Source organism: Melanostigma gelatinosum, assembly GCF_949748355.1.
Source record: "Melanostigma gelatinosum genome assembly, chromosome: 1".
In the NCBI taxonomy this organism is placed as follows: Eukaryota; Metazoa; Chordata; class Actinopteri; order Perciformes; family Zoarcidae; genus Melanostigma; species Melanostigma gelatinosum.
The window spans coordinates 29,943,924-30,016,012 of NC_136634.1; the positions used below are offsets into that span (position 1 = coordinate 29,943,924).

The window sequence follows — 72,089 nt, forward strand, 5'->3', positions numbered from 1 at the left end:
ACTCACAGGCTGCGTGATGTGGGACGTAAATTCAGTCAGTCGCTCCTGAAGCTGCTGATGGTCCACTGGCTGCAGTACACAGATGCTGGCTAAAGGGGCACGCAAGTCTGCCTAAAACACACACAAAGAAATAAATAAGCCATGTATGGATTCTGTTTTAATCCATGAAGATGTTTAAATGATCCTGAATACTCACCAGCATCATGTTGGAGGGAATGGGTTCATTGGTGAACCAAGGAGCAGAAACGGAGCTGTATTGGCTGCCGTCTGGTGGACCAGGTACAGGGCTGAGGAGACCAAAACTGCCTCAAGTCACATTACCAGTCTACATCCTCAGGCACCTCCATGTCATCACATCTGGCATTGCTGCTGCCCCTGCAACACTGGTGTCATTCTAGTTTATAGAAGTTATCCAAATTAAAGGGACTATGAAAGAATCCCAGTGAAAAATGGTGCGTTTCTATAACACTTTCAGCCAGTCATTTCAGTGCCTCTGTGTCATGCTTCATACCGCCACCAGAGGGAGCAGAAGTGAAGATGTGGTTCAAAAGCTGCTGATTGGCACATTATATAGTTAGTTGGAGACGATATGCTGACTGGTACCTGCCATTTGGTGTGAATTATTCAGTTAAAACGGCACTGTAGAGTAAATGCGGACTTACCCAGTGAGGAGGTGATACTGACTTGATTGGGGCTCCAGGATGTAGTCTGGGTAAGTCCGCAGACACTGAGGGGACTGACGGAGACAATGGGACCTGCAATCAAGTCCTTCATCTTAGTCCACGTAAAACTAACTTACATCCACCGTTGTGATTTGTGTTCACACTGTAAAAGCATGTGAATCAATACATACAACACAGTACTCCTTGAGGTTTTGTTTTAGTTTCTCTACAAACATATGGTGAGGTTAAGAGATGAGTACAGCATGGCCCGAGCGACATTTTGGTTGTGAATTTAACAGCAGTTTAGTAATTCTACCTTAAGGTAGAACTGCTTAATGGCTCCACCATTCCTAGCTGAATAGTATTGTGGTGAGGATGAAGTAGCTCAGGCACACTGACACGTGACGGGGACCCCGCTGCTGTGTCCAGCTCTGCCATGAAGCTATTCTTCATCCCGTCACCTGTTGAATTGCACATTAGTTAAATGAAGATGTTAGTCTTGTATTGACTTCAATGGAAGACACCTTTCTTGGTTCCTAAAATAATGAAAGCCCACAGCATGCAATGTTACCTTATTGTAACTTGTTCTACCCTTTTGCCTTACTCGTGAAACATAAGTTATACTGTGATTCCTGATCCTCCACATCACTCATTGTTAGACAATTATCCCGTTACCTAGCGCTGCGTATAATTAGACCTGCATCACTTAGGTTTATTTATTTTCCAAATATTGTGATATTTTTCTTCACGTCGCCCATTAGCTAGCAAGCTAGTTAGCATTGCGCTATTAATTACGTTAACGTTAGCAAACAAAAGTGTTGACGTTAGCCAATTTACACAGCTGACAGTTGAGTTACTGAATCAATTCAAATGTATTCACTTTAACTGTGTGGCAGACGCAATTTACGTTATAAGTAGCAATGTTTATGCTGTCTACAGTTACGTAACTGATAACGTCAACACTAGCTGGTATAGCCTAGCTAACATGAAAGATAACACGTTACCAGAGTAACCCTACGTGGTTACCGGGTCTACCTTATATCTGCGGTTTCGCCTTTTCGAGTTATGCCGCGCTCGTTTTTGGTACGCATGTAAAATAACAGGACGTAGCAGTGACAACTTCTGTCAGAAGTCTAAAAACTAAAACATTTACGCTTGACCCGCAAACTTACTTTTATGCACGTCCCTTTATGGACGAATACATCTAAGCCCCGTCACTGTTGCTATGAAGAAGTAACAAACTGGTGCCTTCAAGTACTATCAGAAGGTCCGATATTACAGAACCTACTAAGGGAAGCGAGCAAAAAACGTAAAACGAGGAGCAACGACGTGTGGCTTTCGTTGCTGGCAGTCACAAAACTGCATTTTAGCATTTTGTAGTTGTTGTTTTTGATGAGGGTTGTTAGCTTTATGTAGCTAAACGTGTGGGTGCAATGGTAGTGGTTTTGTGTGTCTGTTTTTTATTTATAACGGTCTTAAACAACTACACTGAGCCACTTTAGAACTTGAGTTGTCTTGCATGAACGAACCATCCTCTTACTGATAACTAACCGAAGAGTACCGCTCAAGCTTCCTCCTCTCCGGCCTGAAGAGACAGGAGGATGGTCTCCCTTTGAGAAGTTTCTCACATTGCAAGATGGCGCCATGCCAGCGGCAGCCTGTTGCAGCAGCTTTTCCAAATTTCCCCCTGGGGATGAATAAAGTACCTGTAACTGTCAAGGAGACATGTGTAATTGTTTATTCTTTTGAGTGTATATGGTACCGTAGGTGGTGCCTCAATGTATCATATTTCGTCATGTATGTTGCTAAGTAACAGGCCACACCCAGAGTGGGCGTGGGCATATGACCGTGGCATTGTGGGTCGTTAGCTCGCGCAGAAGCTAAGAGGAGTAAACGACCAGGGTAAACTGATTCTGCATGTGATCCAAGAGGTGCACACGGTAAAGTGTTCATTTGTACATATATTTGTGTGTATTGTTGTTGACTGTCTTTACAATGCTGCCAATGCTGGCAGCATTGTAAAGACAGCTAGCTAACTTTAGCCCTCAGCTTCTACACTTCATATATTAACTTCTAATGAATGTCATTTCAGTAACGTGACAACCTACAAGAAGCCGTTTGCTAATGACTTGCGTTAGTTATCAATGATGTTGGCATGGTGGCTAATATCTGGCCCCTCGGCTCAGTTTATACGTCACACCATCACTTATTACAGTTGTATTGTCATTAACGTGAAAATGTACAAGCAACAGTTTCGTTGTCTGTGTTTCGTGTTTGCAAAAGCTGCAAGTAAACAACCCTGCTAAAACATGGCGCCCACTACCCAGAATGCAATGTGCCACGACGTCGTGGCCCATGTGCTACATGTTGGTTGCCCATATAGGGCAGATGGTACCATCGTGGCACAGACAGAACTTGGGGGGGGGGGGACTGGAATAAAACACGTTTGCAGCTCACCTTCGGAAGCTTGAAGCTAAATTGTCAAACTTCTAAACAGAAGCCAAGTGTCGAGTGTGCTAAAACCTCTCATTGACTTTTAGGACGTTAGAAGGACGCAACATGTTGCGATTTTAAAGCTCCGACTGCTCTAACAGGATGCCACGGCTCAAGCTAACTATCTGTATTCATTATTATGATTTTGCCTCCCTGAATTTAGTATCCATCTTAATGAAGATTGTCAGTTTCTTAATGAGCGGATGTGATTGGCTGGTTGCTCTTTAGATGGGGCGATGGGCGATTTCCAGCCATCAACACACTTCGGTAATGTCATTGTCGAAGCGTCACGTCTTGCGAGGTAACGCCTGCTGTGTCTACGGTAGGATACTGAATAATCAAAGAGACACTTTATTCCTGTATAATGGAATGGTCTCGTGTGACGTCACAGTTTAGCTGTCGGCCATGTTGGAGTACACACAAAGCCACTGGCATGCACGGCTGAGTCGCATAACCTATCGATCATGGTGAACTTTTGTGCTGTCTTTGGTTGTGGCAGCAGAGCTGATAGACAAGAAATCATTCTTTCGTTTGCCAGCGGTCATTACACATCAAGGAAATTACACGAAGGAGCTATCCAAGCGACGTCGCGAGAAATGGCTGTCACGCATCTCTCGAGATATAAAGGAATGGAATTTGGCGTACACTAGAGTCTGTGCGGATCACTTTATAAGTGGTCAGTGATTTTATTTACAAATTCGTTTGTGAACAGTATTTAATAAAGGAAATATAAATTAAACTTGGACATGAGAAGGTTACCGAAGCTTCATCGGCCCGTGACAGCAGTCGGTACCAGAGACGTGTCGAGCGTGTACAACAGGCGAAACACAGAGATGCAGCCTCAGCATTGCTTGATATGAGTTTAACGTCAGATCATATATATATATATATATGTATATATATATATATATATATGTGGGGGGGTATGAAGTTAGGAGTTAGTTGAAAGTGAATTCCTACACACACGCACACAATGACATGCACGTACAATGTAAACAAACACACGTGTCTGTTTGCGCTGAGTAAACATTGAATATTGCTAAATATCGGACCAGATCTGTATATATTTACTCTTCCAATGACGAGATGAGAATTGTCGACGACCGTTGCTTTGACGGCTCGGACCCATCCACTGACAAACTGATTATAAGCGTCGAGCCCTTTGTAGCACTCCAACTCGTCTTTCGTGTAAGGACTGGGGGTGTTCACGAGATACGTGTAGATGTTGGCGTAGTTTACCGATGGAAGATAAGTAGGATCGGCACTGAAACGATCTGCACTCATCGTATAGGGATCCAAGTTACCAATAACCTTCAATTTGGCCAGGTAGCGAACCTTTGATGCACTATCCAGTGATTCAAAGTATTGTATTTTCGCCGCACTTCCTTGTTTACGCGCCGCCATGTAGGATCTGTATGTACTCCAACATGGCCGACCGACCTCGTAACTAAGGAGATCGTGACGTCGGTGAGACCACTCCATTACAACTTGTATTGTGTTTACACTCACTGTCACTGTTTTGAGTTTTAACTGCGTCAGTAACGATTCTAGAAGTTACAATTGAATTGAAATAAGAGTTCATTGGTGTGTTAGTTGTATGCCTAATCTCCTAGTTTAAACTCTCAAAGTAAAAAACTCATAATTCATGTTTGTGGGAGTGAGAAGTCTTTGTGGAAAAGCAAAACAAAAGTAAAGTTAGAGATATCATCAATTGAATATTGTTTGTCGATTTCCACCCATACGATAACGAGAGCGTGTTTTCGTGGCTGATTATTGTTATTATTTTCCGCCAACCGAAAGGTCACGGGTTCGATCCTCGGCTGCACTGTGTCCTGTGTCGAAGTGTCCCTGAGCAAGACACTGAACCCCTAACTGCTCCCCGGGCGCCTGTCATTGGCAGCCCACTGCTCCCTACATATACAAGGATGGGTCAAATGCAGAGAATAATTTCCCCACTGTGGGACGAATAAAAGAATGTTTCTTATTTCTTCTTCTAAATCAGGGGTCTCAAACTCATCTCCACTCTGGGCCACATCAGCATCGCGGTCGGCCTCAAAGGGCCGGTTGTAAATGTAAGACTGTGTAAATGTAACTACTCCTAACATATTGGTAAATAACTGTCTCTGCATTTGATTATTGTTTATTCAAGTGTAAAAATATTGTACATGCAGTTATATAAATGTAAACCTATATTTAAGCACATTTCTGTTATTATAACTTAAATCCTTTAATTTAGGGTTCAGAAACCCACATTACTCTCTCAAAGATCAAACTATTAAAGAAAATAGCAAAGACAAATATCAAACAAGTTATTACAATAACTTTCTTCAATGCTTAAAATCCTTTCAAGGGTGCGTTTGCACAATCCGACATGAAGTATTTCATGTGTTTTTAAAGCCACGTTTGAAGTAGTCTTCAATGTACTCACAATACATTTCCATTTCAAATGTACAGTAACCAGCCAAAGAGCTGCTTCTGTGTTTAAGTATCTCATCATTATGACTTTCTATCATAGTTATGACTTTCTATCTCGGAATTATGACTTTCTATCTCATCATTTCGGCTATGGGGATATTTTTATTATCAAGTCTAACTTAAAAAAAAAAAAGATTTATTTAAAAAAAAATTTTTTTTTGTGCTGGCGGATTCGCGGGCCACATAAAATGACGTGGCGGGCCGGGAGTTTGAGACCCCTGTTCTAAATAATACAACAATTCACCTTCAAGGATGCATACAGTTGTATCAATGAATCCAATTGTGACTAATGTTTATTTTGTATGTTGGTTCTGCAGCGAGACCGCAGTCTCTCCATAGACTGGTCAAAGGCTGACACCTGTAGGTGAGTTTGTGAAACTGCATTATAATTTTTTTGAACGAAAACAGGAGGCAGGAAGAAACCACATAATGTGAAAATAAAGAACGGAGTTTATTTACTTGAATAACAAAGAAGTCCTGGTTGTTTTACAAACACTCAAAGAGTTTAGCTGCTGATGAAGTGCACACAAAGCTTCAGCAGTAAACACCTCCTTCTGCTGCTCCTTCTGTTTGCCAGTTTGTTTCTTATTGTGAATCCTGTCTCTGTGTCTTCCCTCCCTCCTCTGTCTGTCTCTCTGTCTGTCACTCAGCTCCCGGAGCCCAGCTGGGGGTTTCTGGTGGGTCAGAGTGCCTCTGGGAGGAATGCAATGGGAGGAGCCGTGAGTAGGTCTTTTGTTCTCTTGCCCCTCAGCGCACAAATCCTGTCCGTGTGACGTAAAGGCTCATTGCATAAAATTCCCATCAGCCTGGTGAGTGCCTCGGTGAGGCAGACAGGACCTGAAGTGGGTCAGACCGGGTTCTTGTGGGTCACGATACATACAGGGCTCACAGCACACCTCTGTGAACTTGTATTCTCTGTCTAGATAAAGCAAGCTAAAGCCATTTTTTGCCCCCTTACAGCCTTGTTATCTCCTACCGTGTACAGGAGTTTAACTGTGTAAGACCCTATAAATACCCCCCAGGATCATAGTGCTGTTGTGTTAGTTCAGCTAACACACATACTAAAATTGGAATGATACAGAGAAGATTAGCATGGCCCCCGCGCAAAGGATGTTGCCCGTTCTTCTCTGTGGAGAAAGGGAGGGCACGCGAGCCCCCCCTGCGCATCTGCGCATCTGCTGGCATCTGCGCGTCTGCTGGCATCTGCGCATCTGCTGGGATGCAGAAGGTTGGCGGTTCGATCCCTGCCAACGGCAAAGTGTTAAAAAGTTACGAAATAGTTGGCATGGTCAGCAATAAGTAGATTATTAATAATAAATAGTTGTAACAGTGCTTAGTAGGTAGACTAGTAATAAAGTAGCTGTGTAATGTCATAACATCTGTCCTTGTCTTGTCTCTCCTCAACAGACACAGCATTGAACAAGCTGCTCATATATTAAAAAGTTCTAATGACATCTTGTGTTCTTATAAGTAGATTATTAATAATAAATAGTTGGAACAGTGCTTAGTAGGTAGACTAGTAATAAAGTAGCTGTGAAATGTCATAACATCTGTCCTTGTCTTCCTTGTCTCTCCTCAACAGAATAGTAATAAAGTAGCTGTGTAATGTCATAACATCTGTCCTTGTCTTGTCTCTCCTCAACAGACACAGCATTGAACAAGCTGCTCATATTAAAAAGTTCTAATGACATCTTGTGTTCTTATAAGTAGATTATTAATAATAAATACTTGTAACAGTGCTTAGTAGGTCGACTAGTAATAAAGTAGCTGTGTAACGTCATAACATCTGTCCTTGTCTTCCTTGTCTGTCCTCAACAGACAGCATTGAACAAGCTGCTCATATTAAAAAGTTCTAATGACATCTTGTGTTCTTGGGATCATTCTGCTCATTCAAACATGTCTGTTAACAGTTTCTAATTGTTTGTTTATTGTTCATTATTTGACCACTTCGACCCCTAAGTGTATCAGCAGCACATTGCGTAAACATATATAATATATGCGTGTGTATGTGTCTCATATTTCTATCCTAATGTGTAAAGCTGGCTGGTTGTTAAACCAGTTTTACAATCAGAAATAATAAAGCTTCCAAACAAACAAAGTGCAGATTACATACTTTTATTTACAAATTCAAAATGATGGAGGGAGGAATAAATAAAGAAAAACAGAACAGAACAGTCTCCCTCAACAGAACAGAACAGAACAGAACAGTCTCCACCAAAAGAGCGAGTGTGTCCTGTAGCCAGTGTTTTGGGCTGGCCACACTTTGTGCACGTGTACTGTGTCGTCGGCCGACGGGGTTTGGGCAGCGGCTCCTGCCCTGCTGCAGCAGCCTCGGCCGCCTTCCTCTTCCTATATGCCGTGGACCTGGACATGTGTGGTCCAGGAAGAGGAGGGTGACCGGCAGGGACAGGAGCGGGGAAGACACCCGGGAGCGTTGCGGGTGGAGGAGGAGGAGGAGGGGGAAGGCCAATGGAGGACGGGCCGGGCTGCTCATCGGGGACATTGAAGAGGAAGGGCTGTCCTTGTCCCACCTGAACAGAGGACAGCCCTTTAGCTGGAGGGAGAGGGAGGATGGCAATAGGTGCTGCAGGGACGCCGCCAGTACCCTGTAGCAGCACATCCCTCTCTCTTTCCTTCTGCCGCCAAGAGAACCTGGGAGACAAACGCAGATTGTTCTTAGGCTCTTCATCAAATGATAAATCTCAGATTACAACCCATCAAAACTTTAAAGCTTCATGTTGAACACTTACCACTGGGTCAGGGTCCTCTGATTCAGCTCAAATAGCTGGATCTCTGTCTGAGCCATCAGCCTCAGGCTGGCCAGCACTCCCTCTCTGATGGCCACGTAGTCCATGAGGATGAGGGACCACCGAGTCCTCGCCAACCCACGGACCCGCGTAGCCACTGGGTGGAGCTGGCAGAGCCGGCTGCAAACTGCCTCGACCAGGCGACTGGCGCTGGGCCAGTTTGCAGGGCTGGAGTTCAGTCCGAGAAGGCAGCTGAAACAGTCATGGAGAGCAAAATGTGGGTTGATATACAGCAGATATTTACAAGAGGATACATTCATATTTGAAAAAAATCGTACCGTTGGAGACTCTCCTTGCCAGGACAGGAGGTGTTCTTGCCCTTCGCTGCCTTGAACCGCCCCTTAGGTTGCCTCTCCCGGTATCTGGGAGGGTAGACAACTCGCTGTTTGTCCTGCTCTGGCAAGCGATTCCAGAGCAGGATGAGTCTGTCTACCCTACTGTCTGTCAGCCCCTGAAGGTTCCTTCCTTCCACCAGGGCCTGGGCCAGCTTCAGGACGTGCTGATACCCAGGCTGGTCATCAGGACCCTGTATATTCTCCTGAGAAGAAACAAGAAAGGAAGAGGAGGAGAAACGAGTCAGTAAGCACAGAGCGATGCGCTGTGAAATATGAAATATTCCATCGTCACTGTTATCATCATCGTCATCAGTATCGGTAGCGAACTTACCTCAGGGGCTTCAGGAGGGGCATCCTGGTCAGGGGCGGCTGGACCGGATGGCTCAGACGATGCGTCACCTGACCGGGCTGCTGCTGTGCTGGTGGATGGGGTATCGGCCTCGAAGATGGTGGGGTCCACATCTTCCACGATACCCTCATCATCATCCTCCTCGAGCGACTCGATGGCGGCGTCAGCCTCGTCCGGAATGTCAGGGTCCAAGCTGACGTCGTCAAGCACTCTGCCTGTCTGCTGGTACAGGTACTCTACCCCGATGAGCTCCCCTGTCATACAGCAAACGCATGTGCATTTAGTAATTGCTCTTTTTACTCTGAGTTATGATGTTGAAATAAAGTGTTTTCACATCACATACCTGTGTACTCAGCAGGCTTGGTGAAGTCCTTAACCATCTGAAGACCAAGCACTCTTTGGCTCTTCTGGTTAAGGACGTGCTTGAGGTGGCCACTGTATGAGTACAGCGGTCCCAACTGTCCCTCAGCTGCAACCGGTGGTGGTGCAGCTGCTGCTGCGCGGTCCTCATTCCACCTCACCAGTCCATCAAGCAGGAACGCCTGGAAGTGCTTGGCACTGGCTTGTGTCCCTGAGGTTTTGGATCAAGCATGAATTAGCCTTTTTATGAAATGTGAAAACAGAATATATTTTGTCACAAGCTTTGAGACACATGCGAGTACCTGGGATGAACCGGTTAAGGTGGAGGTGGAAGGACTCCAAAGATGTGGAGCCCCTCGCGCAGCGATAAACCGGCAGGATGACTCCGCCTTTGGTCAGCCTGCCGGTCTGTGTGTACAGCAGCACACCTGGTGGGTCCTGAATGCAGCTGATGTGTGTCTTCTGTGTACTCCAAATTTCCTTGATGCGGAGAGCGTCCAGCAACGGGATGTCCAGGGTGTCGCGTCCTGCTGGTCCACCGAAGGTGTCGAGGAGCTCCTGAATGAGGATTGCCGATTCCTCTGGCCCACGTGTCCTCCGGCGACAGTGGAGCCTCCACTCCTCTCTGGAGATCCTCCGGATCACCGCGGCGTCAGTCAGGCCAACCATCCCGTGCTTCCCCTCCAGCTGGGACCGCTTAGCCTCAGTTAGACGGCGGGCATCATCGGGATCGACCTCGAAGATGCAGTGAGACAGCTGCCTCATGAATGTGGGGTAAAGCTCGTGGCTCTCAGTGGTGACACCTGATGCAAAGCGGCGCATCAGGTGCCAGATGTCCAGTCTCACCACGAGCTTTTCCCACTCCTGTGAAAGAAGAAACATAATGTGGTTTAATCTTCTCCTAAACTGTACTCTTATATTACTGATTCAGTATTTGTATTAACAGTCTCAGTTTCACACCTGAAACAAGGCAGCTGTCTTCGACACGCCGTTCTTGTTGCAGCAGTCACGGTCCACGTAGATCAGCTGGGGGGGAGGTACCCCGGCGAGTCGGTACCGCCTCATCAATCCGGCCGCCATCGTGGACAGGCCCTCTGCGCTCTCGGAGCAGGTGAGGACGCTGATGAGGACCTGCCCGTGCTCGTTACCGACATTGGTAACCCAGGCGGCCGTGTCAGAGGCGGCACCTGCGAGCTTCTTCGTCACCTGGAGAAAGAGAGATTAGAAATGTTAATGTGAGAGCATAAACACACAGCTGTGGTGTCAAAGCAGCTGGTAGAAAATATGAAACTGTGACAAACTTTACTCGCCTTCTTGGTGGAATCCATCTTCAAGATGGATCCGAAGGTGGACGTGATCCTGGCCTTGTATTCGTCCAGCCGCGCCAGCACATCGTAACCGTAAACGGTCAGCAGCCAGACGGGGGACGGCACGGGGGGCATCTGGGGTGGTGGTGGAATGTGCCTCGCCGAACACAAGGCCTGGAACTGCTCGCATATGCCGAGGTAGAGGATCGCTCTCCGCATCCAGGTGTCCGAGTGCTGCTCCCGCAGGCTGTTGTACAGCCGATTGGCACTGTTGCCCAGAGTGCGAGACCTCAGCTGCGCAACAACCCTCATGTCACAGGACAGCCTGCACAACCACAACACAAGCATTATGTACAACTTTGTCACCACAGACATACATCAAACAGGATGTTCAACACAAACAAATATAAAGATATTAATATAATGTCTTACTTGTACGTCAGTACGGCTGGAAATTGGCAGCTGTAGGTGGGGGACAGCTGCCTGATGATGCCCTGTGACCACCCGCCGACCTTCTTCTTGCATCGACGGCACTCCAGGTACTCAGTGGCCATGAGGTACCAGCCGTCGATATCCAGGACCCTCCGGATGGTCCTGTACAGCCCAGCCTTTGTCATAGAACCAGTGCACAAAGGCTGGGGACATGTCAGCTGCAGATGCCATATCCGGTGTGGCATCCAGAGGAACAGCCGGCACGCAAAGAAGGGGTCGGGGGATGCGGGAGGCTGGTTGTAGACCGGCCGGGATTGGGGGGGGGACCACCAGAGATTCAGCTCACTGATGAGCCGAGGCCTCCCCATGCTGTCCCTGGTAAACAGCACTCGACCGATCCACTGCTGCTGCTCGACGGTGAGAGCTGCCCGCCAGGACTCAGGCAGCAACTGGTGAGACGACAACACACACAAGACATTTCAATGTCTGAGGACAGCACTTCATGACGGAGGGCAGCAGGGACACCTGAGGCCTCATATGTTTGACAGACAGCCTCACCTCAGCACTGCCAGCAGGTGGTGGGGGAGGGCGGAAGGCTGGACCGGGCAACTCCTCCTGTTCCTCCATGGCGACGACCTGACGGGCTGCAGGCGGTGTCAGGGTGGCAGCTGCAGGCGGCGGTGAGGGAGCTGGTGCCACTGCAGGCTGAACGGTGACGAGGGCTGCTGGAAGTTGTACGAGGCGTTCTCGGTCCAGCTCGGCCTCCAGCAGCTCCACGTCTGTGGGCTCGTCCAGTGCAGCAGAGTCACCAGCCCCCTGACGTGGTGCAGCTGAGGTGGAGGGGGCAGGAGGAGGAGGAGGTGGTGGCGGGAGCGAAAGAGAGGCCTGTACATCTGAGGCTTAAAGAGAAATAAAATGTGACGGTAATCTTAAAGGATAAGATTGTTGTGTTAATATTGAGAGACGGACACACATTGAGCCAAGCTGCATATAAAAACTACAGGAGCACAGAGGGTGGTTTTGAAGAGAAAATGGTGACGATGACAAACACAACAGATTAGACATGTTAATCAGACATGTTGAGTGAGTGATGCAGGCAGCAGACAGGGGACTAGAGAAAGCAGGGTGAAGAAAATGTTACTCTGCAGGTGCTCTCCCATTAGTGACGCGTTAGTGATCTGAGATGTGCACCAGGCAGACATCAGATAGTTTTCCATTCAACCCAAACTTACCAGTTTACTCTCCTCCTCTGATTAAAGAAGCATTTTAAAGTAAAAAAAAAAAAAAGTGTCAACAATGAATTCAGGTCTTTCTGTTATTATCAAATCGTGACCAGAGTATAACTTTATTTTTTACTTACACTTCTCAAAGTCAACTACTGCCTTGACCAGCTCATCATCCGAAGGCTCCTCAGACCTGGAGGAGGACAGAGCTGGTCTGAAGGGGTTGAAGTGGGAGGCTGTAATCACACGATGACAGAACATAACACAGTGAACACAGGAATTTCAATAAAGTTGAACTAACTCTGTATATAGTTTTGGCTGGACTTGCCTGCAGATGCAGGCTTAGTGGCCACCATCTTTTTAACATGGGCCTGCATTTCCACCGCAGACAGAGAACGCCGCCCAGAGACAAAGGCCGCAAGTGCTGAACCAAGAGGCCTATAATAAGAATAAATGACACGCAGCAACATTAATGATGAGACAACATTACAAATACTCACATTCTTCAGAGAGGTCATCCAGGTACATCAAAGTCAGAGAGCTTTACAGTAAAACACGTACTGTGATGCACTCTTAGCTCTCTGGCTTGCGGCCGAGACAGAGGCTGTGCTGCTGCTGCTGCTGGTGCTGGTGGTGGCGACAGCAGCCGTGGTGGTGGATGAAGCAGCAGCAGAAGCTCTCGTCCTCTGCCTGTCTCTGCTCCGGACGTACTGGACGGCTTTCTCCATCTGCGTACCCGGAGCTGGTGCCGTCCTTCGGAGGTATTTGACAAATCTGTACGAATCAGACATTTGTCACATGATTCTATTAATCGATGGTCAGCACAGCAACTATATTATAATCCAAATGTTACAAAGATGTACCCGATCTTCTTCTTGTCCTCGGACTCGTACAGGCTCTGCAGGGTCTCAAATTTGAAGTCCCCGAAGCCGACAAGCGCCTGTCCCTCCTGACCGGGCTGGAGGGACTTCGCCAACGCCTCCTGAAACGCCCGGTGAAACCTGACTGCCTCCGCAAACTCAGGGTACGCCAAGGAGTAGCGGGTGAAGGCGTCCTGCAAGGTCACAAAGGGAGGTTAAACCAGTCATCACTCTGTTTAAATGAAATTCACGTGTACTGAAGGACCCCACCTTGTTGGCCATCAGGGGAGACTGAGACACTGTCCTCTCTCGCTCCTTCTGGTGGGAGGCGACCAGATTCACGCAGTTGCCCACGTCGTTCTCCAAAAGCCAGTGGAAGATCTTGCCCTGATACCGACCGAACTGAATCTTCCAACGGCTCAGGACGAGGGTGGCGTTGGTGGTGTCTCCACCCTCGACGGTGACGTGGGCCCAGGCCTCTGCAGCCACCTCCTCCGGCGTCTTCGCCCTGTAAGGAGCTTGGCGCCCGGCTACCTGCCGAGGGCCAAGGGCTTGGGCCTGTGGAGAGGCCTTCAGCAGGAGGGTCCCATTCGGGGCCTTCTTGAATGTAGGATGTTCCATCTAAACACAAAGACAAACTTTAGCAGAATACTGCAATAAATACTTCAAGATCATAAGGAAGAAAAATGAATGATAATGAAGAAATGACATGCGACACTTACACTCATTGTTTAGAAAGTGAACTCTATAATATGACAGAGAGGATGACATAAATAAATAACAATAATGAATACAAATAAAACATTCAAGAATACTCAATACGTGTTTACGTCTCAACTTGAACTGAGCGAGCGTCGGTAGCGAGGATCCAACATGGCGGCTCCAGATTTAGGGTTAGACAGAACGCAGCCATCTGATTGGATGTAGAATATCACGGGGTTAGACAGAACGCAGCCATCTGATTGGATGTAGAATATCACGCAGCCATCTGATTGGATGTAGAATATGACATACGCAGCCATCTGATTGGATGGAAAAAGCATGTATGACCGGATTGGCTGGATTTTGACACACTTTGTGCACGTGTACTTTGTGCACGTGTACTGTGTACACGTGCTGGCGGGGTCAAAATGACATTATGACACAGAGGAGAATGAGACTCCTGAGGCGCAAGGTGTTCTCAATTTTCATAAAAATCCTATTTTTTATGATTTATGACAAGTATTTCTTTGCTGTTTAGGCAAAACAGCGCCACCACGGCCACTGGCGCTACTGCAGCACAGAGCGGGAAGCAGCAGAAGTGTCTTTCACTCTGTTAAACACTGTTTTAAACACGTTTTAAACTCGGAAAAAAACGACCACAAAACCTGCTCAAATCGGCGCGTTCGTGGCTTCACTGTCTTCGGGTGTGGATTCAAAACCTTTTTTCACTCAATGACTGAGAAAAGAAGCCGAAAGAAGGACTCAAACTCTGTTTTCAGAGGTTAACTTAACGCTTAAACTTGTTTATTTTGTCACGTCCGATCTCAAACGCTGCTGAGTTCAGCTGTACGCATTTTCTCGTCGTAAACTTCTCCCAAACGCCTCATTTCCCCCTTTCATCGCTTAGATACAGTCTAAAAAACTTTAAAATCTTCCATTAGAGCCGCCAAGAGGACCCGAACAATGTGTTTTATTTTCGCTAGAAAACCTCCAGCGTTTCTAAGAGAAACCTCCGATCATTTGGCTCCAAAGAACCTCGCTGTGATCCATCTATCTAGAACAAAGCATCACATCTGGACTCAATCAGGACGTGATGTTGTATTCCTCACTGACTCTTTGTATGAACACTAGAGACTGTCTCTGTAGTCTAACTTTTTTCTCTGTAAACATTAGGTTTTTTATACTTCCTGGCGGTTTGATGACAGTGTGTGTGTATCCTTGTTTTATTTTGGAGAGAAACAGTCGGACAGAAAGAGTGAATGTTATTCATGAAAGGACTGAGCTTTGACAGTGGTGTAACCTCATGTAGTTTAATACATTGATTTTATTTATATATATATATCTCATACTATGTCATATTTAGTATTCTGTCATATTGCTCTACTTTATATTTAAGTGTATTCCAACATTTCACCTTGTACTATATCTTATATCCCATCCGAATATTATATTTTATTATGTATTGTATGCTGTATTATCATTTCAAAATAAAAGTTTGTACAATCTGCTCTTTGTTTGGAGTCTTTATTATTTCAGATTATTAATAATTCATTACATGCTCCGACATGTAAACATGACATTTACCTGAAACACTAGTCAATAAATCACTTCTTCTTCTGCATTTTGTTCTTTTGGTCTGATTGTTTTTATGAAAGTACATGCGTACATAAGACATCCTGCATATTTAATACATGTATTACTTATGCTGCTCTACATTAATCACCACTACATCTACCTCGACCCCACACTGTTCTGTATTTTAGCTGACTCACACTCCAATCAGATGTCTCCATTGTTCCAATTTCTAGAATCCAGCTGCTCTGTGATCTTCGAGTGAAGTCTTTAACAATGATAACAGAGAGCGTGTTTGAATCTATCAGCTCTTGTATCTTGGATTTTGAGGTTTGGGTCAGTGGCTCTGTAATCAGGTGGTGTTCTGGTTGAAATTTGTAACTGGGAACTCGGAAATGACACCTAATAACGAGACATTTTCCCTTTTAGACCTCATAAATGACATTGATACAGCTGATTATAACACGCTTTACAGCTGCAGTTGGTAAATGTAATAGTCATAGCTTTTTCCTGGTATTTGCACAAACTGTATTGTCACTATATTCTGACAGTAGTACATGAGGCAGATTATCTGCTTCAACATCAGGTTCCTCCTGCTAGTGCTCCCAATGACATTTACAAGTTTGTGACCCGGCTGAATTATGTTTCTGAACAAATTCAAAGCGAGAAATAAGCAGTTACAGAATCTTAATTCATATTTGATCAGTGCTGCCTGGTGTGACATTTGGATTTGGACAGCCAGTGATTGACAGCAGTAGACCCTCCTCGACTTTGATGGGTCGTTTTTCTGAAGTCATGGTGGAAGTTCAAAGGCCATATAAAGGAGGCAGAGGAACCAAGTCTGCCTCATGTACTACTGTCAGGATATAGTGGCAGTTTGAGCAATTCATATAAAAAGGTATTGTTATTTAAGTTCCCAATTGTACTTTAAGCTTTAATGGATGTTCTCAATGACTTGCCCTCCTTTTGCAAAGATATCGTTCTTGATGGTCAAGATAATATTGCTCACCTGATGTTGAACCCAAAGTGTGGAGAGAATTTACAGCCATTTCAAACGCATTACAAAAATGAAACATCAACAGAACATTAAATTACAGTTGATATAGAAACGGAAGGTTTCGTGTTTTCAAACAAATGTCGTATATATCTCCGTTAATGGATAAGCAAAGATAATCTGAGTTAGTTAGTCAACAAGGTGACACATGTATTACCGCTGGAATCTAACTGGTACATGTTGTGACTGACGGAAAGAAAGAAATTCAAGTTGCCCACTGAGTCCAGTGCCATTTCTTTATTTATTTGACCCCATTGTTGTAAATCAGGTGATAGTATATTAATATGATAACAGTGTTGCTTTCTGAACAGAGGTCCCCCATACAAAGTGTTGTATTTACACAGGAGCAGAAAGATCTGTACGATTTGCATTGGGGGACAATCCATCTGAAAGAGTAAAATAATCAGACCTCTGGTACCAGAACACATCCAGCATCAGAGTGTGAATGGATGGACAGTAAGTGGAGTCCAGACAGCAGGAACATAGACTTAAGTAGATGGAGATGATCTGAAGAGGGGCACACACATTAGGGATTGTCCAGTTCATCTGATGTCACAGAGGAAGGCAGGCTGTCCAAGGCTCCCATCTCTGTAAGCACACGCACACACACACACACACGCACACACACACACACACACACACACACACACACACACACACACACACACGGAGGGTTCAGAGAACATCACTACATGTGTCAGTATGTTATTCCATATAACACTGGTATCAGTACATTGCTTCATGTATGTATACTGTATATGGGCTCACATTCATCCCACATTCAAGGATCCTCATCTTAACACAATTAACTTTAAAGTATTCCAAAATGTTGGCATTGCAGGTTTCTGCAAACAATGTAATACGTAGAATGTCGACGTTTTTGGACCAAAAATACGTTTCATGAATACATTTAATATAGACTCCGAGATAAAATGACTATAAAGTAACCTTGTGACCTTTTAACCTCGTATATGCTGGTAAAGATGAACAATTGTACATGGTTTTGACGGCGTGACGTAACAACGTACCATAACGTAACATAAGAGCCGTAGCAACATTACTAGCGTGAATAAATAACAGCGTGAATAAATAACAGCCCTTAGTGGCCTTTCTTACACATTACGTAACAACGTTGCTGTGAGTCAAAGTTGGTTTTGGTTTCACACTGTACAGGAACAGCGGCCTCCAGTGTAAAAGTACGTTTTATTTGACCCATCCACCACTTCCTTTCAACCTCAATGGGCTTTCCTGCTTATAACACCACGTAACCTTTCCTAACGGACGCTCAATACGTCATCTGCTCTGACTGAATGTCAAAAACATTCAACGAATCTGGTTTGAAGAAATGCACGATGCAAACATTCTTTCCAGGAGACTGGGCTGGGTATTTTTGTAAATTGAATATCATTTCATATTCGTGATTGACACCATTAATACGTCTAAGTAGGACAGTCCGGATTTTCAATGCCCTGTCCGCCGTCCGGCGCAGCATCAAGCCGGACGCGTATTTGTCCTCCTTTTGGAGTTCCACTGGGCCTAAAGAGCCGCGCGATAGAATATTCAGCTGGAACGCAGTCTAACAAATGATTGGTTAAAAGCGTTGCCAAATAAATATCTGATAGGTTAGGTTAGGTTCTAGCCCGATGTCGTTGGTTAAAAACGTAAACAAGGCTCCGTGTGCTGGCTACGTCATATCTACGCACGATCAGCTGTGATCAGCTGTCAGTCGCCTCAATCATCAGAAACCGACGTCGCTTCACGTGACGCTTCAGAGGAAAGGACGTCTCATGTCTGTTAAAACACATCTCCTCTCCTCGCATGGTTTCCTCTCCTCTCCATTTGCGTCTGTACATGATCACTGTACAGAGTTGTTTTCTGGTCAGGGCCGTTTTCAGCGAACATTCCAATAAAAATGCACTTTAAATATTGATTAAAAAAAAGAACTGGTGCGTTCAAGTACAGACATTCTGCATCCCTCCTTCTACCACTTGATACTGCCGATGGACAAATGAGTCTGTTGAAAACAAAGACACTGCACACAAGTCCCCAACAGACTCAATCACTTTAGAAACTCTTTACTTTTTGAGCCGTTAAATGTTGGTTTTCTTTATGCTTTTAAAACATTCATTTATCTGTTTATTATTTATAATTTATGTGACCTGTGATTTAATTCGTACATTTTAAGTCCACAGATGTTCTGCTTTGTGGCACTCAGCACAGTGGTCAGTGTTTGACCAGCACAATGTATTGAATAAATACAGATACTGTGAACAAACACTTTTTGACTCTTTAAGACTATTTTTCCTATTCTGTTACACATACATCATGTAGCAATCGCACAGAGTTGTGTTGTAGAGTGGAGCACGCCAGAGTCCTCTGCAAGTATTCACAGCTTCACTAAATACTGCAGAGTCCTCCTTTTTGGTGTTATGGTTATGGTCACCCTCCGTCTAAACCTGATGGTGAAGTATGTGTTTCTTTCGTTTTTACCGGTTTATTTGGTGGTGGGGATAGTACGTGTTGTAATGCTGTTGAAAGTGTAAAAAAAAGTCCTCTACTCAGACTTAATGCAAAGTACAACTTTCTACACATTATTCCCACAACATCCATCTCTGCTTGTTGTCTTTATTTAGAGTTTGATTTCCTATTAACATGCTGTAGCTGTCTGCAGCAAACGCTTTGGTCTTGAACAGACTTCTGGCATTAATCCTCACCTTGAGGTTAATTCAAATAGAAATGAACATACCTTTGAGCTTCAGGTACGACAGAAAGTCAATGATAGTGTGGATGATCTCTCCATCTGCTATTCTCAGGGAACCTGTGGAGGTAAAGCAACAAAGTGCAGCCAACTGTCACGTCATCTGAATCTGGTAGCACACTGAACGGTTTGACAGGAGCTCAGGTAAAGACATGGAGAAATCACGATCTCCAGATATATCTTGAGACAGGGAGGAAGTATTCTTGAAAAATTCCAACACTACAGAGACAACTGATCCAAACAATCGCCCTGTTGAGAACAAAATGTTCTGAAACAGACAATAGTCCAATGAAGCTGTTTACATGGCTAACTAAAATGAGAATACACACCCATGGGTTAGCCTTTGCGCTACTGTGTTAGCTTGCTGCAGTGCTTCTTAGTCGTTCTTTTGCCTCCCATGGCTGCACCCTTGATTGTGCACAGCTGAGGACACTCCAGCCGATCACCTCCTGCAGCCTGACACACCAGACTCAGGTCCCACTAATGAGTCTCCTGTCACTACATAAGCTCTGGTCCTGCAGTCTGGGGTTGTCAGGTCGTACCGTCTTTCACCCGCTTCAACGCCTTATCGTCTTCTGCCTCGTCAGTCCGTCCGGTTACCAGTCTGGTCACGTAAGTCTGAACACCGATTCAGTGAAGCTCGTTTCATGTTTGTTTTCTGTCTCTTCAGTTCTGAGTGCAGTCGAGTTTCCCTCCCGACTCCGGAGGCGATTATCGGAGTGACTTTAATTTGCTGGACAGTTAGTCTTTGTTTTTTGTTGGTTCATTCTGTGAATCCTCCTGAACAAGTGAAATAAAGTCTTGGCTGGAGTAAACCTGCTGTGTGCGTGCGTTTGGGTCCACTACGTACACTACCACATAACAGTTTGTCTTTTAGCAGTAGATAAAGGAAGATCCCTCTGTGTGTGAGAGACAGACCTGTTCTGAAGTCCTCCTCCTGGCCCATGTCCCTCTTGCCAGCCAGACCCGCCTTGTCTCCTAGTGTCCTGTGTCCATCTATTCCATCTGGACAATGAGTGATCACAATCGATACAGTCAAACAGTTTAACTTGATTAAAGTAGTACAGCTATTCAGTTGAAGCTTTTATTTCTAGCTGCTCTTGAAATTAGATCTAAAGGCAATTGTTGTACACTTGGTTATTTCAGCACGGTATTTGGTTTGTAATTGTTTGGTTCAATTTCCAAACTTGTGCGGACCACCTGCAGGGCTTGGCTCATGGAATTGCGGTTAAAAAAAAAAAAAGAAGCACACGAGTCTGAAATGAGATGGATGGCAGACGATGAAATGCATTAGAATAATGATGATGAAAATAAATAATGGAGATCCCATGGTGATGCATCGTTAGCTCTCAGTGTATTCCTACAGATCGCAGAGAGGTGTCTTTTGACGGAGTTCAAAGTCCTCATCCCAACATTTACAAATGTACCAAACACCACATTTTAAAAAGAAGTGCATTCGTTTAGAAGGCTTGCTTCCAGTCATCTCTGTATGTCCAGTAGAGGTCATACAGAGATACCGGCGCCTTCTTGTTCTCTCGTGGCGGGTTGTTCTGGTCACGTAGCATAAAATGAATGGGAGAACTGGCGGTTTTGCCGAAGCAACGCCGGATTTGTTGTGACTGCAGCCTCAGTTCTCTCGTAAAAGCGACTCTTCACACGGATGAGACAGTCCCAAATGGGCTACCTTTAGCCTAGCTTAGCACTAGCTTTTCCCTGTGAAAAGGGGAAAACATGCTCGAAAGAAACTTCAATGTCCACAAGTTGTATCTTCTTTGCTGGCATGCTACACACCAAATACAATAGTTCAGAGTTGTGCTGGAGCCTGGCACCCCTCCATGAGCACAGAAGCACTGCACCCGGAGGAGCTGCTCAAGGCTAACGGCTTCTACAACCACAGCCTCTCATTTGTGCCTTCATGTTTTACCATCATGTTCGGATCACAGAGCTGAGCTTCCGTTTTTCCATAAAATATCTAGAGGTCAACACTTACTGCTGTTCTGAAGGTCTGTTTAGAATCCTTAGACTCTTCTTACCATGTGGGTGGAAAAAAGCTCTGTTGAGTAATAATACAAACTGGACCTCATATAGAACCTTGAGGTGTGTCTGTTTGCTGATGATTAAGTTGATGAAAATGTATATTCACTAAACTAGAGAAAATATCTACCTTTTATCTATTCTCTTTGACTTTGCAGCATTACTCACCAGACTTTTTCAAGTATGTTTATCACATTTTAAGTTCACATTAAGAGCGTGGGGTTGAAGAGGAGGAACGTTAAGTGGCTGGAGGTGTTTGCCTCAACTTAGCTTCCTCATTGGCTCAGCTCGAGCTGCTCCGCCCTGTGCTGTTTGTGTGCGTGTTAAACTACAGGTCCAATTAAAATACGTGACATCGGAGTGACCAGAAGGAGGGGAAATGATGTACTTTAATGGTTTTGTGTTTCAAGTACAAACTGCTCCTCCTGTCTCTGTGGGTGTTTTGGTCATTACATTTAATATTGTATATCCTGCAATGTTCGCCCTGTGTTTTTATATAGAAAATGTATGATGTAGTATGCCTATAGTATGTCGTGCATTTACCTTAAAAATGTAAAGTGTCTTCTTATTTCAATTGTAGTGATTTAAAGGTTTTGAAAACAATACTTGTCAATGTTCAAAACACAGCAAGATCTGATGTATCTGTGTTGTCATATCTCACAGTACATAACATTACAAGCAACCCGATGTCGTAAACCGCTCACGTTTGCCGGAGATATCAGAATTCTGTAGTTCTTTTGCGACTTGGCAGAAAGAACTACAGAAGTGTTGACAATCTGTGGAAAATGGCTGCAAAGTGACCTGTACTGTCAGTTTCATTCAAATGAAATCCATAACATATATGTACATAACATATGAGTAACATTGACACAATCGCCTCAGCTAACAACAGTTTGTTCATATTTAGTAACTAACCGCTACAACTAATAAAGGCAGCTTGAGCTTGTCTTGGCTGGTAATGGGTGGGGCCGCTTTAGAATAATGCTCACAAGAGGTTTTTCTGTTCCTCCCGTTCTTACAGTACATGAACTCCTTTGCTTCTAGCACAGAGAGAAATGCGATGTTTGGATGCGTAAGCACAGACAGCAGCGGGGGGACGGACGTCCTCCCCAGATGAGTGACGGCGGCAGCTAGGGAGGCGGGATGTTTGTACGGAGCAATTCCCGGGCCAACACCAAAGCCCTGCAGCGGCCGTATGTTTCTATCTTACATTGAGTGACCAGCTCGTCTCTGCCTCGGACACTGGGAGAATCCTTTATCTGAATTAGGTGATCAATACGACCTGAAACACAGGATGAGGCAGGAGCAACCTTTACCTGGGCTATACACACACTCACACACACAAACAAAGGGACAACATTTTCCAGATTTCCTGTCGTAGTTATTTGGACAAATTGGTAAGAACACACACACACACACACACGTATCTGGATATAGCCAGTGTTCACAGTAATGAGGCCATCTTTGAATTATGCTAAATTAGCTGACACGGTGGAGACAATGGACAGGGACAAAGACACAGAACACCATTGATTCACAGGAGATGGGCTCGACCTTTTTAGTGTTGCGAGTCATGTTACATAGGCAACATTCTCAAACAATACCAGTGAGCTCAGGAGCTGATGTTGACTGTTTATGGATGGCTTATGTCATGCATAAACCATGTGCAATGTGTAAGATCTGCCGACCTGCTCCCAACACGTAGGGGGCAGCATTTCACCACTACTACTGGGTTCATACAATCTAAATGTACAGTCATCAGTTAATAAACAATTCTAAAAAGACAATTCGACCAAACTGCTGAAACTCTGCGAGACATATATATACCAGCTCTATTTCTACTTCCTCTCATGTTTGACTGAGGACAGACGGGACGCTATAGTGGCTCACTATCGCCTCTCCAGGTACAAGTAGTATTACAGGACAGGCCGGGGCTAGCTGGTTAGCATGCTAATTTCGGTAGATATCTCTGCAACACAATAACAGAGGCTTTTGACGTGACGTCAACACTGTAACCTCTTCCTGTTCGTTTGATAAAGTTTGTTAATTTTTTGAATACTTTAATCTACAATTATGACCAGATTTTACACATTGCACCTTTAACAATGAACAGTTTCAGTCACGATCTGGAACTAAATCGCTTTTCCACCCCCGACTTTTGGTTGAAGCTAATAAATTTGCCTATATGTAAAACATTTTGAGAAAGTTTTATTCACTTTCTTGCTTAGAGATATGGCTAGATGAGAAGATTGATACCACCCCATTAGATATGAAGCTACAGCCAGTGGTCGGTTTGGTTAGCTTAGCATAAAGAGTGGAAACGGGGGAAAACAGCTTGCAATGGGTTTGTCCAAATGGAAATAAATCCACCTACCAGCACTTCTGAAGCTTAACACGTTCGCTGGCATCTAAGTTGTTTCATCGTGTTGTTTTTACACTTTACTTATATGTAAATATTGTGTTAGGGTTCTGTTGTCCACATGTGTGTTGGCTCGCCTCAAAATGTTGCCAATGCATCACTTTTATAGAGTTTCTACATTTTTCAGCCTGAAAACATTTGATATTATGTTACTTTATTATATTTGGCGAGTGCACCCCTCTTGGTTCAGCCTTAAGGACGTTCATTATTTCAACCCAGAAATGTGGTGAAATCGTTGGATCATTTGATTCATCGTAAAACCATTTTTCCATCCACTGATTAATGTAAACTAAACAGGTTTAGATATTTAGCTGCCAAACGCTGTTAGCTACTGACACTCGACCAGGGCAGTAGGGGTGTAACGGTTCACAAAACTCACGGTTGGGTTGGGTACGACACAGTGGAGCCACGGTTCGGTACGTTTCGGTTCAGTAGAAAACTATAAATGCCAGAGAAATGTACTTTATTTTAAAATATATTTATTCATTACAACTAACATCATGAAGTTATTCTTTGACTTTGAACAATGATGGAACTATACCTGAGTGACCCATCTTCTGGGGTGTCTTCTTAGCAACACATAAGCATAAAAAACTAAAACTGCTCCTTAATGTTATGTAGTATTGTTACTTACATCTTCTCCATCATCATTTTAGTATGAACAATGATGGAGCTAAACCTGAGTGAACGTGGCTCTTCATCAATAAAGGTTTGAACGTGGCTCTTCATCAATAAAGTTTAAAAATAAAACTTATTTTAATTTTTTTTATTCAAGCGTATTGTTCGGTTCGTCATGCGTACCGAACCGTGAGCCTCGTACCGAACGGTTCAATACGAATATGCGTATTGTTACACCCCTACAGGGCATGGATTTTAATTCATGTGATTGATTTTGTGTTTGAAAAAAATCTAAAAGCCTCGACAAGACAAACCAGATGCTGTCTCAGCACACAGAGGCATGATGAAGCAGAGATACAAAGATTACAGTCTGACAGCAGCATAGGCATGGAAGTGAGTGTTGAAAAACAGGTGATGGGGTTAGGTTTTTTTTGCAAGAACATGTAGTTAAAATGTTCACATTTCAGCAGTTCTGGAAGTGTAATTTAGTACAAAACACTGTTCAAGGGACACGTTCTCACTCCCTGCTCATCGAGACTAATGTTTGGTCAGTGGCCCCACGCTTCAAGCTATTACCCTCTAGGTAACCCTCTCGTGTCAGTTTTGGATGACATGTTTTCCGCTCGATAAATGCATTGTGACCTTTCAAAACTTTTCCACACGTTACATGCACACAGTCTCTTTTCCAAATCAATTCTCATCGTAGGTTTAACTGGTTTTTTAGATGTACTTACACAACAAGTGTACTTGGTTAGGATTAAAAGATCTTAATTGTGGTTAAAATAATTCAACTTGATAATGCAACTGGCGTTAATAAAGTAGGGAAGTTATCAAAAGTACAGTAAAATAATTCAACGTTTTAGGCGACAAAAGTACTTTGTTAGGTTGAAGAAAAAGTCGTTGTTTGAATTAAAATTTGTATGTTGCGTAAAATAATTCTGCTTGTTAAGTACGGAAGTTACGCAGCAAAACTACAGTAAAAATATTTAATGGTTAAGGCAACAAAAGTACTTGGTTAGCTTTAGGAAAACATTGTGGTTTGGTTTTAAATAAGTGTTACGTAAAATAACTGCATTTGTTACATAACTGCTGTTAGCAAAGTACGGAAGTTTGTTAACTAAACGTTAAATTAGTCAACGTTTATTTCCCACAGGACAGAAACAGCAGTCTCCTGGGTGAAAATCCACCTTTGTTTGACCCATCCAACCTCAAAGATTTCCTCACTCTTTTTATATGTCACTTTCTCTGCCCATCAAATAATGATGTGGATGGGTTTGCATTGCCGTGAGTTGAAAGACTGGTGCGTCTCATACAGACTCTTAGAATATGACAGAGAAATGTTTCCCACAATGTTAGAAGCACATGGTGGTTGCTGTGGGAACGCATTCTCCCAAACTATGTCTCCAGATGTGTTGAAAGTGAGCTTTTGGATAACTGCCTGTTACTGATGCAGTGTAACAGTGTGTGTGTGTGTGTGTGTGTGCAGTTGGTACTTACGGGGACCCAACAGGTAGCCAGCACTGTTCAGTGTCCAGCCCCGTTTCTCCTTCGCCTGCAGGGTCACCAGAAACACAATAATCAGATCCTCAAATGTGTCTTAAAATATAAAATATGTTCATATTCATGTAATGCATTTGAAGATGAATTATTAAATTAATAAATTAACCCCATACCTCTTTCCCACGATTTGTATATTATCATATCAATTCAAACTCCCATATTAACTATACTCACTGACAAATACATTTACATTGGAGCTGCTGTTATTGTCTTAGGCTTCGGTGCATTCTTTTGTCTATTTCTGACACATCTCTGCACCAGTGAACCTAAATAAAAGAAATACTCAAAAAGCTCTGGTGTCATGGTGAATGCACACCAAAATTGATAATAACCAGCACACGATAACTGTAATTTCTCCAAAAAATCTGATCAAAACTTAATTATCTATTACAAAAAATATTTATTGAATGTTTGATGTGATTACTCTGTATTTATGTGCATGTAAACATAGTCGGTGTACAGCTGTAGATATATATAAATATATATTTTTTTTTTCTGTTCATTTTGCATTAAAGTTCTTGTTTAAATGAGAAAACTTTTCATTTATCAACTATTTAATTCAAACAGGAGTATAAACAAAATAGGCTTCATGTGATTATTTTAATTAAATAGCGTTGTCATTTATTGCACCACTAGAAAACGTGCTATATATCGTTATATATTGTTATTATACATTAAAGGGCCCAAAGGTCTAACAAACTGACAGAGTGGCTTTACTTATGAGACACCCCAACAGTTTACTGTACAATCCCCTATACAACCAACCTATAGAGCATTTTGATATGTATATATATATATATATATCTCATGGTATTTCTCTCTGCCTCCCTTGTCAAATTCCTTATTATAAATTGCCAAACTTTTACATTATTTAACATTATATATTTATGTGTTTTACAATGTTATTCTACAGTGACCATTTGTCTCCTTTATACTGGTATTTTGAATTATATTTTTGCATCTCCTAATAATTAGGCATCTGACTGGAAATGCAACACACACACACACACGATAACAACAAAGCGTTCTAAAATTCGGAATCCGAACAGCTCACTTACCGCAATGACCAACCCGATGGTCTCAGAGAGAGTTGCGCAAAAGATGAGCGACACGCAAAAAATCCCAAAGCACCTCTGCATCTGAGAAAGAGACAAAAATAAAAAATACATATGTCATCATCAACAGAACAGTATTTATAAAGGTTTACTGCCGAGAGGAACGTCACCAGGAACATTCAGAGCAACTTTCTCCCTCTCGAGCGCACGTTTGTGGTCGACGCGAGCGAACCTTTCGGGAGATCAGAAAGAAGAAAGTGAAGGAGCCGCTTACCTTTGATGTCACTTTCCCGCCTGTTCCACTTAGAAGTCTGCGGCAGAAGTCGGTCGGCGCGTGCTGACACTCAGTGGTTTGGATGAAACGGGGGACTCCGTTCACCTTTTATGTCCGCTGCTTGTCAGCTTGCGTCAGCAGCCCCCCCCCCCCCCCCCCCCCCCCCCCCACACACACACGCAGACAGGATGGGCAGGTCACGAACACAACGCATGATACAATTCAGTAATATTATATCATGCCATCATCAGATTTCTTTCTATGTCACCCTCGGAGACATGGGATCTGATTTTTTTTTTTAAAGGGGGGGAAATACGTGCGCCATTCCTAATCTGACATGTGCCTTCTTTTAACAGTCCTCTGAAGGAGCAGATGGTCAATGAAAGACGTTCTTCAATGTTTTATGAATGTCAATGATCATCGCAGATTTTAATACTTGTGATTTTTCTTAATGATAGCCTTAATTTCTTGCAATATTTCTGTATTGGTTTTCATTGTCTTTGGTGCAGAACATTCTATATCAAATTTTGTAAATTAAAATTGTTGTGGCAGAACAGTACTACTAATTTGCAATAATGATGGAAAATGAAAGCATTACTTGTACTGTGGCTGGGACAGCAGAGGCTTTACTATTGTAGGCCTAAACCCAAGTTACACCCTGAAGGTGGTTTACAAAGAAATGCCAGAGGACTCCGCACCATCACCATCTCGAAATTTAGTTAAACATGTAGCTCTTTTTTTTCCATGTCTCATGGCAGTTCATGCCAATTTAAGAAAGAATAAGATGGGAGTCGCTGTTAAATTTTATATTTATATAATTGTATACGTCGCCATGTTGAGAGCCGCGTGGAGGCAATCCCTAAATCAAAGATATCCTTTAAATTTCGAATGTTGCACCTTTAAAAGACTCTTTGTTTTAAAGGACAACCCGACATTGAGGCGATCCATGTCGCCTTTTTTCAGCACCATTGAAAGAGCAGTAGGTATTGAAAGAACCCACGTGAGCCCAGTATGGATGATGTTGGGTCTGATGGTCCGTGGAGGGAGGCCATGGATCAGCACCACAGACAGAGTCCAAGCTAAAGTCATTCACTGCTCCTTAGTGTATTCTGTAGTGAAAAGTGCATTTTATCAATCGTCATCATTTTGTGTGATCACTGACAAATGTAGTGTCTCATAGCGCTCATTTTCACCTCTAATCTTTCATCTATAAATACCAAGCCATTGCATTGTGGGATTGTTAGCAGAAAGTAGTGCATCTCATGGACTCTACATGTTTTGTTCCATTGTAGGAGTTTTTGAGGACAGTATAAAGAGTATGAATTGAACAGGCCAATAAGGCTTAATCCACATCCAATATAATTTATAGTCTTTGAAATAAATAAGGATTATACTGTAGGTGCGTGGAAACAAACAAGGAGGCGAGTATTCCCTTTGGCTGCACCTTGTGGCCGTTTATTTCCATCCATACAAAACACACACACATTCACTTCCTGCCACCCTTTAACACCCGGGTCACCAGGGTTACGCCCCTTTCCTTAAAGGGGCCCCGTGAATTCAGTCGTCCCCTACAATACGTTATTATGACATACAAATATAGATTAAACACCATGGTAAATTGATATACACTCAGTTGCCAGTTCATAAAGTCCATCTAGCTAAACACTAATGCATTGTAATACAAAAGCCCTGCGATAAATCCTCCCTTCTATAATGTTTCCGTTTGTGTGAAAACTGTTTCAGATGTTGATTCAAGTGTTTGGTTATCTTGGAGGCTGCAGTTCGTGGTGCTGTCGATTTTTATTGCATTGTACTGACAGGTGTTGGGAACGTAAAGGAGCGTGTTTGGGTTATCAGCATCTAAGAAACTAAATTATTGACATCAACATAATTATTGATGTAAGTAACAATTATTAATGATTATTAATAATAACGGGGCACCACCCTGCGAACAGGGACCAATAACCAAACGATAAAATGAAGTCTCATAATTAGTGTTCACTCACAATGTCAGTAGTCTGAGTACTATTACACATTCAGAGTGAAAATGAAGGTTTAAGTTCGAGCACAGACCACATATACAGTTATTATCACAATACGCATGCACAAAGTAATCACAGACAGCTGCTCTTTGAAATATAACAGTTTATAACATTCTAATACGAATGATCTAGTCAACTAATATCTAAACTAACTACTATACATTCATGAGCACGCTATCTAAAATCAACAGACTATTGAAAAGAGGGTGTGTGTGTGTGTGTGTGTGTGTGTGTGTGTGTGTGTGTGTGTGTGTGTGTGTGTGTGTGTGTGTGTGTGTGTGTGTGTGTGTGTGTGTGTGTGTGTGTGTGTGTGTGTGTGTGAGAAAAGGGGGGGGGGAGCGAGGGAACAGCTCAGTGACGTAGTTGGGACGTGGTGACGTCTCTCATGCGTGAGACCCAAAATGGCGGATAGCCAACAGGAGACCCGGTGTCTACATGTGTTGGTAGCTGTTCAGTACGTAGCTAGATTAGCTCAAAGCTATATGTGTGTGTGAGTTAGTAAAAGAGAAGGGAAAGGAACAAAATTAAATAAAACAAGCGATTACAATCCTCTGCGCCGCGCAGGAGTACGGAGGATTGCTCTCTCAGCCAGCGGAGAGAACAGCGACTCTTTGTCTCAGCCGGCGGTTCTGACCTCCTGAACTGATGAGAAGCAGCTTCGACCTCACTGGGCGGCTCGCTCAACACAGATCACAGTAGCACGGAATACACGCTACTTACACACAACCCCTACGAGCTCAGCGATCGTTAGTGTCGGCGATTATTAAGCATACACCACGTTATAAAAATGAACAGTACGTTAAGCACACAAAACAAGATAAAATAAACACAAATGAACTCTCTCTAACTCTGCCCAGAATCTATTCGCCTTACGGTACGATGCAATCGTGGTGATTGGGGGGGGGGGGGGGGGGGTTCTTCTGAGCTTCGGTGGACTCAGCCTGCGGCTGCGGGAGCCGTGTTTCTCTCGGTGGGAAAGAATCGCTGTCGTCTCGATAAGGGACTTTCGCGTCCTTATGGCCGGAGCAGACGAGGCGCTTGGTGGAGAGTGAAGAGTGGAAGTTCTCTGTCTCTCTTTCTGAAGGCGTCTTGCTTCTTCACTTCTGCAGGATTAAAAGGGTTCGCTTCGTGGATGCGAACAAAGATAAAATAGACAGTTTGGTGAATTCGGCCAGCGAATATAAACTGTTAAAACCTAGGAATTTGGTTAAAAAGAGGAGCAACGTTGGTGTGCCTCCTGCTATCCCCGTGGGGATCGGTGGAAAAAGCATTGAGGTGGGGGCTGCAGGTAGTTTTGTAGAACAGTGGCTGAACTACAGGGGTCCTGGGGTGTCTTGGCTCTCGGCCAATGAGATTGCAGCAGTGCATTCAGGTGACTTCAGGAACGCATAATTTTTGGGGGGGAGGAAACTCACACCCTAATGTGAAATTCCTTCAGAGGTGCTCATCAAACCACAATCAGGATGAAACACTAACTAAAAGAAAGCTGCCGACTCCTCTTTCTTCTCTTACTCAGGTGAAAGGTATTTGACCTTCTCACACTCACCTAGCCTGAACGTACCACCTGCCCAGGTAAGAGAGTGATGGGCAGGCATCCAAATCATGCAAAATGATTAGATTACCAGTAATACATGTCTACTTAGATGAGCAGCAACTTGCATTCTCTCTCATGGACATCAGGGGGCGACTCCTCCATTTGCAAAAATAAGTCAGATTGTATAGAAGTCTATGAAAAAATAACTCTCCTCACTTGATTTATTCCCTCAGTAAACATTTTAAACATGAGTGTATGATCTCAATCTGTAGTTTCACATCTTCTTCAATACAGTATGATGTTCATTTCGTAAAGTACGCTCTAGTTTAGAGTAAAAAGCAGGGTATGCTTTTGGCCGTGGCTACCTTGTGATTGTCAAGTCGTTACCACAGAATTGTTCAGCGTTTGATGAAACTAAAAGACACTTTAAGGAGTTGGTGTCACGGCAGTTCACGGGTAGGACCCAAATGCGGACCACAGGAGACAGAGTCCGATGCAACAGGTTTATTTTAGACTGTGCGTGCAGGTGTGGAGCCCGTGGTCCGACACCGGAGGGCAGGTGGGTTGCTGGTCTGAGTCCCGTGGCTCGACACCGGACGGCTGGTAGCTCGACAGTGTGATGTCCCGTGGCTCAACACCGGAGAGTTCGTAGATCGCCCAGTACTCTACACCCGTAGCAGAGAGGAGAGAGATTAGCACAGGAAGATACCATGGGGTTCAACTCACGAAACGGCGGACGCTACCGAGGCAGAAGACAATACAGACTGACAACCCAGGCCTGCAAGACCAGGGCTGATATGCTGCGGGGTAACGAGCCAGATTGTCCGCAGCTGGCATCCATCAGGGCGGTAGCAGTGGGAGGAGTCTGGAGGCAGGTCCGAGAAAACACCAAGCACATGGCATAACAAAACAAACAGAGGAATGACAGACACATGAGGAGAGGAGATTGGGGGGGGAAACAGAGGTAAACACACAGTGGGTCAGACGGATCCTGACAGTTGGCTGTTCATTTTTTCCAGTACAAGCTGTTTCTTTTGCTAGTCAGAATTGGCTTCCAGATTTTCACAGATTATGTAAATTACAGATGCACCAAGCTATCCAAGCTAGATAACTAGCTCAGCTCGCGTTAGCTGCTAATGGATTGCAGGCCCTGACTCCACTTCTTATATACAGTCTATGGATGTGACAATTGAATTTGAGTGCAGTTGGAGATGCAGCATTGGTTTGCACTGTAGCGACATTTTGTTTTTTTAGGGTACCCTGTAACAAAACGTGGTTTGGGAACAGTGTCCTTTCAGTGAACCCCCATCCGTTTCAAAACCTACCACATGCTCCGCACACACAATCATTTAAGATAACAAAGATTACATAAAGCTCCAGTAATATGCTAATATGCTGCAGTTGTTTTGTGCAATATGACAATAATGTTTCTGGTAAAAAAATTAATAAATCACCGGTTAAACAATACTAATATTACCGCTGCCTATAAAGGGTTAACACATCCAGAGATTTTCCTAAGAGATCCCAACATCTGGTCACCACAATGTACATAAAATTAATAATTATGAACTGAAACCATCAAGAATAATAGTGTTATTTGAAATAAATGTACATGGGTTCACAGCCCCTGTAACTGCTATTTGATTAGATTGTCCGTAGATTTCTGTTGGGATTTTAATTTGGCACGATTTAATACAGCGTTATATCTGCCGTGTGAGTGAACAACAGCTTACTCTTCCTTTTAACGGCACTGCAGAACATCATCATGATTACAGTGTGGCACATCTTACAGACTAAAATTAAACAATGTTTCATCTCAGAGAGGCTCCAGTGGAACTTAGTGGTGAGGCTTCAAGATTCCCTGGACACAAAGCTGGGAGCTAATGACGCTAATAATCAATTCTAATAACATTCTGCTATTTTGGTCTTCTGGCACATCTCTACAAAGAGAACACATGAAACATCTTCACACGCAAATACCAAGCTCCTGAAATGAGGCAAAATCACATGATGCTTCATTGGATCCTAGCAGAGGGCCAAACAGCACAATCAACAGGATAAACAGGACGATCCAGGGACTCCAAAATCTCGGTAACAACAAGGAAATAATTATTTAAAAGCCTTTATTGTAGTGGCTAAAACATTTCCAGTGCTGCCTTCCTGTTAATCCTTTTTTCTTCCCCGTTTTCCAAGGGCGACCGACACGCTTTTGGTCTATGGTTAAAGGTACAGTGTGAGGGGGACCTGTTAGTAGAAATGGAATATATTAATCATGACTATTTTGTCATTGGGGTATAATCACCAGAAACTAAGAATTGTTGCGCTTTCGCTGGCTTAGAATGAGCCCTTGATAAGGAGCAGGTCCTCTTCACGAGATGTGTCTCAATTCAGGGGCTGCATCCTTCGGAGGGCGCGAAGGCTAGACCGTGCGGTCTCCGAAATGAGACGGCCTACGCTGTATATATATTTATAGTATACATATATATATATATATTTATACATACTATTTAAAGTGTATCTATATTTATAATCCCTGCTCAACAGTATTATAAATATATGTATATATACAGAACTAAAACCTTTTCAGTATTTATACTTTTAATTAATACTTTTAAGGTTTTAATTAACAAATTTTCAATCAGTTAGAGTTCTTGTAATTAAAACAATGTATTTATCAATAACTTTATTATATTTCATTCACACATGCATATATATTTACATATACATATATTGGAATCCTAAGGCAGAGGAAATAAATCAAGACAGTTATCATTAATAACAGCAGCAACACATGTTTATTAACTTGCAGTAACACATATTTTATATTTTTTATATAAAACTACTGGTTGTCTTATTAGTAAAGGCTTTGTACAGGATGAGAGCTAATGTAACTATAACCTTAAGTACAGGATGGTCAAATGGAGATATTACAACTGGACTAATGTCTTAATTCATTACATTACATTACAGTCATTTAGCAGACGCTTCTATCCAAAGCGACTTACAATAAGTGTATTCAACATCGGTATTCAAGAGAACTACTCGTCACCAGAAGGCATAAGTGCATCTCCTTTTATAACAAGCATCTAAGAGCAAAAGTACAGAAACAAACAAACTAATACAAATACAATAAGTGCAAGAAACTAGTATGAATACAATAAGTGCTGAGTGGACGGCTCAGGGTAGTACTTCTTGAAGAGGTGAGTTTTCAGCCTGATGAAAGATGGGCAGCGACTCGGCTGTCCTGATGTCAGTGGGGAGTTCATTCCACCACTGTGGGGCCAGGACAGAAAACAGCCGCGACCGGTCGATCGGCCGCAGGGACCTCTGAGCGACGGGGCAACCAGTCGCCCCGAGGCAGCAGAGAGAAGTGGTCGGGCGGGGGTGTAGGGCTTGACCATGGCCTGGAGATAGGAAGGAGCTGTTCCTTTCACTGCCCTGTAGGCTAGAACCAGAGTCTTAAACTGGATGCGAGCTCTTACAGGAAGCCAGTGTAGAGAAGGGAAGTTGTGGGAGAACTTGGGGCGATTGAACACCAGACGAGCTGCAGCTTTCTGGACAAGCTCCAGAGGTCTGATGGCCGACACCGGAGCTCCGGCAAGTAGTGAGTTGCAGTAGTCCGGGCAGGAGATGACAAGAGCCTGGATGAGCACCTGCACTGTCTCATCAGTGAGGAAGGGGCGAATCCTCCTGATGTTGTAGAGCAGGAATCTGCAGGAGAGTGTAACCGATGCAATGTTTGCTGAGAATGACAGTTGGTCGTCCAGGGTCACAACCAGGTTCCTCGCAGTCCGAGTTGGCGTCACCAGGGTATCATCAATGGTGATGGACAGGTCTCGGTGTGGGAAACCCTTCGCCGGGAGGAGCTCGGTTTTTTCCAGGTTGAGCTTGAGGTGGTGTGTCGCCATCCACTTCGAGATGTGAGCCAAGCACGCAGCGATGCGTGCCTCCACTTGAGTGTCCCCGGGGGGAAATGACAAGACCAGCTGGGTGTCATCGGCATAACAATGGTAAGAGAAGTCAGGCGAGCGAATAACAGAACCCAGAGATGTTGTGTCGAGCAAGAAGAGAAGGGGGCCCATCTGAACCTTGTGGAACCCCCGTAGTCAGCATGCGTGGTTCCGACACGGCCCCCCTCCATGTCACCTGGTAGGATCGACCTGTCAGGATGCAAACAGGGAGAGTGCAGAGCCTGAGACGCCATCCCCTCGAGGGTGGAGAGGAGGATCTGGTGGTTCACCGTGTCAAACGCCGCAGACAGGTCAGAGAGTTAGCTCTCGCAGCGTGAAGCGACTCCGTCACCGCAAGGAGGGTTTTTGTTGCCTAAACTGCTGGACAGTTGTAGAAAAACGTCGGCCTGGGAGTTGACCGTGTTTTCATCTTACAACCCTTTCACAGTGTGCTTTGAGTTAATTGTCACATTTTGGTCGCCTAAATATGTGTTATTCAGCATTTGGTCAAGCAAACAGGACTTTTACCCAGGCGACTGTTCCTGTCCCATATTAAACGGAGTCCACATCGACATATTTTACCTTAGTTTTCCTACGTAACTTGTGTAGCCTACTGAACTAATGTCGCAGAAGTAAACCTAAAAATTAAGTAAACCTATTGTTTATTTTGAAAAGAGACTGTTTGCATGTAACATTTCTTGTGAACACGGAAGGTTATTTTGAAAAGAAGTTGCGTTTGGTAAGGACAAGCTTCCTTTTATTATGTAACAGACATTCTTATTTTAACCCAGACCACGATCTTTTGCTGAACCCAACCAAGTACTTTTGTTGCCTTAACCTAATCAGGTAAAGTTAAAAAATAAGTAAAACTTTGTTGGAAGATTATTTTGAAAAGACACTGTGGCATGTAATGAGCGGGAACTGACACGCTGTCCCTGATGTGTTGCGACATATATCACTGTGGCAAATGATGCTGCACTAACTGTCCAGCCTTTTCTTTGTCTTGTGCAGAGGGATATTATGCAGAGTGGGTGGGTTGAAGCCTCTGAGACATAACAGCCTTCAGTAACGGTAATATTGATTTGTTTTAATATTATCATACTTATAGTTGAAGGTCATTAGACTCCATTCAGAAGCCCAGAGCAAGAAAAACATGCTAATGAAATTCATCTAAAATGTTTGTGAGGTGAAGACCTACAAATGATCTCGGATGTATTTTACATCTTCCCTGCAGTTGTCCAAATAAAAATGGTGATAGTTTAACAGCCGGGTGCAAAGAACAGCAGAGAGGTGGGAAGCTATTTCATGCTCTCTCTCTTCAACTCTCCACCTTCCGTCCATGATAACACATCACACACTGACCTGTGGAGGGAACCTAACCCGCATGAGAATTTACTGTTACTCACTGTAATGATGGTCACTGGCATCAGACATGATGGTGGGCATTAGTGTCAGGGCACCTGACGATGATGATGATGATGGAGGAGCAGAGACACAGTGAGACATGATACAAGGTGAAATAGGAGGAAATGTAACACGACAAATACAAAAAGGAGAATGAAATGAGAACAAAGAGGAAAGGGCTGAGTAGGTGAAAGACAGGGGGGAGGCAAAAAGAGACAAAAGAAAGAGGATAAGAGGAAACAGGACAATGAGCTTGCCAAGCACTCAATAAGGAATTCATGTTTCCCTATTTGTCGAGCCTACCCCCTTCCAGACTCCCAAGGACGGGAGGAACTAAATATGACAATCAAACTAAATATGACAACCCTGCGTTTTTATTTAGAATTAAAAAATGATATATATATATATATATGAGTGCTGAGCCCCCGGTGCTGGTTTACTGCCGGTACTAGTAACACCTCACATCTCCGAAATCGTCGGAGCAGATTTTTAAGGAGACTGAATATTGACAAACCGACCACAGATTTGATGCTTAAACAACTAACTTCTCGCCTAAACTAAACTAAAAACTACGTTGGAAGTTTACGTTTAAAAGACACTCTGTAACGAGCAGAAACTGAGACGTCACATTTAGTCATTTGATTCATTTGTGTAGCTTTAGAAATTGAAGCAATGCTGGTGCACTTTACATTTCTTCTTCTTCTGCTCTGGTGGTGACTGGGAAACGAGACAGAGTTGCCATGATGTCTATAGGGTGGGGCAGGCCTCCAGATCTGCTAAAAATGTTATTTGTTTCCGTTTGTTATTTCAGCCTAACCGGTGAGTGAAGTAACTTCTCCGTTTACGTCATGTGCAGTTGACACAAAAGCTCTGGTAGCCAAGGCTGCCAAGGGCAGGACATATTTTTCACATCAATTAAAGGAATATGCCGATTTCTAACTTTTAAATTGGCTTACAACAACCAGTCCTGCATTTATCCAATTCATGCCTGTTATGGCAATCTTTCTGCATCTACTTCTCTGGCTCTGGCACAGGAAGATAACAACCCCATTCATAATCAAGAGTGAAAAATAAAACTCTCTGAGGAAGAGGTAATTGGTTGTTGTTGTAATATGTTCAATATGCATCAACAGCAAAAAAGCATGAGCTGTATTTGATTACGAACATGCTTTGCATCTATTCTGACGGGGAAGGCATTAGGCTCTCGATTGCTTCTGGTCCAGTTTATTTCCATGAGACTGTGTCTGTTTGTCATTAAATAGCAAGCAACCAAAAAATAACAGCAATGGGATGAATTGTGATAATTATGAAATGACCAAACTCTGCTTTTGGTTTTTAATTTAAGATATTCTTAGTTTTTGGTTAAAAAAATATTTCCTGTCTAAAATAATTAGAGGTACTTTTACATTTTTTTTCCACCAGGAATTTCACCTCCCTCCATGATGGGGCCCAGGCCGATCCATGGCGGATCAGTGCTGAGACCTTGCTGGGTCCTTGGCTGAAAGGAAAGGAAATCCCCAGCAATAATGAACGCAGGGACAACTCGCAACTATGGCGCCGGTACCGCCTCAGGCCGAGACAAACTGACGATGGTTTTACACAAAGAAAGACATAACTTACTATCCTTCGTTTGCCGAATTTACAACAAGGCAGAAATAGTTACAAATTCATCGTAGACATCATTACAAAACGTTTACAACAAAGTGCAACAAAGGATCTGTGGTTTCTGTTTACTGTATGATTGTATGTACAAGGTAAACACCCCCATCAGAGCATGGGATGCACCTGTTCAGACACAATGCCAAGGTACACTGTGGCCATTGACTGATATAATCTGTAGTGAAAGTGTGCCAGGAAAGCGACTCTCCAACTCCATTACAGTCAGCAACCTTTTGCTCTACCACTCCCTGGAGTCCCACTGCGTGCACCAGATTCTGACCCCATCAACAACTTCAACATTTATTTCAACCCATAATAGGGGCTTTCTTTCAATTTAAATACAGTAATTGAATTGTCTTGAAGTCAAATGTAGGCCCATTTTAATATAGATCAGTGGCCCCCACTAATCTGAGGGGAGGCTTTTGTTTATGGTGGAGTGCAGAGGATGAGGTAGAGTTAAGGTGGAAAGAGGCTGCTCTGTAGTCTGGTGGAACGGCAGCAGGGTGAACAAGCTGTGGCTGGTTAGGTTTGTCTTTCAGTATCCTTTGGGCTCTGCGCAGGCACCCCACCTCACCGATATCACTGACGCTCGATAGATGGGTACTGTACCAATGATGTTCTTAGTGGTTTAGATTTCCCTGCTGAAGCGTCAAATGTCAAAATACAAGGTCCGTAGTCTTGCTTTAAAGTTGTGCTATGTAGTATTGTGCGCTGTCATTGGCTGGCGGTTACACACCAGTGTGGGGCCCAAAGGCTCTTTGCTGACATCCAGAAGAGTCCCGAACCCAGCAGAATGAGAAGAAAAGAGAAAATCCAAGCCAGGGTCTCTGTAGATACCGGCACCAGTACACACTTCTAGTGGGTCGTAAGTGATGATTGAGAGGGACTATTTTTCATCAGTCCATCTTTTGTTTTTTAAGGAAAATCCTGCAAATCATACCTCTAATCTTCACTAATTTATAGCGTAGCGCCTCATTTTGCAGCGGACGTGAGGTTGGTAGATTTGACAGAGGATGCTGTTGGTCTGTCCGCCTGGATGCCACATCATTGCGGAGTTGGATGGATTGAGTTACAATCAGTCGGAGTGTTGCGTCCGCGCTCTGAACCCGATCATCCTGCTCTGCTTTGCCTCAATGTCCTTCTATTGCGGTCAGTGCAGACCACCGTGGAGGTCTGAATTGGATTACAGTGACATGTATGAATAGATCTTCTGTACTGCAAACTATTGACATGTATGGATCCATGTCTTCAAATAAGGTTTGGTGTTACTTAGTGTGTGAGGAATGAGTCTTCCACATGAGGAAGAGTTTCCTCCAAAGGATCATGACATCCAGGTCCTGGTAACATCTGTTAAAGCTTTCTGAAAATCAGTTGTCCTGTAGGCTCTTCAACTTCTTTTTTTTGTTTAAATATATGTTTAATGATTTTGTACATCTACCACGCCATGCATACATAGAAGAACTCTCCCCGATTAGGACATATTGCAATATATAAAATACTAAAATCAATACTCAAAATAGCATAAACATCCACATAAAGGAAAAGTAGATAAATAATGGATAAAAAAAAGGTGCGCTCAGTAGAGTGCAGATCACCGGAGGTTGTGTCTGTGTGATTAAATAAATACAACCCACAACTAGTTAACCCCCCAAAAACATTACTTTTTTGCCACGTAATATTTGCGTTCTGTGTGCAAGCATTCATGACAAAAACAACAGTTTGAAAAAATATATCGATGGACATATAAATACCCCAAAATCCTGGCCCCATATATAAATGACAGAGCGTGACAAATCACCCGACAAGTTTGGGGAGAAGGAAACAGAGGAAAAGACTGTTTTTTATTTTTCTTCCCCAAATTCCAAATTACCAAATTGTGAGTGCTTAGGGGTGAGGGGACACCAGGGCCTCAGTTTCACCTGCTTTCATATATGTCTCTGCTGTCCTCAGCGTCAAAGGAGACCCAGCAGTAGTGAAGCACAACAGACCTCTGTTCGTTCAGAAGGAGCAGGGGTCTTGCTGAGCACAAAGAGAAAAGGATGCGACCAGTGAGCTATTTCAGCATAATTGATAGATCCAGGAAAGGGTAGCTGGAGAGACGGCCACAATAGGACAGCCTCAGCAGGACATAAAGACATACAGCCCAGTGTCATTCTTGAAATGGGCTCTCATCCTGCATTTGGATTTCTCAAGTTATTCAAAGGGAAATGACACGACAGCACTGACAGCGAGGTATACGCTAGAATGAGAAACATCTCTTTTACAAGGATTCTAAATGTGTTTAATGTCTTCAAGCAGTTTAAAGGTGCATCGCTTCAGATCTGGCCAGCATTTTAGTTTAAACACGACATTCAAAAAAATGTATTAATATCATCTGGCCAGGAAGAGAGCTTTTGTTCCAGTAGCCCAAAGAGGCTACCTGGTCCGAACAACGGTGAGTTCTTATACGATGCTATTTTATCATTAAATTCACTTTTGAGAATTCTTGAATTACTTTTTGGCGTTAAAGTTTCAACAACAATGTTGCCAAAGAATCAAAATACCATTCGTCCAAATATCTGGAAAGTACACACAAAACAGTGATAAGAACATTAACACAACTAAGATTGATATATATATATATATATATATATATATATATATATATATATATATATATATATATATATATATATATATATATATATATATATATATATATATATATATATATATATATATATATATATATATATATATATATATATTGATATATATATATATATATATATTGATATATATATATATATATATATATATTGATATATATATATATATATATATATATATATATATATATATATATATTGATATATATATATATATATATATATATTGATATCTATATATATATATATATATATATATATATATATATATATATATATATATATATTGATATATATATATATATATATATATATTGATATATATATATATATATATATATACATATATATATATATATATATATATATATATATATATATATATATACATACATATATATGTATATATATATATATATATATATATGTATGTATATATATATATATATATATATATATATATATATATATATATATATATATATATACACACACACATTAATTGCATACATAAATCCAATGTATTTGTTTAGGGAAGGAGAGAGAGGAAATAATTTCTCTCTTTAAACTCTTCTCTGAGCTGGGCGTGTCTATAAAATATATCTTGGGTGAAATAAATGGCACATAAGACTCACAGGGAAGGTCTCCTCAGGTAATACAGCTAAAATACAACCCCTTGCGCGGTCATTGTGATTGTTTTTTTGCAGTAAATGAGGGAGCCTGAGTAGCTGCGGGTTGATTATATTCCCCGTGCTCCCCTGCTGGTCCGAAGCAAGGCTCTCTCGATCGCTCACCTGTACACATCATTAGCATTTAGAGAGGCTGGGATCATCCTGGGATCCGCACGCACACACACACACACACACACACACACACACACACACACACACACACACACACACACACACACACTTGAAATCCATCTGAGGTCTTTGGACTCTCACAGTCACACACAAAAGTAGAAAAATGAAACAGCAGAAATTTCGGATTAGAATTCTATTTCTGTTGGGTGCCGAGCATCCGTCACTGTGCAGCTTCGTCCTCGGTGTGAGGCGAGGCCAGATCAGGACTATCAGTTCTTTATTCACCTTCAACTCTAAACTAAACTTCTCTTCCTTCCATCGCACTTGATGTGGAAATGCAACCCGGCGGGATGACGAGCACCACTCTGTCACCCCTCCCCCGCTAATAATAATAATATGTGCAAATTACACTTAATCACTCGTCATTCAGGTCATCCTCAAATGGAGCCGCACGCCAGACACCTAAACACATTACATCGTGACACGACAATTATGGGTTATTTCGGACAAATGGCCGTCTCTCTTTGTGCGTCTCTCGGCGCTTCTTTATGGTCTTTACTGTCTAATAATACACTGTCTCTGTTCTTCCTTCAAAACCAAAATGGGCGACTTTGATTTCCAAAGATTTTAGTTTGGGAGATAAATTCAAACTTAGTTACTAACCCACGTGATATTTAATTTTGCGACAGTATGTAATCACACTAGTGTGGGATATTTCGGAGGTTTGAAGAATTCTTCAGTGGTATTCCCTTTTTAACCTCTATCTTTTTTTCCCATATTTTTTTTTGCCTCGGACTGATCAGCATGAGTCACGACCAGTAATTTAGTCCTGTATAACAACGAACAACATGCATTAGATGACTCATATGCACACACACACACGCACACTGAAAAGAAGGTGCTGTTCTGTATCAGACACCTTGTCTCATTCAAGGTGTCCTTGATTTATTCGAGTTTAACAGACACATTATCCCATCATTTACCTAATCCTCATCCCTTTTCTTTTTGTAAAAGTTACGTGTCTGCTGCTTGCACGTATCCTTACATCAACATCTTACAGTTTTTCTGCCGGTCTGGTGCTTTAATAAAAAAGATCTGGCTTCTGTCTTTCATGGTAAAGGTTACAATCGGCATTCATTCCCGAGACAAATGACTGTAGTAGTCACAGGTGTTTATCCAACGTGAAGCTGTTTGACTTCACCCACCAGGTCTGAGCCCAAATCCACCCACGGCATAGATTTGAAAAATGCAAAAAGAAAAAAAAAAGTTTAGAGAGGTTCATAACTGAGGGAATTGACCAGGAAGCATGTAAAAGTGACAGCCATGATAAGCGCTCCTCTAGCACACACTACACCGAATACATAATCTCATGGCGTAGAAACAAGGCGGCAACCTCCGGTTCTGTCGAGTGAAGCCGATGCGGACGTGATTTACAACTTGCATTCTCTCTACTGACCAGCAGGGGTATGAAGGTAGATTTGTGTCTTTATTTTTCAAAAGCAAAAAAAAGTTTCAAAAGCAAAAGCAAAAGTTTTAAAAGCAAATATATAAACTGAGAATCATTTATTTGTTAAAAAAAATAAAAGCTTTGGTTTTGAATCCAAAAGTTTTGAAACTAAAAGTTTTGAAACTAAAAGTTTTGAAACTAAAAGTTGTGAAACCAAAAGTTTTGAAGCCAAAAGCTGAGTTGGGTGTAGTGGGCGGGGCATACGCTGCTGAATGTATCAGGAGTTTCTATTGGTCCGTTTGACTTGCGTCTCGTATCTGCATCATCTACACAAACGGGAGGTTACGTGACATGGAGGTAAGTTGACTGCTCTGTTTTGTCAAAATGATTGTAAATATAGCAGCACTTCACTTTCTTCTCATGTTGTTCGTGTCGTGGAGTCTCTTTTTAAGAACGACATGGAGGGCTGCTGTGTTGACATGTAGCCCCACTGTGGGCGAACGTTACATGCACCTGAGGCATCTATGTTAGCTAAGGTTAGCTACACATGTATGACACAATTTAAAACCAATCCTATGAGCTTGCTTCTCTCTGACCGAGGTAGGTACAGATGACGAGGTTACAACCATGTTACTGTCTTGTATTAAACTTGATGAAGATAAGCTAAAGTGTGGCCTCAGATAATCATAGGCCTTGTGTGTTTTATTTTTTCTTTGAGAAATTTAAGGACAATGGAAATCGTTTATTGTTTCTAGGGTGCTCTTTGGCTTCAGTGTGAAACATTTATTTTGAGTAAAGAGAAATGAGCTAGAGGCCAAGGCACTCCAATTACAATGCTCAAAATGTATTTTACTGACATGTCCATGTCGGGTTAAAAGGAAATGTATACCGTTGTCTACATGTAGTAGCAAAAAGGCCATTTTCCTCAGCCTGCTGCCCGAAAGTCTTAACTACTACACCTGGACAGCTTGACTTGGAGATTATTTCCCTTTCCTTGAAATCATTTTTTCTGTATTCAGGGCGATTCGACTTCATGTGAAGACTAAGCGCATGCCCATGCTTCAGCAACTGCGTGAGGGCCTGAAAGTGTGTGACCTCATCAAAGTGATGCAGACAAAGCCAGAAGAGTGTCGCAGTCTCTTCATCTTCAGAGACGACGACTCAGTTTGCACGAGTATTGCTTTGAGTGTTGTACTAGTTGTACTACATAGTATTTCCATAACTTCCTTTCTGCTTCTTAACGAGCTAAGTTTTGAGGAATCTCATTGTGTATCACTATGTTTGAAATGTAGGTGGACTCACATTACATCATGACCCATCTGGCCCTGGAGTTGAGTGTAAGTGGTTCAAGTAAGCAAGTGAAGGATTCAAAAATCTTGGAGCACTTCCAAGATTTCCTCCTAGAACTTGACGGTATGTCCAACCATTCATTTAAAATAATTATTTGTGATTGAAAGTTTAGATTTCCACCCTAATTCTATACCATAGAACTGTCTTAATGAGCATCATATTTAACTGTTTGCATATAAAATGACTGGAGAGATTTATTCTGGTCTACACTTTGTATTTCTCTTCAAGATGCACAAACTGATGGCGACACCGCAGGAGAGGCTTTGACTGTATCCTCAGTCATGCAGTGGATGACTGGTCAAGCTCAGACATCTGCTTTTGGAAGATCGGCAAACATTCAAACTCACAGTGAAATTTGATCATTGGTGTCTGAACGCCATGCCTAACCACGCTGTGTGTTACCCAAGTGTCAGTGCTCGCACAGACACCATCACATTCCCAGTAGCCCACATTAAAGATGATAAATCTTTAAAACACTCCTGCAAACTGCCATTAAGTCTGGTGCAGGATTTAATAGAGTGTGATAAATGTGTTAAATAGTTGTTGGCAAGAGCATGGTTCTGTGTTTCACTTGTGCTTATTCTTTATGTTTTCTATTCTTTAGTGAAACAAACAAAATGTTCCAGAATCATTTTATACTGCAGCTATTTATGCCACCTTGTTATAATGTGAGTGAGCAAAATAAACACATAAGTATCTATTTACTGTGCTTTATTTGTGATCAGTTAAACGTGCATACTGGTTTTAGAATAAGCACATGAGATGTGCATCAAGTATATCAAGCAAACTTCATCCAAAAAATGAGGCCAGTTGAAGGACATGCATACAGATGTCCCGTCCAAAAGAAGAGGACTCGACGGTGGGGTTTACTTGCTGCACTGCAGCAAGACCTTCAGCTGACAAGGGGCACGGCATCTCTGCTACAGTGACCCATGCTCTGGATCAGGTTCCTCATCATGCAAGTGTTCTGCTTGCAGGATCTGAGATGGACCAAACACATACATTAATTATGAATATAGCCATTGCCATAGCCAGTAGAGACCCTTTTACAAGCCGATATCCTGCATCAGGTAGATCTCACCTTTTGATCAAGTACAATGTCTGATATATCAGAGTAGGTGTTTCTGACTGAGAGATTATGCTCCCTCATCCTCCTGTAAAGTGTGAATCTTGAAATGCCATGGGCAGTAGCCAGAGTGGTCATTGGTAGGTTCATGCTTAGAAGATTTTCAAGGACTTGGGTATTAATGCTAAATTTTGGTCGACCCACAGTACCATTCCATTCTGTCACGGGAGTTCACAGGTAGGACCCAAACGCAAGACCACAGGAGACAGAAGTGAATATTAACAGGCTTTATTTAGACTGGGTGAAGGTGTGGAGCCCGTGGTCCGACACCCGAGTGGCAGATCGACGGTGTGAGGCCGGTGGCTCGACACCGGAGGGCTGGTGGGTTGACGGCGTGAAGTCACGTGGCTCGATACCAGAGAGTAGACAGCTCGACGGTGTGAGTCCCGTGGCTCGACACCGGAGGCTGGCAGCTTGACGGCGAGTGTAGTCCGTTTAAGACAAGGCGGGTAGAGCGGCGGAGTGTAATCCGTAGAACACAAGGAGGGCAGAGCGGCGGAGTGTAATCCGTAGAACACAAGGAGGGCAGAGCGGCGGAGTGTAATCCGTAGACCACAAGGAGGGCAGAGCGGCGGAGTGTAATCCGTGGACCACAAGGAGGGCAGAGCGGCGGAGTGTAATCCGTGGACCACAAGGAGGGCAGAGCGGCGGAGTGTAATCCGTGGACCACAAGGAGGGCAGAGCGGCGGAGTGTAATCCGTGGACCACAAGGAGGGCAGAGCGGCGGAGTGTAATCCGTAGACCACAAGGAGGGCAGAGCGGCGGAGTGTAATCCGTGGACCACAAGGAGGGCAGAGCGGCGGAGTGTAATCCGTGGACCACAAGGAGGGCAGAGCGGCGGAGTGTAATCCGTGGACCACAAGGAGGGCAGAGCGGCGGAGTGTAATCCGTGGACCACAAGGAGGGCAGAGCGGCGGAGTGTAATCCGTGGACCACAAGGAGGGCAGAGCGGCGGAGTGTAATCCGTGGACCACAAGGAGGGCAGAGCGGCGGAGTGTAATCCGTAGACCACAAGGAGGGCAGAGCGGCGGAGTGTAATCCGTAGACCACAAGGAGGGCAGAGCGGCGGAGTGTAATCCGTGGACCACAAGGAGGGCAGAGCGGCGGAGTGTAATCCGTAGACCACAAGGAGGGCAGAGCGGCGGAGTGTAATCCGTAGACCACAAGGAGGGCAGAGCGGCGGAGTGTAATCCGTAGACCACAAGGTGGGCAGAGCGGCGGAGTGTAATCCGTGGACCACAAGGAGGGCAGAGCGGCGGAGTGTAATCCGTAGACCACAAGGAGGGCAGAGCGGCGGAGTGTAATCCGTGGACCACAAGGCGGGCAGAGCGGCGGAGTGTAATCCGTAGACCACAAGGAGGGCAGAGCGGCGGAGTGTAATCCGTAGACCACAAGGAGGGCAGAGCGGCGGAGTGTAATCCGTGGACCACAAGGAGGGCAGAGCGGCGGAGTGTAATCCGTAGACCACAAGGAGGGCAGAGCGGCGGAGTGTAATCCGTGGACCACAAGGAGGGCAGAGAGGCGGAGTGTAATCCGTAGACCACAAGGAGGGCAGAGCGGCGGAGTGTAATCCGTAGACCACAAGGAGGGCAGAGCGGCGGAGTGTAATCCGTGGACCACAAGGAGGGCAGAGCGGCGGAGTGTAATCCGTAGACCACAAGGAGGGCAGAGCGGCGGAGTGTAATCCGTAGACCACAAGGAGGGCAGAGCGGCGGAGTGTAATCTGTAGACCACAAGGAGGGCAGAGCGGCGGAGTGTAATCCGTGGACCACAAGGAGGGCAGAGCGGCGGAGTGTAATCCGTAGACCACAAGGAGGGCAGAGCGGCGGAGTGTAATCCGTAGACCACAAGGAGGGCAGAGCGGCGGAGTGTAATCCGTGGACCACAAGGAGGGCAGAGCCGCGGAGTGTAATCCGTAGACCACAAGGAGGGCAGAGCGGCGGAGTGTAATCCGTAGACCACAAGGAGGGCAGAGCGGCGGAGTGTAATCCGTAGACCACAAGGAGGGCAGAGCGGCGGAGTGTAATCCGTGGACCACAAGGAGGGCAGAGCGGCGGAGTGTAATCCGTAGACCACAAGGAGGGCAGAGCGGCGGAGTGTAATCCGTGGACCACAAGGCGGGCAGAGCGGCGGAGTGTAATCCGTGGACCACAAGGAGGGCAGAGCGGCGGAGTGTAATCCGTGGACCACAAGGCGGGCAGAGCGGCGGAGTGTAATCCGTGGACCACAAGGAGGGCAGAGCGGCGGAGTGTAATCCACAAACACAAGGAGGGCAGAGGACGCCACGGGGTTTCAGCAGGTGAAAGACGGTACGACCTGACAACCCCAGACTGCAGGACCAGAGTTTATGTAGTGACAGGAGACTCATTAGTGGGCCCTGAGTCTGGTGTGTCAGGCTGCAGGAGGTGATCGGCTGGAGTGTCCTCAGCTGTGCACAATCAAGGGTGCGGCCATGGGAGGTGTCTGGAGGCAGAGGACAAACAGAGCACATGGCACACAATAACAAACGGGGGAATGACAGGACACATGAGAGGAGATCAGGGGAAACACACACCGGGTCAGACAGGGATCCTGGATCCTGACACATTCAACTACAGCTACACTGTCAAGTAATGGAGCAACAGTGCTGTTTGAAATGTGAGACTTGATCACTTCACTTAGATTTTGTAAACCATCTACTACACACTGAGGAATATCCATATAGACTGCCCCTGCTCGAAGAAACTGCAATTCCTGAGAGATAACCATGTGCAGGTAATCAACATCAATTGGCTCCCTTGTGATTACTGCAGAAAGCCGATCCCTGACCAGCAGTGGTATCAAAACATTTTAGATGTGTATATGCAGATGAATTACATTTTGAGGAGAGAGGTCAACATACCTGAACAAAAGCTCTTTGTGGAAGAGGTTCCATTCTGTAGAAAAGGGAATTATGACCACACTGGATTATTATAAATACACAGACCATATAGTCATATCGTATAACAAGAAAAGCCAGTCATTGCCAACAAACTAAACAATGGAATGATTTAACAAATATACAGAACCCCTCCATAATGCACAGACACGTTTAAATGTAAGTTTAATGCGTTTTGTGTCACTATTTTACTCTCTGGAGCTTATTATAAAGGCACAAGTGGTACAATTTTGTTAATTATCAAGTATAAAATGATACAAGCCTTTGTATGAGGTCAACTGATAATGTTTTGGGTACCTTTGACTGTTACATGATTCGTACTTGTCAGCAGGAACCCAAAACTTAATATGTTTGTGTTAATCAATTCAACTAATTTAATAGGTTTATTTACAATTGCACACAAGAACCTATGAATAAAAATAATAGAGTTGTAGCACATGCATGTTAATTTCCATGCGAAGCATATATGTGATCTAAAATACACTGATTTAAAGTATTTTCCCAGAGCCTGCGTTCATAATTGCCAATTTATCTACTATCATGTATGTGTGTGTACTGCACAGTTCCGCCACAAGGTGGTGCGTTTGAACAAATAAGGGACGTTTCAAGCAGAGGTGGCAGAAGTAGTAAAAGTTTTCTTCGGTGTCTGACCAGTGTAGTCATAAGACGCATGTCGTTTTTAGATACAGTGTCGTCATCTGTACCTACCTCGGTCAGAGAGAAGCAAGCTCATAGGATTGGTTTTAAATTGTGTCATACATGTGTAGCTAACCTTAGCTAACATAGATGCCTCAGGTGCATGTAACGTTCGCCCACAGTGGGGCTACATGTCAACACAGCAGCCCTCCATGTCGTTCTTAAAAAGAGACTCCACGACACGAACAACATGAGAACAAAGTGAAGTGCTGCTATATTTACAATCATTTTGACAAAACAGAGCAGTCAACTTACCTCCATGTCACGTAACCTCCCGTTTGTGTAGATGATGCAGATACGAGACGCAAGTCAAACGGACCAATAGAAACTCCTGATACATTCAGCAGCGTATGCCCCGCCCACTACACCCAACTCAGCTTTTGGCTTCAAAACTTTTGGTTTCACAACTTTTAGTTTCAAAACTTTTAGTTTCAAAACTTTTGGATTCAAAACCAAAGCTTTTATTTTTTTAACAAATAAATTATTCTCAGTTTATATATTTGCTTTTAAAACTTTTATTTTTGCTTTTGAAACTTTCTTTTGCTTTTGAAACTTTTTTTTGCTTTTGAGAAATAAAGACACAAATCTACCTTCATACAGGGGCCGACTCAAAAATAAGTCAGATTGTATGGATGTCTATGAGAAAATTATTCTCACTTGATTTATTACCTCAGTAAACATTGTAAACATGAGTTTATGGTCTCAGAATGTTTGTTTTCTTTTTTTTATACTGTTGATAAAATTAGCTTATATACAGCTTTAATCAGCAATTAGCTTATATACAGTTTAATTAACAGCTAGCTTATATACAGCTTTAAGTAGCAATTGACTTATATACAGTTTAATTAATCACTAGCATATTTGTAGTTTTAATAACCATTAGCTTATGCAGCTCTATTAACCACTTATACAGTGCTCACAACACAGCAAGGCCAGAGAGAAGCAGGAGGAAGGTTACTTATTTAACTGCGTCACAAGGAACAGGCAGCCATCTTTCAGATAGATAAGACAGTGAGATTCAAGCGAGGGCCAACGCCCCAGCTGAGCCCGGCTTCTTCACACACTCTTTTTTAGGACCTCTCGCATGCAACACCTCACTCACACTGATGGAAACCAACGCCTATTGGGAGGGGCCAAGGTGAATGGACATTCACGGCCTCCATCCAGGCGCCATAACGTACAAACGTGCCACGCCTGCATCTTTGACTTTGGCCAATGTGTATCAAGGGGCGGACCCCTATATTAAGTTTCACGCTGATGTGTTCAAGCGTGTCTCATGGTGAATCTCTGCGAAGTTCATCCATTAGCACCCAAGCTTGTTTGATGGCTGGGCTGAATAACTCTGTTGATAAATAAATATATTGCTTTGATATTACTATACGCCTCTGAGAGCTTCTGTTTCATTCTTAAACCTGCTCTAAGTGTGAAAGACAGCTACATCATTTTTTCACAACAATACCCAAAAGTAATAATTTACTTCTTCTATTGAAAATGTTCCCAGATATTCAGAGCATTCTCCTGAATGCTCTTTGTCATCTCCCAACTCATTGTCATGGAGCAGATCTGTTATACTCGATGACATCATCACAAATTAAGAGAGATGTTCATGTTTGTAATGACTTGTATTTTATTTGTGGGGATTTCTGCCACCTGGTGTTAACTTAAAGTGTTGCAGTTATTCGCCAGTGTATTATATGTGTGCCACATGTGACAGGAAGTAACATATTCCTTTTCCTGGTTTGGTCACAACATGGCTCCGTTGTACTGGAGTGATTGTGCAATATAATCTTTATCCATCCTGCATTTTATGGCCCTCTGAGTGGCAATGCCAGTGAGTATAATTTACTTTTATAGCTTTAGGTATTTCTGAGGGTTTATTTTGTTAGTTTATTGTTAGAAAGAGTTTGATGACACTGTAACTGCTGAATATACGTAGCTGGCACAGCAATTTATGTTTCCATTGTTATTATACACATATGTGTATTATATTATATTATATTTCATCAAAACTAATATGTGATTGTATGTTTTTTACCTGTTTTGTAGTTTCACACTTCTTCATATTAAAACCTGTCCATATACAACACGCTGGTCTGTTCCTTGGAGGAAAAGTATGACGAATTGTTTAGCTGACTGCAAAGCCCAATACAAGACACAGAGTCGACATTGAGTCGGAGCAGAACAGTGAAATGACAGCACTCTGCGAGGGAGCAGAAGTCAACAACGGATAGCAACAACTTAAAGTAAAGTAAGGTACTCCATCTTCCCTCACGTCAGTTTACCCGACATCACGGAAAACATGGAGAGCACAGAGATTACAGAAAAAGACAGAGAGGAGACCAGGTCACTCGCTGCTCACTCTACAAATTCTTCAAGATCTTCAGGAAAGATGAGTACTAGATCATCAGTGAGGTCATCAACCAGGGCTAGTATGGCAGCAGCCCAGGCAAGAGCAGAAGCACAAGCTGCGAAAACAAGAGCGTCATTTGCGCACAAAGAAATTTAAATTTAATTAGAAAAGGCTCGCCTAGAAGCAACTCTTGATGCACTTCAACTACAGAGGGAAGCTGAAGCTGCCAATGCAAAAGCAGAGGTAATGGAATCTGCTGCTGCTAGGTTTGACACGGGAGAAAAAAGTTTACCTATGGAAACAAACTCAATGCAGAAGGTCAGTGAATATGTAACTCTTCACTCCAACATGGAGCCTGCTGATAAAAGGACAGATATGCATGTGCTGCATGATGATGTCACAGCTTCACACCAGCATTGGAAGCCTACGAGGCAGTTCACATCAACTCACCCGAGTGGATTAGAGAGGCAGTTTGGCTTCTCACCAGCAGGGGATGTTGAAACAAGATTTAAGAGTGAAGACACAAGTAAAAAGCAACACGGTTATTCATCTTATGGTCCACACCCTGAACAGATAAACAACCCACAACTGACTGCCAATAACATCGCAACCATCGAGCTTGCAAGGTTTCTGGCAAAGAGCCAATTGGTAACAGAAGTACTTACTAAGTTCGATGACAAACCTGAAAAATATCTCAGCTGGAAGTCCACCTTTCAGAACGTCATAGCAGAACTGGGTGTCACAGCCGGTGAAGAAGTGAGTCTGCTTATTAAGTGGCTGGGCCCAGAGTCGGTGGAGTATGCTCGGAGAATTAAGGGAGTCGACAGCCATCTGTTGGGTTAAAAATGATCTGGTCCAGACTAGAAGAATGCTATGGTTCTCCCGAGGCGATAGAGAGGTTGCTGTTCACGAAACGAGAATTTCCCAAAACTAAGCAGCAAAGACTACCTTAAGCTCCGTGAACTGGGAGATTTACTGCTTGAAGAGGAGACTGCAAAGTTTGATGGTTACTTACCAGGTTTAAGTTACCTAGATACTTCCAGAGGAATAGGTCCAATTGTGGAAAAGCTTCCCTTTCCCCTGCAAGACAAGTAGACAATGGTTGGGTCAAAATTTTAAGAACAACATAAAGTGACATTTCCACCATTCTGGTTCTTTTCTGAGTTTGTAAGGAAGGAAGCCAAAGCAAGGAATGATCCAAGCTTCATTACTGCTTCTCACTACTCTATCCCAAAGAAAGAAGGTCTCTCACGCTTTTCCAATACAAAGCAATCAGTCAGTGTACACAAGACCGATGTCTCTGCAGAGGCAAAATCAAAGACAGAAAAGTCAGTGGAGGATTTGAACAAGATGTGCCCCATGCATCACAAGCCGCATCCACTGAAAAAATGCATGGGTTTCAGAAACATGCTTCTGGAGGATAGAAAGAAGTTTATTAAGGACAATTACATCTGCTACCGCTGTCTTGCATCTTCTACTCACCGGGCGAAAAACTGTGAGGTCGCCATCAAGTGCCTTGAATGCGGGAGTGACAGGCACTTATCCGCTCTTCATCCAGGTCCACCAATACAGTCAGTCAGCACCTTCGGTGCCCCGAGACAGTATGGCGGGGAGGAGGAAGACAAAGACAAGCCAGATGCGACAACCATGTGCACGGAAGTCTGTGGAAGTAGTTTCTCAGGAAAATCCTGCTCTAAGATTTGCCTTGTTCAAGTTTTCCCCCAGGACCAGCGACAGAACATAAAAAGGGTGTATGCAATCCTGGATGAACAAAGCAATGTTTCACTCGCGAAAGCAGAGTTTTTCAACATGTTCAATGTCAATAACACACCTGAACCATACACTCTGAAGACCTGTGCTGGGGTTGTTGAAACATCAGGCAGAAGAGCACACGGCTTCACTCTGGAAGCCATTGATAAGACAATTAGTCTCTCTCTTCCGACCCTCACTGAGTGCAGTGCTATTCCCAACAACTGAGAGGAAATACCTACTCCTGAAGCGGCTTGGCATCACCAACATCTGAGGCCTATAGTTGAACACATACCATCCTTGGATCCAGATGCAGAAATCCTTCTGCTCATCGGCCGTGACCTACTGCGAGTTCACAAGGTGAGGAAGCAGTTAAATGGAAAACACAATGACCCATATGCACAGAGACTGGACCTGGGCTGGGTCATTGTAGGTAACGTGTGTCTTGGCAACAGTCACAAGCCAACAGAAGTTAGTGTCATGAAAACACACATCTTAAACAGTGGACGCCCCAGCCTGTGTCCCCCATGTTTTAGTCACATCAGTGTGAAGGAGAAACTCGGCTTCAAGAACATTCCAAAAGCTATTCCCTCACAGCTGAATGTCTCAGCTCGTGCTACAGAGTCAATTTTGGAAAAACTAGGAGAAACTGTCTTTTGCCAGACTGACAAGGACAACCAGTTAGCACCATCAGATGAAGACGTGATGTTCTTGCAGAAGATGGAGAAATGCTTCATCAAAGACCATGCAAATAGCTGGGTTGCCCCATTGCCGTTTCGTGTACCCAGGCGTCTTCTTCCAAACAACAGAGACTACGCCCACCAAATGGCTTCTGTCTCTTCGGCGCATGCTGGATAAGAAAGGAGACATGAGAGCTCAATTTCTTGAGTTTATGCAGAAGATGTTGCATAATAACCAGGCAGAGCTGGCACCACCGATCGAAGAAGGAAAAGAAAGATGGTACCTTCCGATGTTCGGAGTCTACCACCCACAGAAACCTGAACAGATACGTGTGGTATTTGACTCAAGTGCTCAGTTCGAAGGAGTGTCGCTGAACGATGTGTTACTTGCAGGACCGGACCTTAATAACAGCCTCTTAGGGGTCCTCCTCCGTTTCAGAAAGGAACCAGTGGCCATCACAGCAGACATACAACAAATGTTTCACTGTTTTGTCGTCAAAGAGGAAGACAGAGACGTGTTGCGATTTCTCTGGTACAAAGACAACGACCTCAGCAAGGATGTGATGGACTACCGCATGAGTGTACATGTCTTTGGTAACCGACCTTCTCCAACTGTAGCAACCTTCGGACTGAGAAAGGCAGCAAGGGAAACAGAAGGGAAGTATGGTAGTGATGCAGTGCAGTTCGTTGAAAGGGACTTCTATGTCGACAATGCTCTGAAGTCTCTTACAACTGAAACCGAAGCTGTTGATGTTTTGCAAAGAGCGCAAAAAATGCTTGCTCAATCCAACATTCGTCTTCACAAAATCACATCCAACAGACTGGAGGTGATGAATGCTTTCCCCGTTGAAGACCGGGCTAAGGACATTAAAGACTTGGATCTGTCGGAAGACGAGATTCCAGTTCAGCGTAGCTGGGGAGTCAGCTGGAATGTCAGTTCTGACACCTTCACATTCCAAGTTCCACAGAATCAGAAGCCTTTTTCACGTCGTGGAGTGCTTTCAGCAATCAATAGCCTGTTTGACCCGTTTCCTGGCCCCTGTGACAATAAAGGGAAGACTTCTTCTCAGGGAACTCAGCAGCAGTGCCCTTGAGTGGGACAGCCCCTTGCCTCAGAACATGTACAATGAATGGAGAAGTTGGCAAGATTCTCTGCAAGATCTTAAAGAGCAGTTTGTGCCTCGCACATATGTATCATTCTCCATTTCACAAGCCAAGTACAGCGAGCTCTGTGTGTTCTCAGATGCTTCTGTAAAAGCTATAGCTGCTGTAGCTTACCTGAAGGTCACCCACGAGACTGGTCATAGTGATGTTGGGTTTGTTTTAGGTAAGGCCAAGCTAGCTCCTGCACTAGAGCCTACTGTTCCCCGACTCGAACTCTGTGCTGCAGTACTTGCTGTGGAGATGTCTGAGATCATTGTGCGAGAACTTGACATGCATATCGACAGAGTTACCTTCTACACTGACAGCAAGGTTGTGCTCGGATACATTCATAATACAAACAGACAATTCTATGTATACGTCAACAATCGTGTGCAAAGAATAAAACAGTCTTCTCAGCCAGAGCAGTGGAACCATGTTCCCACCGAGCACAATCCAGCTGACCATGGCTCGCGATCAGTGGCTGCATGTAACCTACTTAAAACGAATTGGCTGTCTGGTCCAGCATTCCTGCTGAAAAATGAGAACATTACAGATGAAGAAGGGGCCCAATTCAAGCTCATCAACCCAGAGTCGGACGTTGAAATACGCCCTAAAGTGACCACGCTCACTACCACAGTGTCAAGGAAGGGAACCTAAGGAACTTTAGGAACACAACGCTTTCAGCACTTTTCCAAATGGGATTCTCTAGTGAAAGTGGTAGCTCACCTTCGTCACATTGCTCACGGCTATGCAAAGTCTAAGGATGACAGCAGTTGCACTGGATGGCACTTATGTAAGGAGGCGCTCACAGAGGAGGGTCTAATCAAAGCGGAGCATGTTGTCATCAGATGTGTGCAACATGAGGAGTATAGCAAAAAGGAATGAATGGCCGATGGGCGTTATTGTGAAGGCTCCACCAAGTGAAGACGGACTTGTCCGAAAAGTAGAGATCAAAGTAGTCAGAAACAAAGTAATCAAAACCTTCTTCAGACCTATCACAGAGTGTATACTCCTTCTGTCCCCAGAAAACTAGATGATTGGTTGGCATCACCATTGATGCCAGGCAGGGAGTGTAATGACTTGTATTTTATTTGTGGGAATTTCTGCCACCTGGTGTTAACTTAAAGTGTTGCAGTTATTCGCCAGTGTATTATATGTGTGCCACATGTGACAGGAAGTAACGTATTCCTTTTCCTGGTTTGGTCACAACATGGCTCCGTTGTACTGGAGTGATTGTGCAATAGAATCTTTATCCATCCTGCATTTTATGGCCCTCTGAGTGGCAATGCCAGTGAGTATAATTTACTTTTATAGCTTTAGGTATTTCTGAGGGTTTATTTTGTTAGTTTATTGTTAGAAATAGTTTGATGACATGTGCAACATGTAACTGCTGAATATACGTAGATGGCACAGCAATTTATGTTTCCATTGTTATTATACACATATGTGTATTATATTATATTTCATCAAAACTAATATGTGATTGTATGTTTTTTACCTGTTTTGTAGTTTCACACTTCTTCATATTAAAACCTGTCCATATACAACACGCTGGTCTGTTCCTTGGAGGAAAAGTATGACGAAGAGTTTAGCTGACTGCAAAGCCCAATACAAGACACAGAGTCGACATTGAGTCGGAGCAGAGCAATGTTCATCAACATTTTTTGGAATGTCTTAGACGACAGGATTAGAATGTATAAATTTTGTAAACAAGCGTAGTTACCCTTTTAGTGTGCATCTATCTGTGTGTGTGTGTGTGTGTGTGTGCAACTTTTGATGATCAGTAACTCACTTAAGTCCTTTACATTTTTAGTTTTGAACATTCTCTTGTTTAAGCTTCTCGATTGTGAAAAAGTCAGTTACGTTTACTTGTCTTAAGTTTAGAGTAAGTTAAAGATACCTGGTATGTGATGGTCATTTCTTTAACTGAGTTTTGATGTCATATAGGTCAAAATTCAACAATATAGAAAAGAATCAGCCAAACTATTGATTGTGAAAGTAATGGTTAGTTGCAGGCTTGCAGCTCTGGCATAGACATGTGTGTGTGAGATAATATCAATGGAAGCAGATATGTAGACGAAAGTATCTGTGTGTTGGTCTCCAGATGCTCCTCCAAGGTCTCAGAGTCTATTTTAACCAAACAGCATCCCCTGCTGGTCGTAGACTATTTCTAAAGTCCTCTAATGCAGAATAGATCGATCATACTCCTTAATTCTCTCTCTCTCTCTCTCTTATTTATTTATTTATTTATTTATTTATTTATTTATTTATTTATTTATTTATTTATTTATATATATATATATATATATATATATATATATATATATATATATATACACACACACACACATTACAGTCATTTAGCAGACGCTTTTATCCAAAGTGACTTACAATAAATGTATTCAACATATTCAAGAGAACTACTAGTCACAGAAGTCATAAGTGCATCTCTTTGTTCACACAAGCATCTAAGAGCATAAACCAGAGCGAAAGTACAGAAACAAACAAACAAATACAGTAAGTGCAACAAACTAATTCGGATACAATAAATGCTAATACAATACAATAAGTGCTAAGTGGAAGGCTCTGGGTAGTACTTCTTGAAGGACTACCCCCCCACACACACATATATACACATCACATTTTATATTAGATACGAGTATTAAATTAACTTAAATGAGTACACTTGCTGGCTCAGTTTTTAGAATCATTGCTTTAAATTATATTTAATTGAATTCCCAATGCGGAATTCAGGTTGTAAATACCCAGACTTACCCTCCAGTCATATAGGTGGCGCTAATGCGTCTTAACGTTGCCTGGTCGTCGCCACAAAGTAAGACATGCGCAATAGTCGAACAGTTTGAACCTTGCAGCTTGTTGTCGTTGCCACAGGACGTCACATTGTATTCCTCGTTTGCAGAAACGCTGCTAAGGAAGCGTCCCTGTTTCATACATTTTGCCCATTGAAGTCATTTGTGTCCTGTACAGAATTGAAAGAGCAACAATTTAACTGTATTCTTGTTTTATAAGGAGGAATTTGAAGCCAGTTAGGTTTAAGTTTGTAACGTTGTGAAAGCAGCAAATAAGCTAATAGAAAACGCACTGATTCCTTAACGTACGCTTTTTTTCATTTAACGCTGACGTTACTGCACTTAGAGTCCGAAGCCTTTCCACCAAAATGATGACCTATTCTGACTACGACTCTGACGGATATTCGTCTAATGAAGATAAAGACTACGTCCCATCAGGTGAGGGCAGTAAACACCTTGCGTTCTCCAAATGCAGTGCTTAAGTAGGCTACTGAAGGAAAACACCGTATGGAAGGTTCTAGTGGGTTTAAATGCTCAAAGTTTAGCTGATTAATGTAACACATAAGATGACTAACGTTAACATAAAGTTATGCATTGAGCACGATAAACTAGCTACAGTGTCAAATATCCAGCAGCTGTGGTAGCCTACTAACCCTTAACGTGACGCTCTTCCGTTAGAGATTGTCTACCATTTGTTCGTGGTATTGCTTCTCAGCAGGTGCACACACCTTTATGGTGAGGCTGCTGTAAGTCACGGTGGCTCGCGTCATATCGTGTCGTTTGTTATCAGGCCGTTTATTACCGTTATTGGACTCTTTTGACACATTGTTTAATATGTATACAAACCGCTGTGCCAGCTGGTGTACCAAGGCGGTGTTGTAATGCACCGCCTTATATTGAGAGGTGTTTCTATTTTTGTGTCCTCCTTATTTACGATCGTAATGGGGCTGAATATTAGAAACACCTCTGACTAGAATGCTGTCCAGTGCATCACATCACCAACTATGGCCTCCATGCTTAAAATATATAATTGAATTCAGCACTGTTGATATACAGTATGGTAAACACATGCACAATCTCAAGAGAAAGGAAATCTGAAAGGAAATGAGCTGCTTTACATGAGATCCAACTTTTGATACGTTTCAAACGAATAGTATTTTTGTTAGCTTTTGATCACGGGTTGCTCAAGCATTCATTTGGACAACAGACATTTGTAGAACAATAACATGTTAAATTAATACCGTCACAACACGACTTTGCTGAAGTTCAGTAAATTGTGATATCGGCCCTGTTATATATCTGTTTATCTATATATCTGTTAATCAGTTGGTCTGTGCGTGTTCACATCCTCTTTCTACTCATTCCCTCCTCAGACGACAACCTCAGCGAGGATGACATTAATGAGTGTGAAAGGGAAGAGCCTCTGCACGAGGGCGACAGTGTGCCGCATCCGCACGATGTCAGCAAGAAGAAGAGGAAGAAAACGGATATCGGTGTGAGGTGAGAGGCTTGAGAGAATACTATTTAAATATTATTACCTCAATGGAGTGGTCTCACCGACGTCACGATCTCCTTAGTTACGAGGTCGGTCGGCCATGTTGGAGTACATACAGATCCTACATGGCGGCGCGTAAACAAGGAAGTGCGGCGAAAATACCATACTTTGAATCACTGGATAGTGCATCAAAGGTTCGCTACCTGGCCAAATTGAAGGTTATTGGTAACTTGGATCCCTATACGATGAGTGCAGATCGTTTCAGTGCCGATCCTACTTATCTTCCATCGGTAAACTACGCCAACATCTACACGTATCTCGTGAACACCCCCAGTCCTCACACAAAAGACGAGTTTGAGTGCTACAAAGGGCTCGACGCTTATAATCAGTTTGTCAGTGGATGGGTCCGAGACGTCAAAGCAACGGTCGTCGACAATTCTCATCTCGTCATTGGAAGAGTAAATATATACAGATCTGGTCCGATATTTAGCAATATTCAATGTTTACTCAGCGCAAACAGACACGTGTGTTTGTTTACATTGTACGTGCACGTCATTGTGTGCGTGTGTGTAGGAATTCACGTTCAACTAACTCCTAACTTCATCCCCCCCACACATATATATATATATATATACATATATATATATATATATATATATATATATATATGATCTGACGTTAAACTCGTATCAAGCAATGCTGAGGCTGCATCTCTGTGTTTCGCCTGTTGTACGCGCTTCGGTAACCTTCTCATGTCAAAGTTTAATTTATATTTCCTTTATTAAATACTGTTCACAAACGAATTTGTATATAAAATCACGTACCACTTATAAAGTGATCCGCACATACTCTAGTGTACGCCAAATTCCATTCCTTTATATCTCGAGAGATGCGTGACAGCCATTTCTCGCGACGTCGCTTGGATAGCTCCTTCGTGTCATTTCCTTGATGTGTAATGACCGCTGGCAAACGAAAGAATGATTTCTTGTCTCTATCAGCTCTGCTGCCACAACCAAAAACAGCACAAAAGTTCACCACCGATAGGTTATGCGACTCAGCCGTGCATGCCAGTGGCTTTGTGTGTACTCCAACATGGCCGACAGCTAAACTGTGACGTCACACGAGACCACTCCATAGGAGCACTTTGAAGCTCTCTGCATGCTCCTTGAAAGTCGTCTACAAAGCAATGTCATACTCAAATTCCCATGACAACCCAACGACTCTGCTGGGGGTCACGACAACTTTGCGAACTACAAATGAGCTGAAACCCCGATGTTGATGCACGAAACATCAAACCTTTCCTCTGGAACGCCGTGTAATTACAGGGATAAAACATGTAAATGCAAAGTTGTCTGCAATACAGCCAGAGGAGCACATTCAAGTTGAGCCTAAATACATGTTAGGCTCCACTTTTCCTATTTTGTTCTGATGTGGACCTGAAACTAAACTTTACTCCAACATCTTGGATGAAATAGCATTTTATCAGCAAGCATGTTTAGTGGCTTTTCCTGAATTGGAGAGACGTCTGCCATTTTTAACCAGTTAACACAATTCAGTTGCATTTAGTACAGTGCGTTTTATTTTAAACCCTCTGATCCCCAAAACCCACAAGCAGGTTTGAAAAGCAACTTTTCTTTTGTTGTTTTTTAATTACCAAAAACACACCGTTTATCATATTCAGAAGTGACATTATAGCTTTGTAACAGCGCAGACAGAGCTAGCGTTGTAACAGCACCGACAGAGCTAGATTTGTAACAGTGCAGACAGAGCTAGCTTTGTAACAGTGCAGACAGAGCTAGCGTTGTAACAGCACAGACAGAGCTAGCTTTGTAACAGCGCAGACAGAGCTAGCGTTGTAACAGCGCAGACAGAGCTAGCGTTGTAACAGTGCAGACAGAGCTAGCGTTGTAACAGCGCAGACAGAGCTAGCGTTGTAACAGCGCAGACAGAGCTAGCGTTGTAACAGCGCAGACAGAGCTAGCGTTGTAACAGCGCAGACTTAGCTAGCGTTGTAACAGCGCAGACAGAGCTAGCGTTGTAACAGCGCAGACGGAGCTAGCATTGTAACAGCGCAGACAGCGCTAGCGTTGTAACAGCGCAGACAGAGCTAGCGTTGTAACAGCGCAGACAGAGCTAGCTTTGTAACAGCGCAGACAGAGCTAGCTTTGTAACAGCGGGCGCTACGCTTCAGCAACGACACCGTGGGTCGGGATGGGGTTATCAGCGGTAAACTGCTGTATGAGCGCAGAGCGTCAGCGATTAACTTGACAGTTGGGGCACGCTGTGATAACAACACACACTCAGAAGGGGGAGCGACTTAATCCTCTGCTTGGGTACACATCTCTCCACTATGTCTTTACATAGAAAATAGTTGTTTTGATGCTCTGAATTGAGCAGCTTTTAATTAAAGAAGATGATTACCTTTTATTCACTGGTACCTTCGGACAAATCTACAGAAAGAGGAAGAAAGGAGTGCTGAAAGTAGACGAGGAAGAGATGGTCGGAGGCGGAGCAGAAGAGTCGCGGCCGCTGCAGGAAGAGGTGGGAAGAGTCACGACGGTACGGGAAGACGACGACGAGCGACAGAAGAAAAAGTCTGACGACCTCTGGGCCAGTTTCCTGTCCGATGTCGGATCCAGACCCAAAGACCCCCCACCCGCCTCACAGTCTAGTATGGCACAGAAGGTGAATGTGTTCTCAACCTAAATGTACAGCTACGGTGGGGCCATGTTTTAAAACACTTGGAGGGAACTAAATTCTTAACCAAACTTTGAAATGAATCATTCACAGGGCACTATGTTCCATACACAGATACTAGATAGAGAGGCTTGTTTGTTTTGTTGGACTTCCAATATATCAGGTGGATTTAACAACATTAATTATCAAACCTACCATATTCTCTCTGTGTGTCTGACGTCCTTGTCTCTCCCTTAAACTGAATCTTTTGTTTTTGTCCTCAGGAGGATTCCGCAGTGCTGACGGTTGCTCCATTGAGGACAGAAACAAAAGCATCAGAACCTGCTACGGTCACCATCACTAAAGTGTTTGACTTTGCTGGAGAAGAAGTTAGGTGAGTCCTCTGAACACCATCAACACACAAAACAGTTTTTGGAAGATGGGAAACACAAGTAGATGTTATCAATTCATTTAATTTGGTAAAAATTAAACGAGTACAGAAGCCCTGAGATAGAAGTGAGAAAAATAAATTCTGGTGATCCATTTTCTAAGTCTGATCAAAATAGTTTCTCTCCTGACTTAATTAATAAACAACAGCTGTAAAAACGGTTTTGCCAGGATAGTCTTTCCAGGTTCCGGAGATATGTGAAACAGGTGGGGAAAAACATTTTGCCAGATAAACAAACAAATATTTTATCAGAATCATTTTTCTGAGTAGCTTTTTTTTTAATACAGGTGGAAAAAAAAGTCTTACTGTTTATTGTTGTAATACTCATTTTGGCCACAAGAGAATGAAGTGCGCCCCTACCCCTTTGTTCTAAATGGGACTAAAAGCATCAAGTTTTTTTTTTACTCTTAATCTAACAAAAGAAAGAAAACATCTTCACGAAAAAAAAAAATCACGTGCTAAAACTTAGAATTTAGAAAAATTATTCTGAAAAAAACGTTTTTTTTCACCCAGGAGAGAAAACTATTTCAAATATTTAAAACTTCTTTTTCACACCTGCATCACAGGACTTCCTTAAATCAAAACTTTTGAAGCTCACAGTTAAGTTGAAACTTCCCTGAACTAAATAATAATAATAACCTTTCAGTGAATAAGAGCTCCTGGCATCCTCTTGATGTTTTGTTCCTCTATACAAGGGGTCTCTAACTGGCGGACCGCGGTCCAGATCCGGACCCAGATGCAGTTGCATCCGGACCCAGGACCTAAAATCGATATTTCGGAATCATACATATTAGGCAGCGAGTTTTCACTTTTAAGCGGCGCATCTTATACAGCCGTTACGGTACTTGTTCAGCGGTGCAGGAGCCACCGACCAATGCGCTTGTAAAGCTCAGCCAATCAAATGTGAGTATTCTGACAAGTTTCCTGACTGAGCGAGGTTCACACACCGTGACACACGGGGGAGAGACGAGGAAACAGAAACAAGAGCAGGACAATTGCGCTAATCAGAGAAGTTATCTCACATGACGTTCTCCAAAAAGAGAAACGTGTTCAGAGAGAATATCATTTATAAGCATGAATGAACAGACTCTTCTATGTTAATTCTTCCCGCAGGCAGTTAAATCCAGCATGTCTCATATGTTCAGAAACCGTAACTGTTGATAAAAGCGTCAAATGAAGCGCACTACGAGACAAAGCACAACTCCTTTGAACAAACGTACCCACTCACATCTAAATGAAGACACAGAAAATAAACCTAAGAGCCCAAAATGATCAGAATCCTAACGCATGAATTCACTGTCCAACAATGATGTTACCAGAGAGGATAGAGCTGAAACAAGTGTGAATAACCACAGATAAAGTCCTGCCCACTGAATTTAAAACTGGATTTAAAGCTGCAGGACAATTCAGTGAAATTAATGTTTCTAAAATGAATTACTTTATTTTAAGATGCACATTTTTCAAAAGCTTTCTGTTTTGTCAGTTATTCTTTAATCCAGCCCTTATTGTACTTGAAATGACAATAACATTTATTTATGTATTTCTATGTATTATTTATAATCCATCCAGTTCAATTTCAAAACTGAGAACAATAATTGTTAAAATATAACTATATAATTGATGTGTACTTTCTTTATTTGATTTGACAGTTGACTACACAGAGACATTGTTACTACTACTAGGCTTCTTCAATATATATATATATACAAATATATATATGGCACTAAATAGCGCGAGTTATATATTATTGTAATGTTTTGGACCTTTGCCCGAGGAGATTTTCTCAATCTGGACCTTTTGGAATTTTAGTTGAAGACCCCTGCTCTATACGTTCAGTGTAATCAACATACCCCCAAACAAATAACTTCAGATTGTATATTCGATTATAAACGATGATCTGAAGTTTGTTTTCACATTGACCAGTAGGTGGTGCCAATAACTCAGGCATACGCAGGCTGGATGAGTAAACATCATAAAGTATGGTACTTTAGATAGTAGTAATTATAATAGTAACTTTATTCATACAGCACCTTTTAAAGACAGAGTTAACAAAGTGCTTTGACAGACAAAAGCAAACAAAGGTTCAATTTCAACTGATGAAACTATACTATAGATCAGCGGTTCCCAAACTTTTTAGGCCGCGCACCCCCTTCTACATCCCGACCGGGTTCGCGCACCCCCCCCCCCCCCTTAATAACAAAAAAATAAAAAAGAAGCAACAGAGCCTTTTAAGCCTTCATAGCCGCATAAGAATCGGACCAATGAGAGAACAGTTTGCTCGCGCGTGGCGTTTGTTTACAATATTTAGTCCGCTGTTAAATGTTGCAGTGTGAACACAAACCGAACAAAGGAGCAACTGCAACAAAGCAAACGAACTGAAGGTGTGAAAACGCCCTGAAACACTGCAACAAAGTTTCAATAACTTTCAGTGACACAAGGCGTCACTTTTAAAGAGCAATACGGATGCGAGCACACACGCACAGGCTCAGAGGCAGATTATCACATTTAATTTACAATTAATGAGCGACTAATGTAGCCAGGATGTCTTCGGACAAAGCATCGATGCGGCGCGACACAGTGTTGTTGGACCACGGGATCATGCACAACTTGTTTGCTTCTTTCCCCCCAATCATACATTCCACCATCTCTCTGGCAGCTGGCAAGCTCACGTCTTCGGCGATTGTGTGCGGTAGCCCCTTTCTCGCTATTCTGTAACCAGATATGAAGCCCGTAGTGCGTCATTTATAGACCCAACACAGAATGAGACTGCAGTTGGTTTTGGCTGTTTTGTAACTCCTCCAATTACAATATAAACAATGTAAGGGGCTTTTGACTTGCACTGGCATGCTTGGTGTTCAGGTGGCGACGTAAATAAGAGCTTCAGACTGTTAGCCAGAACCTCACTGCACACCACGCACTGTGGCTTTGGGGAATCTGCGTTGCCAATCCAAGTGAAGCCCAGACACAGATACTTTTCATCATATTTCCTCTTGTTTTCCCAGTCTGATGCTCACCCTCGTTTCCTCTTTTTTCACCTTGACTCCGCGATGGGCCGATGTGCTCCCGATTTGTCTGTGCTATCCCTTCCTCCTTTTGGTCTCCTCCGTCTCATCTTCCTCTGACTCTGGCTCGATTTCTTCTCCCGGTCTCTCCCCAACGCACCTCTCCGTTCCCCTCGCCTCCGATTCCTCTCTCTCTCTCTGTCCCTCTCCTCTTTTACGACTGATAGCTTCAGATGTCCCACCTGACAGTTTCCCCGATTTCAGCCAGTTTAGCATATTTGCATGAATGTTGCTGAATGCATGAAGTTCGCTGTTAGCTGACGTTAGCTGCACAAGCTAGGCTCGCTAGTGTGTACGACTGGCGGCAGGCGGCAAGACTGCCGGAAGGAGCTCAAGTGCATTTATTAAATTGTACGTTTTTAATTTTAAATGTTACAAAGGGAATTTTTATAATTCATGTTTTTATTTTGTGAAAAATCCCACTTTTTAAATTAAAATTACATTTTATTTTAATATTTAATATTATTACACCATCAGACCGCCATTACACTTTTCCTCTCGCGCACCCCCTAGAGGCAGCTCACGCACCCCCAGGGGTGCGCGCACCCCACTTTGGGAATCCCTGCTATAGATGAAGCAATAGAAACAAACAATACAATAAATACAAATGAAAAAAATGCAATTCCAGAAAATTAACAAATAGATTAATAAATATAAAAAACAAAACAAATAAAAGCAGCTCTAGTCATGCTCTGTTGCTTTGCTTTAGTTCCGTTGTATGTGTCTCTTTTACCTCGAGTTCAACTTTCTTGTCCTGTGTATTCCAAATAGAAGGAAATGCTCAGTAGCATTCCCCGCCTTAATGTGGCACACATCCACAGAAAACACCTACAAAAGTCACACAATAAACAGTGACGGGAAACATAATCAGAGCAACAATGTGTGGCACGTATGGATGCGTCAACTGTTGCAGCAACCCGACAATCATCAGCAATTTCCGTCAGTTTATATATGGGGTGTAATGAACATTTTCAGATTTACGCCACGAAAGGCGAGAAAACATGTGTGAGCCAGACACTTAACAGCTGACCCGTCAGTGTGAGCAGCAATAACTTCAGAACCGAATTAAATCAGTTGGTCAATGGCAGCCATACAAGGGTTTCCCATAAAACCGGTATAATTATCACTGTGTCATATACTGTATATCACACAGACGAGCACGCCCCCCCCCCCCCCCCGCTAGTTATGTGGAGCAAGTAATGTCGACGTCTGAGTGGTCTTTATTCAGAAACCAGAAATGATCTCGGTTATAATTCATGTGATTGATTATGCATGATTCTGTAATTACACAAGCATAAGATTAGCACACGGATGACGGTTGTAACTTATCCAACAGGGCCACGATAAACGCTGCTGGCTCTAATGTGTGCTGTGCACGTTGTAGACCAACAGTGGTGTTTAGGTGAACTCTGCTATTGGCTCCAAATGCTACAATACTTTAAAGAGTAGCCAGGTGCCCTCGTGTCTTTTTGCTTTACCCTCCATGGGACTCCGATGTCTTCCCGTCGCCCCATCGAGTGCTCCGTGTAATTATGCCTGCATATAATCAGCATACATAACAGGGAAAAGCCTTTTCAGTGTCGCCATGATGGATGCAAGTGGTCGGGGAGTCTGTGCAGCGCTGGCGTTCCCAGAGGACGCAGCGGTTGTTCCTCATATTGCCTCCCTGTCTCATCCCCCATGGTGGGACACGGACAGATGTGTCTCTCTTACTGTGTGTGTTTATACAGTGTAGCGTGTGTGTAGAGGGGGAGGCTGGCCTGCATCCTGTTATAGTCTACTTTTCAACACAGAGTCTGAGATGCAGCTCAGCAGCTGTGTAGATGAGATATGTGTTGATGGATCGTGGTCTTTTGTCACAGCTTACAAAGTACGTTATTCCTGTGTCATCACATTTATTTGTTCAGGAAAGTGCGCATTAATCAACATTTGAACTGATATGCTTTATATATATGTATATATTAGTGCGTTATTATCACGTTAACGCATTCATTAATTGACGAATTATTTTATAGCGCGCATTTTTTTATTTTGAAAGTCCGTGGAGGAAGTATAGATAAACAAAAGCAAGACAAGCTAACAGAAGCTACAGAGAAGTGGATACAAACTGCAGCCAGTTAGAATACACGGCGTTACAACGTGCACCAGCTGTTGCTCTCCCTGGAGACTGGACATGGCTGTGGTCAACTCAGCAGACACTCACATGTTAGTGCACCTATAGAGTGGTCTCACCAACATCACGATCTCCTTAGTTACGAGGTCTGTCCGCCATGTTGGAGTACATACAGATCCTACATGGCGGCGAGTAAACAAGGAAGTGCGGCGAAAATACCATACTTTGAATCACTGGATAGTGCATCAAAGGTTCGCTACCTGGCCAAATTGAAGGTTATTGGTAACTTGGATCCCTATACGATGAGTGCAGATGGTTTCAGTGCCGATCCTACTTATCTTCCATCGGTAAACTACGCCAACATCTACGCGTATCTCGTGAACACCCCGAGTCCTTACACAAGTAGAATATGGGATGTGTGGTTCTATAAAATGGTATAGAATTTGCAGGGTTGAGAAGTCCGGCAGTCCAGTATAATATCTCACTTTTTCATCATTATTTTCGAAAAATTCTGAATCAAACATGGATCGTTCATCGGAAAGTTCCTTTTTCAAATTCAGATTTTCCGAGAGTCTGCGCTGCATCTCAGCTTGCATTGCTGCAATCGTGGCCCCACCGAGGTCTGTCTGGTTGGCTTGGTTATTCTTATCCTCGTCCTCATCCTCTGCTGCTGGTGGGCTGTCATATGCATGATCCGACGTTAAACTCATATCAAGCAATGCTGAGGCTGCATCTCTGTGTTTCGCCTGTTGTACACGCTCGACACGTCTCTGGTACCGACTGCTGTCACGGGCCGATGAAGCTTCGGTAACCTTCTCATGTCCAAGTTTAATTTATATTTCCTTTATTAAATACTGTTCACAAACGAATTAGTAAATAAAATCACTGAGCACTTATAAAGTGATCCGCACATACTCTAGTGTACGCCAAATTCCATTCCTTTATATCTCGAGAGATGCGTGACAGCCATTTCTGGCGACGTCGCTTGGATAGCTCCTTCGTGTCATTTCCTTGATGTGTAATGACCGCTGGCAAACCAAAGAATGATTTCTTGTCTCTATCAGCTCTGCTGCCACAACCAAAGACAGCACAAAAGTTCACCACCGATAGGTTATGCGACTCAGCCGTGCATGCCAGTGGCTTTGTGTGTACTCCAACATGGCCGACAGCTAAACTGTGACGTCACACGAGACCACTCTATTGGCTGAAATTCACGGTAAACTCATTCAAACGGCGCAGATCGGGAACGAGCGAAGGACTTTGAAAGTTAGCGGAAATATTAACGTGAGACGAACATCCGGTTTTCAGAATAAGTAACAAAGTATGAATTATATTCACATTAAGTATAAAACATGCTGCCTGCATCTCGTGAGTTAAAGGGAAAATATGCATATGATATAAGAATGATATGGTCACTACTGTGTAAAGAGAATACTGCTGTTAAAAAGCACCGTATGTGTTTAAAGTCTTTACAAACCAAATGTTGTTGCACTTTTGTTCATGTAGCAGTACTTTTAAAATAAAAGTGCACAATACAATACTTTTGAATTCATTGTTTAACTTTGCCATAACAATGTGATTAATCACTATTAAATATTTAAATCGTTGCCCAGCACTAGTATATATATATATGTGTGTGTGTGTGTGTGTATATATCTATATATTAGTACTGGGCAACGATTACAATTTTTAATCGCGATTAATTGCATTGTTATGCGCAAAATTCAATAATGAATTAAAAAGTAGTGTATTGCGCACTTTTATTTTAAAAGTACTGCTACATGAACAAAAGGGCAATAACATTTGGTTTGTAAATACTTTAAACAAATCAGGTTATTTTTAACAGCAGTATTCCCTCTACACCGTAGCAGTTATATTACAGTTTTACAGTGTAAGAGATGCAATTTAAATATACACCTTGAAAACTGCAAACCTATCTAAGTCATGTTTTTATGTTTTCTTTTATGTTTGTTAAATTCTCAGTAGCGATAACTAAATGATGCTTATTATACATATTACAAACAAAACAACTTTAAAAACTCGAAATAATTTAAATGTACGTTGGTACATAGAGGGTGATAAGAAGCTGTACATGGAGGGACTTAGGACCCAGGGGAATGTAGGTGAAGGAAACAGGAAGAGACGCCACACAAACAGCTGTTGGCTCGCTGCCCGTCCGCCAGCCGGTTCTTGTGTTAAAAATGTCCGCTTAATAAAAAAACAAACTAATATATATATATATATATATACACACATATACATGATCAAAGTGCTGTACAAAAGTTAATATCCCTGTTAAGCAAGCAAACCAATAAACAAACATAATTTCAAGAGGTTTTCAGTGATTCCTGGTGCTGAAGGGCCAGTATCATCACCACCATGTACTAACTGTAGAGTTGATCACGTTGTGTGTCTGTCTCCCACTGTCAGGGTGAATAAAGTGGTATCGGCAGACTCCAAGGAAGCTCAGAGTTATCTGAAGAGCCAGAACATCAGACAGGAGGAGAGTGGAGACGAGGAGGACCCATCACCCGGCCAACCGGCTCTTCCTGGCACCAGGTACGCACACAGCTGTACACATAATGACCCCCCCCCCTCACAGTACGGCTGTGCAATATGTCAATATTATATCGGTATTGTGAAATGAGACTAGATATTGTCTTCGATTTTGTGTGTAGACATGTGGATTTCGTATTGTATTGTATTATTGTATCTGTGCACGCCTTCCCTCCAAAACCCCCAGACAGGAAACGGGAAATCATCTTCTAACAGACAGGAAGTACAGTGTGTCCACAAGCAATTTCCTATAATCTTTCAGCACTGTGCAGCACACCCAGCACAACAGGAAAGAGCCATCTGAACCACTCCCTCATTAACCTTGTGTGCACGTACTCTCACACACACACACACTCACACACACACACACACTCACACACGCGGTCAGTTATTGTTTGTTTGTTGCAGATTGAAATGATGCTGTTATGTAACGTCACGGTAATAAAATAGTTTTTTTAAAGTTTTAAAGTGAAAGTCAGCATCTACCTTATTAATAAGACTTAAATGCAATTGAATTCAAGTGATTAGGAAATAAATGAATGTATATTACTTAAATATTTGCTTTGCGTTAGTAGCTTTGTCATGCGGTGTGTAAATGTGACCGGCAAAAAAAACAGAAATATGAAAACGGTCGGTTCATCTCGTGTATTTAATTCATTTTCAGACATTTTAATATCTTGTGGATCCCAAACTTAAAGGAATACTACAATATTCCTGAAAACACTTTCTTTCTGATGGACACCGCTCTGTGTGGTTCGCACAGAGCTTGAGTGAGGATGTTGTTAGCCTAGCTTAGCATAAAGACTGGAAATAGGTGAAACAGCTGGTTAGATGAACATCCATCAACTTTTCATCTTACTCAGAAAGGAAGTGAACAGGCAAAATGCGTAAGGACTCCTTAAACGCTGTTTAGCTGTATGTTGAACCTAATGTGTTGACCTTCATGCATCCCCGCTGCTCTGTCCTAACTGCATGAGACGAGGCGTTTGCAAAGTGCATATGCAATTTACTAGAAGTCCAGGCTTTACGTTTATATTTGTAAGAAATTTGAGCAAAGAACTGTATGTTCAGTAGATATAATAAAAGTCTTTAATAATTCATAATTAAGAATTCATAATGAGTCATAATCATAAGTGTATTGGGAATGCATAATTAAGATAAACATAAAGGGTTGTAAGATTAGTAGCTAATAAGACATGAAGCTTCTGCCAAGGTTGCAGAAGTTAAACTTTTATACTGAAGGATTATCATAGAAGGAATTAAGTCATAACTGACAGGATTTGAATGTGTTAGCTGCTCAGGGAGAGAGAGATGTGGAGATAGGCGTTTACAGAAGTGCATAGAGAAGTTAGCCAATAGAAATTGAGATAGACGGAAGGGGAGGAGTCGCGAACGAATATGTGGGCGGAGTTAGAAGTGTTTTTCTGCCTCTTCAGCGTGTGGTCCCCAGCGACGGCTGTGTCTCATGGGACCAGAGGTAGGTTTTTTCCAAAGTGGGTTAATATTGTAATATTTCATAGGAGTATGTACTCCAATGTTTAACTGTAATCATACTTGCATCAGTGGAATTAAATCCTTTTAACTGTAAACCAGTTTTGGTAGATTTCTTATTGCAGCGTGTGAACTGCACGAAGCAGCTGGACACACGTGTGGTCTGGCCTCCTCCACGCTGGGGTGAGTTTCATCCTCAACATATTCTCTGATTGTTCAGAAAGTAACAAGCCAGAATGTGCATACAATAGTATCACTAACTTGGTTGTTGATAAACATTGAAGGTGCTAAAATTGAAATTCAATACACATATATGATTGAAGGTTTGCCTCCATAAGGCTCTCAAAATGGCGACGCCTCAGTCGGTGGCAAGCGGCTAACGGAGGGGGGAACCGGAGCCGTAATACAATCACAGACAAGACCGCAAAGATACGCGAAATTCTAATGTATGAATACATTAAGAGTACAGATGAAGAGATTAAGCTGTGGTTAGGGTGGAAGTTTGCACGGACGTTATTGGTCTATTCACAGACAGGAAGGAAGTCTCAGCCTGCTCAGTGACACGGGGAGGGCCGAGGACACTCCTTGGCT

At 43.0% G+C, this 72,089-nt stretch overlaps 3 protein-coding genes and 1 long non-coding RNA gene across 5 annotated transcripts in view; 2 read left to right on the forward strand and 2 right to left on the reverse strand.

Moving 5' to 3' along the window:
- The window catches only part of tesmin (testis expressed metallothionein like protein), a gene marked incomplete at its 5' end in the record, with an annotated part of 11,190 nt that extends 10,075 nt beyond the window's left edge, over positions 1-1,115 (reverse strand). The window contains 4 exons of the mRNA XM_079267316.1: positions 7-111; positions 197-287; positions 663-736; positions 1,062-1,115. Of these exons, the coding sequence (XP_079123442.1) occupies positions 7-111; positions 197-287; positions 663-736; positions 1,062-1,115 (324 nt within the window). The remainder of the gene's footprint in view (positions 1-6; positions 112-196; positions 288-662; positions 737-1,061) is intronic.
- Positions 1,116-2,518: 1,403 nt separating this feature from the next.
- Positions 2,519-39,162, forward strand: LOC306781633. Of its 2 annotated transcripts, XR_013772219.1 has the most exons (5): positions 2,526-2,602; positions 3,384-3,477; positions 5,948-5,994; positions 6,281-6,349; positions 37,702-39,162. It is a non-coding gene; the product is annotated as an uncharacterized lncRNA (long non-coding RNA). The 2 variants fall into 2 exon arrangements; XR_013772218.1 differs by lacking the exon at positions 3,384-3,477 and having other exon boundaries at positions 2,519-2,602.
- On the reverse strand, positions 17,158-27,159 carry gal (galanin/GMAP prepropeptide; the record flags this gene model as incomplete). The annotated part of the gene is made up of 6 exons (XM_079265409.1): positions 17,158-17,219; positions 19,378-19,449; positions 20,308-20,394; positions 22,634-22,705; positions 25,958-26,012; positions 27,079-27,159. The coding sequence occupies 6 exons, from the start codon at positions 27,157-27,159 to the stop codon at positions 17,158-17,160; spliced, it is 429 nt and encodes a 142-aa protein (XP_079121535.1).
- Positions 39,163-56,040: 16,878 nt separating the features above from the next.
- Positions 56,041-72,089, forward strand: part of cfdp1 (craniofacial development protein 1) — a 22,262-nt gene continuing 6,213 nt past the window's right edge. The window contains exons 1-6 of the mRNA XM_079266489.1: positions 56,041-56,138; positions 58,004-58,095; positions 59,031-59,157; positions 61,609-61,837; positions 62,113-62,222; positions 69,882-70,010. Of these exons, the coding sequence (XP_079122615.1) occupies positions 58,026-58,095; positions 59,031-59,157; positions 61,609-61,837; positions 62,113-62,222; positions 69,882-70,010 (665 nt within the window). The 5' untranslated portion in view covers positions 56,041-56,138; positions 58,004-58,025. The remainder of the gene's footprint in view (positions 56,139-58,003; positions 58,096-59,030; positions 59,158-61,608; positions 61,838-62,112; positions 62,223-69,881; positions 70,011-72,089) is intronic.